We start from the raw sequence: 72,089 nt of genomic DNA on the forward strand, positions 1-72,089 counted from the left end.
TACCTGTTCAACCTCCTCCTCCTCCTCCTAAGCCTTTGAGCCTCAACGAAAGATTGGAGAAAATACTAGAGGAAATGAATGAGAACCTAGAAGCAAACCATAGATTGAATCTACTCATTTTTTATCATCTGAGGGGTTGAGTTGCTCGTCTTGCCCCCTCCTACCCATTACCATCTCAGGAGGAAATGCTGGCTACCATTGGTTGGCCTACTTTGTAACACCCCAGACGAATCACACTGGAATGAAAGAAATCTAGAGTTTGTGTAGGTATAGAATGGTACCGTTGAGAATGACTTAAAGGAATTAATTGGTACTACCTATAATAACAAGATGCATCTATTTTTCTGTGGCTTATCATTTAAGAACTCCACAATTAAGTGTGTTTGGCTTGGAATAGTTATGGGATGGGTGACCTTCGGGGAAGTTTCCCAAAAAGTGTGTGAGTGAGGACAAAGCACGTTGAAAAGTCTCATGTTGGTTTGTGGGGATAGTCATTGATCCTAGAAGTAGCCGAAGTAGATTGTCGAGGTCAAGGAAAGAGCTTCTTACGGAAGGTTCTGACCAACAAGGATATTGAGTGAAGTATCACCATGTGAAGTGTCGTAGAGTGTGAGCTACTGAGAAGTTGACAATCAGGGGTGATACATATTCTTCCTGGGGACCAGGCTTAAGAAGGCCAAAGGGGTGGTGAGGCAACCCATGGAATTGGAGCTAGAGCTGAAGATGTAGCTAATGATGGGATCAATGTTAGTAATGCTATTGTTAATGATGAAGTTAGAGAAGAGAAAGAGATTTCTCTTGAGGACACTACTGAGGGTGCACCTCAAGAAAACAACAATGAAGAAGAATTTGAAACCACTGAATGATGCTACTTTCTCTTATTCTCTATCTCTCCTTTATCTTTTTTCTCTCTATTCTTTTTTATTCTAAACAATTTAATGTTTTGTTGATTTTGGATAGCTCTCTTTACTTTGGAGATTTACAAGTTTTTTTTTTTTTGGTGTATGTCTTTAGTTTTAGTTTTGCCTTGTTTTTGTTAATAAAATTTGCCACAGTGATTGGTGAATTAGCTAGAGTAAAGAACACTTAATTAAAAAATGAATAAGTGTCCATTTAGTGTAGCAAATCATACACTCATTGTAGTGAATTCACAAAACAAAAATTCATAAAAATATACAAGGTTCGCCTTGGCGAGACCATGTCTCGCCATAGCAAACCTCATTGTCAAAAAATAATAAAATGATAAATTAATTTAAAAAAATTTAAAATGAAATAAAAATAGATAATTGCTAGTCCCTTTGCTTGGTTTGAAATGTTTAAGCACATAACAACACATGATGAATTGATGATTGTGCTAATTCCATAAGGACTTTTGCATGTGTGAACTTGGATGAATTCAATTAATTGGGGAATTTGGATGAGATTGGTTGTGTGGCATTCTTTGATGAAATTCATGAACATACTTATATCTTTTGAGGAGTGAGGTGTGAACCTACACAATGAGTGAATGTGTGCCACCATTATTGTGATTACCATTGATTTTGTTTGATTCTTATGTCTTTAGGATGTCACATAAAGAATGAAAATGATCAAGGCACTTGTTTCTTTTTACTTTAGCCTCTTAGCCAAAAAGCCAACAAAATATATTTGAATTTTAACACTTGAACCATTTTTGAGCCATAAAAACATAAATGTATTTTTCTTTTGAAACCTTTCAATAAAAGTCCAATGAGAAAAACCATTGCTTCCCTCATCCTAGTGATAGGATAGCAATCTTTCAAGAAAAAGTTTTGACATAAGTTTGGGGTGGTTTAACCACATGGAAAGGTTGTCATGGAATTAAAAGTCGCAAGGGTTGAAAAATGGAGAGGCCAAGTTTCTCTAAAAAAATAGAAATAAAAGAAGAAGAAGAAGAAGAAGAAGCAAAAATAAAAGAAAGACAAAGTCTCAAGAGAACAAAACAAAAAGCAAAAGTTAGAAATAAAAGGTCAAAGGGAGAAACTTGGTTGGGAAAAAAATTGGAAAGGATATGTGAGTGCTTATGTCAAAACTTTCACATGTATTTCTCTCCTTGATCCCTAGATGATTTTGATAGCAAACATTTGTTGTAAGGCAAGCCAAGTTACAAGCCTAAAAGACCTTAGTGATTCATGCTTTTATGTGATGTTCTTGACGAAAAATAGGATGACAAAGTTGAGTTGGGGCACTTCAATGTGTTAATGAGTGAAAGTGATAACCTTGGCAATCATGCCTTGAGTGAAACACTTGACTTGTGAGAGACTATAACGCCTTAAAATTTAGATAATTGAAAATAGATGTTTGATGTATTGCTTGCATTATTTGATTGATTTGGATTAGTTGAGGTGTTATGTGAAATTATCTGTGTGAGAATGTTATATTATGTGGAGTTTGTGACATCCTCTACCCCAACATACATATAAATAATAAAAACATATAAAAATGCGGAATTAACTAAAATGATTTTATTCAATTAACATAAAACAGCTCATATGAGTAAAAGGGTCACATTCGCTTTAATATTATCAAATAAAACTTATTAAAAACATATCAGGCTCAGAACAAGACCATCAAAGTTTACAAAAAGAAATTTTGTTAAATCAGTGAGGTAAAATAAAATAAAATAACATCATGCAATTAAAATAAAAACACATCCCCAATGTCACATTCTATCAGAGCATTGTGTCCCAATGTCCTCTAGCACGAGTTTCTCTAAAGTCATCCACCTAGTCATCTGCTCCCACGAACATAAGATTCGAGATCATCACAGGATCCAAACACAAATAGCACACAGGGAGTGAGTTCACATTTAAAAAAGAATACAAATAAATAAAGACGTAATCAAAAAATAAATTATGAAAGTATTTATAATATAGCTCAATTTAATACAATCCACGTCACTTCACCACTTTATCATTTAAAATTCATTTTTCAATCACCAATCACATTACACATGAATCACACACTCGGGTCAAGACATAATAACACTCATCAATTTCATAATAAACAATTAGCAAGCGTTATGCAACAATTATACTAAGACTCAAGTCTATATGCAATGTGGTACCATGTCAGTGAAAAATCACACTTTGGCGCTTAGGAGTACATAACAAGATACACCACACAGTGGATATGTCAGGTCACTCTCACTAAGTAAAATCATAAGGTGACCAGTCAGGGTCACTTTGTTTTGCGAGAATGCTCCAACCATATGGGATCAACATAGGCTTAAAGGTGCACTCAAACCAAGGCCTAGACTCCGAAGAATCCGTTAGGGTCCCACCTTCCTGTTAGAGATAATTTGCATATATTGTTTAGTTGAAAGAATGATACATTAAAGAAGATAGAACAAAACATATTCTTCCGAAATTCTTCTTCACTAGTTATCTTTGAAGGAATTGTGATATAAACATTCAACAAATTTGTTCAAGTGAGAATCTAATAGATCTTTTTAGAAAGTCTTTTTCCATAGAGAACTTTTTAGAATTTTAGTAATTAGTACACAAGATTGAACTTCGTTGTCTTAAAGATAATTATCTACATGACGGAGAGAAGTAAATACATTTTGCATTCTTTTTTCCTTCATCATGATTTTGTCCCATTGAATTTTTCTAACAAGATTTTTAATGAGACACGTAATAATGCATCAAAGGATAATGTACTCTTTTTCCTTTATTAAGTTTTTATTCCATTGGATTTTTTCAGTAAGATTTTAACTGGACACATTCTTAGATAATAGACATTCAAAAAAAAGTGTTATGAATAATATATTTATGATTGTCCATATCTTTTATAATAATTTCATATTTTATTTCTTTTATAACTTTCTAGTTATCTCTTGTAACTATAAATAGACTACTCCTATTAGAAAGAAAATACACAATTATCATTCTCTCTTAACTCTTGTTTTTCCTTACTTTTGTATTTCTCTCTTTACTTTTTTATTTGAGTTATATTTTATTTAAGGAGCACCTGATAGTATTTTAGTTCACAATTGTTCTTGTTTCTATTTTGATCGCCGAATTCTCAATCAAATAAGTCGCGCTACTCTTCCCATATATTATAATTTTGCCAAACCCGTTTAATTTTTTATGTATCTTTTATCAATGGCTAAGATGCAGTGGACTTTCTTTATTTCTTTTATTATGGATTCGTTTACTAGCTAAGACGAAAAGTGGAAGTGCAGGTAATATTTTGAGAAACCATTTTTTTTTTGGTGAAAATATTTTGAGAAACCATTGCACTTTGCTTTATCGTCATATATACATTGTGATGAACCCTAGGAGCTACGGCGTCGATGCTTAAAAGAGTAATTAATTGGAGACTTTGAATTTAATTTTGACATTGCATCAGATTAAAGCAAAATATTAAACATAAATAAAACAAACGCTTTTGGACAAACTTTAAAGAGAATTCTTATCTATAAAGTGATGGCATATTGGAAGTATAAAATTCACGATGATGATCTGTAACGCTACGGAAATTATTCATCCAAGAAAGATTAGACGGTAAACTACACAAATGGGAATATAAAAATCCACCAAATAAGATATTAGGGAGAGGGTTGTCTTTTCACATGGGAAAGTGGTATATACACGTGCTCAACAGAAGAAAAATAAAATAAAAGTTTATGCACATATACAGGCATCGAGAAAAACGTGACCCAATAATTAAATGGTTAGAAAATTTTTAAGTAAAGATATTACATTGAAAAAAATAAAAAATTCTGGCCAGTGGTGGAGTTAACTCTAAAAAGGACGAAAGCTGACGACCCTGTCAAGGACCGCCGTAATCATCTCTGAGACAACAACGCGTCGTTTCCTTTTGCTTGATCGAATTTAAAAAAAAGAAATTATACGGATGTTTAAAAAATAGACGAGTATTCAGCAAAATTGCATTGGTATATGTTATCTAAAAAATTTTCATTGTTATAATAAGAAATCTAACTTATTGAGTAGTTGACTTGTAAATTTTCCAATATATGTCTTGAGTATTTTCTATTTTTACTAATAAAAAAATTACATTGATATAAGATATAAATAGAATTGACATAATCTCTTAACCAAATTTAAACGAAAGTGATATAAATAGAATTGACATAATCTCTTAACCAAATTTAAACGAAAGTTTTGAATTTAAATTTTATAGTCAAAAGTTATAGTTGAGAGAAAATTTTACTAAAATTAATAAATTAATTAATAATAAAAATTAGTTATCAACAAAATTAATGAATGTTGAATACTTATATTATAATCTAATAAAAAAATTAATCCAAAAAAGTCGGTATATGATGAAAAATAAGTACTGATAAAAAAACATAAGAAAAATTTTAAGTTGTTTGTATAAGATCTAAAGTTGAAATTTTGTAATCATTATTATAAAAAAATTAGATTAAATTAGAATAAAAATTAATACGGTTGACTAAACTGTCATACTATAAACTAATTTTTATTTAAAAATTACCCGATTAACTATTAAATATTTTTACTCTTTAAATTAATTACACTTTGACATGAAGTTCTAGCTGAATTTTCTTTAATATGATTTTTACAAGGATTTATATTTTATACCATCATTGTGGTACACATTATAGAAAATGTCCTTAATTAAAAATCAAAATAAAATAGCCAACTCTATAAGGTTCACATGCTATAAATTTTTTATATATAAAAATAATTTAAAAAATTAATGTTGAAATAATTGTTTTAAAAAATAATGTATGAAAATAAAATTTTATTTGAAAATAATTTTTTAAATGTAAATTCACAATAATTATTTCTATTTAAATGCTGAAACATATTTACTTTTAAATGTAAAATTTTAAAATTTATGAGTGCCACATCTAAAGTATATCTTTCATTCCCACATAATTTAAAAGAAAAAATATTCCCACATCTAAAATAGTTGATGCAGAGACATGGACGAACACAAGAGTGGATTAAAGGAGGAGTTGAATTTTTTTTTACATAATTATTTAAATATTTAAAATTTGAATAAATAATTATTTAATAAATAATAAATTAAAAATATTTATTATTATTTTAATGGATAAAATTAAGGATATCATATACTACTAAATTTTTTAAAAAACAAATATTAACTTAAAAACATATTTCTTATATATTTATTAATTTTATTTTTATTTTTTTTCTCATATATACTCAGAATCATAAGGGAGGAGAGACAAGTCTCGTGTTTGCTCCCTAGATCCATCCCTATAATAGAGATATAAACCATGTATACCACAATGTATATTACTTGGTTCGTAATTGGTTGTAAAAAATGGTCAGTAATTGGTGTCGCTTATCGTGGTATAGGTGTGGTATAGGTGGGTTATATCTCCATATCACCTATCAAGTGTAACATCCGTTTCGACATTTACTTGGAAATAAATAAATAAAATACTTAAATTGTTTTTTTTTTTGTTTTTAATGGTTCTGCAAGGACACTCTTAAATATTAATCTACCAAAAAAAAATATTAATCTCCCTATCGTTTCGAAAACGCAATCAGATTAATAAACAGTTTCTTTTTGTTAACATAATGTTTAATGTCTAAAAATAAATAAAAGTTTAATAGTTGTACATTATAAAATTATTTTTTTTCTTAAAAACATCACTTAGTAATTAATATAGGGTCGGCTTGATTACTACCATTGTATCCCAAAAAATAATCAGTAATTTGTAATTCAACAATAAGGTCCAGTTTGGGCTGGTTTTGAGTTTTAAAATTTTTAAAAATAATAATTAATTTTTAGTTTTAGTTTAAAAAAAAATTAAACTAAATTTTAAAATATAATTAGTTTCAAATAAATTTATTTTAAAAGTTTCATATCGTATTAAAATTAATTTAAGATTATTTTTGTGTGGTGATAACGACAATAATGATGGTGATGATGTCAGCAGTAGCGACAACGGTAGAGATATCAGTGGCGATGGCGGTGGTGGAGGTGGAATTGGTGGTGGTAGCAATGACGACGTGGTGGTGGTAGCGGTGTTGGTGGTGACAACAACTGTTAAGTCTGGTTGTGTCCAACTCACATTGGATTGTACCAAATAGTTAAGTTCCTAAGGCTTTGATGTTAATACAATATAAGATTTATGTGTTAACCTTTCATGTTTAAGCTACAGGTTTATCTATCTCTATGAAATACAAGAAGAATGAGGAGAAAGACTTTGAACGATAGCTGAAGTATCAATCATTGGACAATACTGCCTCAGTGTCCTGTCCCAAGAAGATAAGTGTTTTAACTATTGGCTCATAGTCCAAAGGCAATGAAATTGTTACTCAATCCTCAAGAACTAAGAATTATCATAAAAAAGTAATGCCCATGGTTCAGTAAGCAATACTTGTCTTAGCGCACAAGAAGAAAGTTTTGAATTGTCTTGTCTTGACATTCTTTATTCCTTTTGTCCTATGTTATTAACGTTGTATTTGAACTATACACTAAAAGTTGGCTCTACGCACAAAGCGAAACTAGCAAGATGTACTTCTCTGAAGATACATTGCAAAAGATGTTTATGGTCCTCACACTCTCTCTCTGCACTATAACATGCCACGTGTAAAGCACTCAAGTTGTTAGACAACGACTAGCTAGGATCTCTCAATGAATTGAAGCTCTAAAGTTTATATAAAGCTTGAAGATGTTTGTAATGAAGTAGTTGAATCACTAAAGAATCATCTGAGTCAAGACAAACAAAGTGTTGCAACGCTGTCAATTTAGTTGGACGAAAGAAACTTGAGCGAATTGAGTGAACCTTAACTCTGCTAAGTTAGCAAGTTTCCATTGTATTCGAGCTTACTATGCATGTAACGCCCTGGAATTTAGATACTTGAAAATAAATGTTTAATGTATTTCTTGTGTTATCAGATTATTTGATTGATTTGGATGAGTTGAGGTGTTCTTTGAATTAGTTATGTATGATTGCTTGATGTGGATGTTAGGTTATGTGGAATTTGATAAACCTATGTTGAAATTGTGAGATTTCAAGTTTTACCCAAACCTGTTCCGATAAAACCGTGATCTCGGACTCGTTAACAGTTGGATCTCCTTCAAACTTGAAATGTAGATTCGGGACTCAGGTATGCACATTTTGACCATTGGGATTTTCTAGACAACGTTTTTGGATAGCTCGCTTCGCGAGACAAGCATGCTAAGCGCAATTCCTAACTCAAGAGAGAAATTCACTTAATGAGATGAGTGCGCTAAGCGCAATTCCCAACCTGATAGGGAAATTCGCTTAGCGAGACAACATACTAAGCGCAATTCCAAGCCGAGGAGGTAACTCGCTCAACGCGAGAGGTTGCACTTAGCGCCAAAAATGAAGTTTCAATTAGCAAGACAAGCTCGCTAAGCGAGATCTGCAGATTATCAATATGTCCAACAACATAAAATATGCTTTTTAGCTTTCTCTCTCTATCTCTAAACTTTTGCCCAAAAACTTTAACCCATCCTCCTCCACAACCCACGAGCCGCCGTTGTTTTCCACCGGACCACCGCACAGGGAGGAACAATTTAATCGGAGCAGAATCTTCAGAATCCATCTTAAGGATTCGATAGAGAACAAAGTTCTCAACCCTTTCTTTCGTGGTTTGTTTTAGGTAACCTTGATTTCTAAGCCTTCTCCTAGTTAGTTTGAGCCTATCTTTGCATCTCTTGTGACTTGGGTACTGTTACTGGATGTTTTTACACTTCCTTTGTAAAACCATTGAAAATAAGCCACTGTAAAAGTTACCCTTTTCTTATATTGATGTCGTTTTTGTGACCTTCGTTGAACCCCAACCATATTGGTGTGATCAAAATTCCAAAATGATGTCTCTTTGATATAAAAACCAAAAACACCATTTTTTCCCTTTAAAAATTGAATGGGTATTTAACCCAAATGTTGATATTAACCTTGCCCTTGAAATTTATACTAAATTGTCTTCAATTTGGTATATATGACTCTGTGTTTGGACCGATGAACTTGAACGTGAGAGACCTTCCAACACACAAAGAGGAGTCAACAGAGAGATAATGATAGGTGAGGGGAGTTTATTGTAATTTACGACTTTTGATACCATAGTTAGGGTCAGGGAACCCAATTATGGGAATGTATGTCTATCCCTATGCATGCTGGTTTTCAAGAAAACAGTGTTTTCGACTAATGAGATGTGATATATCTGTTATTGATTAATGATATTGTTGTTTTATTAGACTTATGTTGTTTGAAGACCTGGGAAACGTGAATCCCAAGCATGAAATTATATGTATATATGTGGAGTTCAATTACTGATGATATTAATGTTTATGATAATATTGATATGAGATGATGTTGATGTTGATAATGATATTGAGATGAGATGATGTTAATTTCTATGATAATATTGATATGAGATGATGTTGATGTTAATGATGATATTAAGATGAGATCATGTTAATGTTTATGATAATATTGATATGAGATGATGTTGATGATGAAATTGAAATGAGATGACCTTATTGTTGATGATAATATTGATATGAGATGATGTTGATATTGATGATGATATTGAGTTGAAATGATGTTAATTTTGATGATAATGTTGATATGAGATGATATTGATGTTGACGAGGACATTGAGATGAGATGAGATGATGTTGATGTTAAAAATGACATCGAGATAAGATGATATTGATAATGTCATTGTGATGATGTATGATGTGTATGTACACGAGGGGTGTAGTGACCATGATGGATATCCCTGGTGGGGGAAATAGAATGGGTAAAGAGTTTTAAGCATCTCTGGTCAGGGATGACTTAGAATCTTTAATTATCCACGGCCAGTGCATTGATGGTGCCTATGTTTCATACTTCATATTGCATGGAAATAGTATAAACATTGTCAATAAGTACTTGTAGTTTTTCATGATGGAAAATACTTGTACTTGGGGGCATGTCACTCAGTTTGGAACTCCTTTATGACTCAGGTTGGTCACCATGGGCGGGGGGGGGGGGGGGTGCTTGTGCACGATAGGGGGACCCCGACACTTGCTGCCTAGTTTTATTGTGTGTGAGTGTCGTGTGGGCATGCTCAGGCTATTTCCTAACGAATGGTACCACATTGCATTTGAGAGTTGAGGTCAGGGGCACGCATCATACTAAGCATGATTGATTGGAATTATGGAAAAGTTGATGACTAGTTGTTAAGTGTATGTTAAACTGATGGATTATTGAGTATGATTATAATTATTGATATAGTTTCCTTGCTAATTATTGTCAGTTGATGCTTATTGATTTCTTTTATAATAAACTCACCCTTGCAATTTTGTTCCATGTGGTTGGTACATGTGATGATCACGAACCTTCATTTGTGGGAGCAAATGAACAGCAGTATATGATGTAGAAGGAGATTCTTTTGTGGGAGCTGCCAAGCCGACGTGATAATGTTGGGATTATTTAGGGAGGGAGTTGTGTTTTGTTATCAACTCCTCCATAGTTGGTTCATTGATTCTATTTTGAATTGGACATGTAAATCACAGGCTTAGATACATGTATAAATTAAATTACTTTTTGTCATATGGATGATGTATGATGGTTATTATCTGTGTGTGTGTGTAAATACTTATTTAAGTATTTTGCACGTTGTTTCATAAATGTATATTAGAAAAAATTTACTCTCGTTTTCATAATCAAATTAATGGAGTTTTCATTACATTAGTGGTATTAGTGCAGGTTGAACCTTTTGGCCAGTGAGTTATGAGTCTGTTATGTTTCTTTGTGCATTCTATGGTTGCCTTGTTGAATGTGTGACGTTTGAGTACCTGATTGTTTCATAGTTACTTTGGTCGTTTGTGTACTTACTCACCTTGTTGTGTTTTCGTGGATTATAGAGATTTATCAGTGTGTTCATAACATGTTTGTATCTCTGATGTTTGTTATACCATGAGTTTCAATGCCTTGTCATGAGTTATCAGACTGATCATCTATATAATTTGTGAAGTGCAATGGGACACTATGACAAACGGTCAAGAATACAAAAGATGGAAAATGAGTGTTAATGTCTCGAGAGAGAACTATTTTAGAGGAGTAATTTCTCGAGGCATCAACTTTCAAGAGTAACTTAAGTAGGGACTTGAGATAGATGTGATATCATCTTGTTCTTTTTCTTGTGTGTATTCCTTCCATGTTCTCACTTCCTGGTGTGCATAAGAAGTGATGGCGGGACAAAATTATCATGTGATAGTTGATGCTCTCCAAGCCTTAGCCCAGGCTATGGAAAATTAAAATAAGGGAGAAGCTGCTGGAGTTGTTAAGTATCAAAGGTTGGATCGCTTCCAATGAAACAATCCACCTATTTTCAATGGAGGATACAACTCTGACAATGCTCAAAATTGGATACATGAGATTAAGAAAATCTTCCGAGTGATGGCGTGTTAGGAGGAGTAGAAGGTTGCTTTTGGTACATACATCCTAGTAGAAGAAGCTAAGTATTGATGGGAGAACACTCCCCAATGCTTGGAAGCTGAAGGTCAAGTTGTGACCTAAGAAACCTTCAAGAGGGTATTTCTAGATAAATACTTTCTTGAAAATGTTAGGAACAAGAAGAAGATGGAGTTCCTAGAGCTCAAGCAGGGGAACATGATTGTGCCTGAATATGCAACCAAGTTTGAGGAGCTGGTGAGATACTTTCTTCATTATCAAGGAAGAGATGGTGAAAGTTCAAAATCTCTGAAGTTTCTGAACAGCTTGTGACATGAGGTGAAGCAAGCTGTGAACTATCAAGGTGTCTATCAGTTTCCACTATTGGTGAACATGTGTCGGATTTGGGATGAGGACTCCTAAGACAGGGTGGCCTATTATCGGAGTACGAGCCCAATGAAGAATAAAAAGAATGAATCTCAAAATCGGGGAAAACCATACCTAACCCCTCCTAAGCAACATGGTAATAGCCCCAACAATCAGAGGACTGGTGCTATGGGGTTTACTAGTGGTAATGATAGCAAACCCACTACTTTCTCAATCCTAATCATTTGTTTTAAGTGTGGTAAGCCAAACTACATCTCCTCAAATTGTGTCGATAAAGACATGAAATGCTTCAACTGTAGGCAAAAGGGACATATTTAGAGAGATTGTCCTTATCCCAAGAAGGAGCAGAATGGTGGGGGTCTGAATGACTAAGCTGGACATTCGAAGGCCATGAGAAGAGTCTTTACTGTAGAAACAAGCTTCATGATGATGAATCAAGTTGATTCAAGTAGTTTTGATAATGACAAAGATGGTGACAAAAAGCCCAAAGAATGATTTCAAGATTGAGTCAACAAGTTCAAAATCAAGTTTAATTTCAAGTTTCATGAGAAGAAATCAAGAAGATTCAAGAATCAAGAGAAGTTTGATTTCAAGATTCAAGAGAAGATGAATTAAAGATTCAAGAAAATAAATCAAGAAGACTTCACAAGGGAAGTATTGAAAAGATTTTTCAAAAAACAAACATAGCTCAATTTTGTTTTTCAAAATAGTTTTTCTCAAAATTTTCTAAGTTACTAGAGTTTTTACTCTCTGGTAATCGATTACCAGTTTCCTATAATCGATTACCAGTGGCAAAGTTTGATTTCAAAAAGTTTTTAACCGAATTTGCAACATTCCAATTGATTTCAAAATGGTGTAATCGATTACAATATATTGGTAATCGATTACCAGTGTATTTGAACGTTGAAATTCAAATTCAATTGTGAAGAGTCACATCTTTTCATAAAATGCTTTGTGTAATCGATTACATGGTTTTGGTAATCGATTACCAGTGACAAGTTTTGAATAAAAATCAAAAGATGTAACTCTTCCAATGGTTTTCAGATTTTTCTAAAGGTTATAACTTTTCCAATGGTTTTCTTGACTAGACATGAAGAGTCTATAAAAGCAAGACCTTGACTTGGATTTCAACAACTTTGACAAACTTTTCACATACCTTTAAACATCTTTTTGAACTTCTTCTTCGTCTTCTTCCTTTGCCAAAAACTTTCTAAGTTTTCTGGTTTCCAAACCTTGTTCTTTCACAGAAAACAAAAGTGTGCTATATCTTTTCATTCTCTTCTTCCTTTGCCAAAAAGAATTCGACAAGGACTAATCGCCTGAATTCTTTTTGTGTCTCTCTTCTCCCTTCTCCAAAAGAACGAAGGACTAACCGCCTGAATTCTTTTGTGTCTCTCTTCTCCCTTTGCCAAAAAGAATTTTCCAAGGACTAACCGCCTGAATTCTTTTTGTGTCTCTCTTCTCCCTTATCCAAAAGAACAAAGGACTAACCGCCTGAATTCTTTTGTGTCTCCCTTCTCCCTTGTCAAAGAATTCAAAACGACACAGTCTGAGAATTCTTTTGATTCTTCCCTTTCCCTTAAACAAAAGATTTCAAAGGACTAACCGCCTGAGATATCTTTTGTTTCCCCTTCACAAAGTTTCAAAGGACTAACCGCCTGAGAACTTTGTCTTAACACATTGGAGGGTGCATCCTTTGTGCTACAAGTAGAGGGTACATCTACTTGGGTTGTTGTAACTAAGAACAAGAGAGGGTACATCTCTTGTGGATCAGTTCAAGTGGAGGGTACATCCACTTGGTTGTTCAAAGAGAACAAGGGAGGGTACATCCCTTGTGGATCTTTGCTTGTAAAGGATTTTACAGGGTTGAAAAGAAATCCCAAGGACCGTAGGTCGCTTGGGGACTGGATGTAGGCACGTGTTGTTGCCGAACCAGTATAAAACTCTTGTGTTTGTCTTCTTCTTCCCTACACTCTTTAATTTCCGTTATGCACTTTAATTATCGCTTTTACTTTTGGTTAAGTTTCTATTTCTGTTCTTTACTTTCTTAACATTATAGTAAAAGCCAAATTGAATCTAGTAACATTAAGAAGGATAGATTTTTAATTAGTAAAGGTTCATTAATAATTAATTCAACTCCCCCCCCCCTTCGTAATTATTCCGAGGCCACTTGATCCTACATTTACTCTTAACGATGTTGAGGCTTCAAAATCCAAAGATTTAATTGAAGGTAAATGTTTCATAAGTGAGATTCCCTTACTTGTGCTATTCGATTCCGGTGCGACCCATTCATTTATATCTTGTTCGTGTGTGGAGAATCTTAAGCTTTTTGTGTCTTCTTTGAATAATGATCTTGTGATAGAGACCCCAACTAGTGGTTTCATGTTAACTTCTGATGTGTGTTTTAATTGTCCTGTAGAAATTTCTAGTAGAACATTCTTGATTGATTTGATTTGTTTACCTTTAAGCCAAATTGTTTCTATTTTGGGTATGGACTAGCTATCTTCCAACCATGTCTCATTAAACTGTTTTGATAAAACTGTGGTGTTTGATGATTCTTAAGTGAGTAAGGATAGGATGTTTATCTTTGGCAACCAAGTCATAACATCTTCGAAAGAATATGCCCAAGTATACATGATCATGTCTAACCTGGAAGTAGAAACCAAGGTTTCCATGGGTGACCTCCTTGTGGTCAGAGAGTTTCCTGAGGATGTATTCGGTTTACCACCTGAGAGAGAGATAGAGTTTTCCAAAGACTTGGTACCCGATGCTAGACCCATATCCATAGCCCCTTATAAGATGTCTCCTATAGAGTTAGCCAAGCTTAAGAAATAGATAGAGAATTGTTGGATAAGCAGTTTGTGAGACCCAGTGTGTCTCCATGATGAGCACTAGTGTTGTTAGTGAAGAAGAAAGATGGGACCATGAGGTTATGTGTAGACTACTTCCAATTGAATAAGGTGACGATCAAGAATAAGTATCCTTTGCCTAGAATAAATGACCTTATGGACTAGCTGGTAGGAGCTTGTGTGTTTAGCAAGATAGACCTTAGGTCAGGCTACCATCAGATCCGAGTGAAGTCTGAGGATATTCCAAAGACTGTTTTTAGGACCCGTTATGGTCACTAAAAGTATCTAGTCATGCCTTTTGGTGTGACTAATGCCCCTGTGGTGTTTATGGATTATATGAACCGAATCTTTCACCCCTACCTTGATAGTTTTGTGGTAGTATTCATAAATGATATTTTGGTGTACTCGAAGACTAGAGAGGAACATAAGGAGCACTTGAGGATTGTGCTATAAACTCTTAGGGACCGACAACTTTATGTGAAGTTGTCCAAGTGTGAGTTTTGGTTAGAGAAAGTTAGTTTCTTAGGGCATGTGATATCTCAAGGTGGTATAGTTGTAGACCCCTCTAAGATAGAAGTTGTCCTTGAATAGGAGAGTCCTAAGTCTATTTTTGAGATTACAAGTTTTATGGGTTTAGCGAGATATTACCGGAGATTCATAGAAGGTTTCTCCAAGTTAGACTTACCTTTGACCAAGATAACTCGCAATAGTCAAGCTTTTGTGTGGGATGCCCAGTGTGAGCATAGTTTCCAAACCCTTTAGGAGAAGTTGATGACTGCGCCCATGTTAGTTTTGCCTAACCCAAGAGAACCCTTTGAGGTGTATTATGATGCATAAAAGATGGATTTAGGAGGAGTGTTGATGCAGAATGGCCAGGTAGTGGCCTATGCTTCTAGGAAACTCAAGACTCATGAGAGGATTTATCCCACCCATGATCTGGAGTTAGCTAATGTAGTTTTTCCCATAAGATGTGGAGGCATTACCTGTCTGGCAAGTTTGAAGTGTTTAGTGATCATAAGAGCCTTAAGTACCTATTTAGCTCGAAAGAGTTGAACATGCATCAGAGGGTATGGTTAGAGTTTCTTAAGGATTATGATTTTGATCTTAGCTATGATCCTAGCAAAGCCAATGTAGTGGCTGATGCCTTGAGTTGGAAATCCCTACATATATCTACCATGATGGTTAGAGAGCTGGATCTCCTAGAACAGTTTTGAGACCTTAGCCTTGCGTGTGAGATTACCCCTAACAGTGTGAGACTGGGAGCTTTGAAGATTACTAGTTAGTTGTTAGGAGAGATCAGAGAGGGCCAAAAGTCTAATCCTTTTCTGAAAACTCAGTTAGAAGCCATAATGTCAGGGAGAGATAGTAGTTTCAATGTGGGATCGAATGGATTCTTGCGATTTCAAGATAGAATGTGTGTCCCCAATGTGCCCGAGCTTAAGAAGATGATCTTAGAGGAAGAAAATAGGAGAAACCTGAGCATCCACCCTGGTGCTACCAAGATAGAATGTGTGTCCCCAATGTGCTCAAGTTTAGTCTGTGCCATCTAGCATAGTGTCTGATAGAGATCCTGGATTTGCCTTTAGATTTTGGGAAAGTCTAAACAAAGCGTTGGGAACCAAGCTTAGGCTAAGTTAAGTTCAACTTACCACCCTCAGATTGATGGCCAGACTAAACACTCCATTCAGTCGCTGAAGGATCTTTTGAGGGCATGTGTCTTAGAACAAAAGGGAAGTTGGGAGAGTTTTCTGCCATTGATAGAGTTTAGCTATAACAATAGTTTTCATTCTACCATTGGAATGGCTCCCTATTAAGCCCTGTATGATAGAAGATGTAGGACACTCCTGTGTTGGCTAGAACCTGGAGACAACCTCACCTTAGGACCTAAAGTGGTACAACAAACCACTAAGAAGGTCAAGTTAATCCAAGAGAGGATAAGGACTACTCAGAGTAGGCAGAAGAGTTATCAGGACAAGAGGAGGAAAGACCTGAAATTCGAGGTTGGTGATCATGTATTCTTGGGAGTCACTTCGTGGACTGGGGTTGGTCAAGCTTTGAAATCCTGAAAACTCATACCTCGTTTTATCGGTCCTTTCCAAATTCTGAAAAGAGTTGGTCCTATGGCATACCAAATTGCATTACCCCTGTCTTTTTCTAACCTCAAAAATGTCTTTCATGTGTCTCAACTTTGTAAATATATCCATGATCCATCTCATGTGGTCAAATTGGATGACATTCAAGTGAAGGAGAACTTGACGTATGAAACATTGCCTTTGAGGATCAAGGATAAACGAACAAAGCACTTAAGAGGGAAAAAGATTTTGTTGGTCAAGGTGATCTGAAGAGGTGCATTCGAAGAGGACGCAATGTGGGAACTAGAGAGTCAAATGCGAGAATCCTATACATCCTTGTTTAAGTCAGGTAAATTTCGGGGACGAAATTTCAAAAAGGGTGGGAGAGTTGTAACGCCCAAAAATTTTGATAACTAAAAATCAATGTTTAATGTATTTCTTGTGTTATTTAATTATTTGATTGATTTTGATGAGTTGAGGTGTTGTGTGAATTAGCTATGTGTGATTGCTTGATGTGGATGTTAGCTTATGTAGAGTTTGATTGACCTATGTCGAAATTGTGAGATTTCAAGTTTTACCCAAACTTGTTCCGATAAAACCACGATCACAGACTCGTTAACCGTTGGATCGCCTTTAAACTTGAGATGTAGGTTCATGACTCACGTCCACACATTTTGACTGTTGGGATTATCTAGATACCATTTTTGGACAGTTTTCCTAGCGAGACTGTAACCACCTGACTCTCACTTAGGAAAATTAGGCAGCAAGTGTCGAGGTCAACCTGCGATGCACAGGCAACTCCTCCCTCCCCCCCTCCCCCCATGGTGATCAAACTGAGTCTCATGGGAGTTCCAAACCGAGTGACATGCCCCCAAGTACAAGTATTCCCCCTCATAAGAAACTACAAGTACTTATTGACAAAGTTTATACTATTTCTATGCAATATGAAGTATGAAACATGGGCACCATCAATGCACTGACCATGGATAATTAAAGATTCTAAGCCATCCCCCTCCAGAGATAATTAAAACTCTTTAACCACTCTATTTCCCCCACCAGGGATATCCATCATGACCACAACACCACCCATGTACATACAGAGCATACATCATCATAATGACATTTTCAACTTTAACATCTTATCTCAATGTCATTATCAACATCAATGTCATCTCATCATCTTACTATCATTCTCAACATCAACATCATCTCATCTCAATGACATTATCAACATCAACATTATCATCTCATATCAACATAATAATCAATAGCAACATTATCTATTATCAATATCATCTTCAATAACAACATCATTCTCTATCAACGTTATCATAAACATCAACATCACCTCATATAAATTAATATCATCAATAACAATATCATCAGTAGATCACATTCTACATATACATACATATATAGTTCATGCCTGAGATTCACACTCCCCAGGTCTTCAGACAACATAAGTCTAATAAAAATAATAATGTCATCTATCAATAACAGACATATCGCATCCCATTAGTTGAAAACATTATTTTTCTTGAAAACCAGTATACACAGGGATAAACATGCATTCCTATAATTGGGTTCCTTGACCCCAATTATGGTATCAAAACCATAAAATTATAATAAACTCCCCTCACCTATCATGAGCTCTCCGTCAGCTCCTCTCTATGTCGCTCAGAGACCTTTCTCATTCACGTTTGTCAGTCCAAACACAAGTTTCTATATACCAAATCGAAAGGAATTTCATATAGATTTAAAAAAAATAAGGTTAACAATAACATTCGGGGTCAATTACCTCTATCAAAACAAAATGGGCTAAGGGATGTTTCGAGTTCTATTACAAGGAAATGTCATTTTGAAATTCTAACCATGCCAATGTGATCGAGGTTTAGCGAAGATCACAAAAATAACATCAATTTTATAAAAATATAACTTTTACAACGTCTCATTTTCAAGGTTTTTTCAAAGGAAGTGTAAAAATACCCTATTACGATACCAAAAACACAAGACACTAAGAAAAGCTCAAACTAACCTGGAGAAAGATATAGAAGTCAAGATTACCTCAGAGAAACTACGAAAAAAAAGATTGATGTTAGAGATAGGGGGATCAACATGATGAACAACCTAAAGGCTAAAGCTTCAAGCTCATGGAAAAACTTAAAGAAGTTTTGAAGAAGGTTTGGCTTTTACATGCCTAACTCCCTTGAGCGGTATTTGTATTGGTTGTTATCTTGGTTGTTGCATCTTAGTACATATGATATTTGCATTGCATCATGCATCATCAAGGTTAGTGTGAAGAAAAGTTTCTAAGTTAGAAAAGTTTCTTCAAGAGGCAAAACTCTCTATTTTAATCAATTACAGGGTTGTCGTAATTGATTACAACAAACTGTCTGAAGCTTGAAGAGTTAAGTCTCGTATCAAATTAATTGATTACTGTAGTGTCATAATCGATTGCACTATTGTTTGAGACAATGACTGATTTATTCAAGAGTCTCTGCTTTAATCGATTACCAAGTGGATTAATTGATTACTTCTCTCTCGTTTAGTTGTTCAGAAGTGAACAAGAATACTTTAATCGATTACTTAGAGCATCTAATTGATTCCATTGTTCTTGAGTTATTTCCATATGTTAGGAAGAAAACTTTAATTGTTTACTTAGATAATCTAATCGATTACTTCATTGAATTAATCGATTACTTTGTAGATTTAATTTATTACAGGCGATTATAATTTTTTTCTCTATAAATAACCAACTTATGTTCACTCACATACACATCAACATAACAACACATCTCAAAAATAACATCTTAGCCTCTGAATTAGCAAGATCTCGTGTTGTCATTAGTGAATAAGAGCAGAGAAGAAAAGAGCTTTATAGTAACTCACAACTTCTTAATCGTTTGGTTATGAAGATCTTTTCTTGGAAGTGAGTTGTGTCTTTTGAGTTGAAGAATATCACCTCCTCAATCCAGTAAGGTTTTTGTGGAAAGATTGGTCAGGTTGTATATCTCTTACTCGGTTTTTTTTTGTGTATGGTGTTACTTGATCTTTTTGGTTATGCATGAATCACTTAAAGCATGCTAGAATAGGGTTTTCTAGTTTGGGCTAAGAGTAGAGTTCTCTTAGGCTTATACAAAGGACCCTAGTGTTGGATGCCTTAGTCTCTTTTTTTGGGGTGGGAATTGTGGATTGGTTGTGATTGCTTGTAAGGATTCTTGATACATAGTGAAAATCTAATTCTGGTTTTGGATTAGATAACTGGATTAGCTTCTCTAGTAATAGAGAATGAACCAGTATAAAAAAATTGTGTCTTTCTTCTCTTGTTCTAACCTTTTTCTCTCATTCAAGTATTAATAAAAAAATTTCATAAAGATTCAAGTTTTATATTTGTGAAAGAAAGGATGTTAATGAAGGATCATGTTTAAGGAAGGCTTGATTAAATATTGATTACATTCTATTCATATATGTGTTTGTGATACGATTCATACAAAAGTTTTTTTGTAACTGTTTTTTAAAAGATACATTTTTTTCAATTGAGAGCTTGTTCTCCACCAAATCCTTGAGATGGATTCTGAGGATTCCACTCCGTTTAAAACATTTCTCTCCATATGGTGGTTCAACAGCAAGTAACAACAGCTCGTGACGGCCACCGGTGGTCGTGGGTGGTGGAGGAGGATTTTATAGGGTGGTTTGGTGGAGTTTTGAGAGGGAGGTGTGAAAATCGTGTTTTCATGCTGAATAATGTATTTATAATCTGCAGATCTAGCTTTGCAAGCTTGTCTTGCTAAGTGGGAATTCACTTTTGGCGCTAAGTGCGAATTCCTCTCGGGTTGGTATTGCGCTTAGCGAACTTCTCGCACTAAGTGAGATGTAAAAAGTTTTTATTTTTCAAATCCCAACTGTCAAAATGTGAAGACCTGGGTTATGAACCTACATTCCAAATTTGAAGTCGATCCAACGGTTAATGAATCCGGGATCATGGTTTTACCGGAACATGTTCAGGTAAAACTTGAAATCTCATAATTTCAACTTAAGTTAATAAAAGTCCACATAACTTAACATCCATATCAAGAAAATCACACATGGCTAATTCACACAATACTTCAACTCATCCAAGTCAATCACATAATCAAATAACACGAGAAATACATTTAAACATTGATTTATAGTTAGCAAAATTTCAGGGCGTTACAGAGACAAGCGTGCTTAGCGCAATTCCCAACCTGAGAGGAAAATTTGCTTAGTGAGATGAGCGTGCTAAGCACAATTCCTAACCCAATAGAGAAATTTGCTTAGTGAGACAAGTGCGCTAAGCGCAATTCCCAACCCGACAGGGAAATTTGCTTAGTGAGACAAGTGCGCTAAGCGCAATTCCCAACCCGAGAGGGAAATTTGCTTAGTGAGACAGTGCGCTATGCGTAATTCCCAATTGAGGAGGTAACTCACTCAGCGCCAAAAGTGAAGTTTCTCTTAGCGAGACGAGTTCGCTAAGTGAGATCTAGAGATTATAAATACATCCAAAAGCGTAAAAATAATCATTTTAGCTTTCTCTCTCTCTCTAAACTTCCACCTAAAAACCCTAACCCCTCCTCCACCACCACCCACGACCACGGGTGGTCGTCACGAGCTGTCGTTGCTTGCCGCCGGACCACCGTACAGAGAGAAACACTTTAATTAGAGCAGAATCTTCAAAATCCATCTCAAGGATTCAGTAGAGAATAGAGCTTTGAACCTTTTCTTTCGTGTTTTCTTATGTTACCTTGATTTTTAAGCCTTCTCCTAGTTAGTTTGAGTCTATCTTTGCATCTCTTGTGACTTGGGTACCATTAGTTGATGTTTTTACACTTCCTTTGAAAAACCCTTGAAAATGAGACGTTGTATAAGTCACCACTTTCTTATATTGATGTCGTTTTTGTGACCTTCATTGAACCCTGACCATATTGGTGTGATCAGAATTCCAAAATGACGTCTCTTTGATGTAGAAACCAAAAACACCATTTTTGTCCATTTTAAAACTAAATGGGTATTTGAACCAAATGTTGATATTAACTTTGCCCTTGAAATTTATACTAAATTGTCTTTGATTTGGTATATAGGACTCTACATTTGGACTGACAAACTTGAACGTGAGAGACCTTCGAATGACGCAGAGAGGAGTCGACAGAGAGACAACGATAGATGAGGGGAGTTTATTATAATTTACGGCTTTTGATACCATGGTTGGAGTTAGGGAACCCAATTATGAGAATGTATGTTTGTCCTTGTGCATGGTGGTTTTCAAGAAAAACAATGTTTTCGACTAATAAGATGCGATATATTTGTTACTGATGAATGATATTGTTGTTTTATTAGAATTATGTTGTCTGATGACCCAGGGAACGTAAATCCCATGCATGAAATTATATGTATATATGTGGAATGCAATTACTGATGATGTTAATGTTTATGATAATATTGTTATCAAATGATGTTGATGTTGATGACGATATTGAGATGAGATGATGTTAATGTCTATGATAATATTGATATGAGATGATGTTGATATTGATAATGTTATTGAGTTGAAATGATGTTAATGTTGATGATAATGGTTATATGAGAGGATGTTGATGTTGACGAGGACATTGAGATGAGATGATGTTGATGTTGATAACAATATTGAGATAAGATGATGTTGATGATGTCATTGTGATTATGTATGTTGTGTATGTACATGGGGTGTGCAGTGACAATGATAGATATCCCTGGTGGGGGAAATAGAGTGGTTAAAGAGTTTTAAGCATCTCTGGTGGGGGATGACTAAAATCCTTAATTATCCACGGTTAGTGCATTGATGGTGCTCATGTTTCATACTTCATATTGCATGAAAATAGTATAAACTTTGTCACTTAGTACTAGTTTTTCATTACAGAAAATACTTGTACTTGGGGGCATGTCACATGGTTTGGAACTCCCTTGTGACTCAGGCTGATCATGTTTTCCTAAGTAAGAGTGTCATGTGGACACACTTAGGCTATTTCCTAACGAATGATACCATATTGTGTTTGAGAGTTGAGGTCAAGTGCATGCATCATACTAAACATGATTGATTGGAATTATGGAAAAATTAATGACTAATTGTTAAGTGTATATTGAACTGATGGATTATTGAGTATGATTATGATTATTGATATAGTTTCCTTGCTAATTATTGTCATCTGATGCTTGTTGATTTCTTTTATAATAAACTCTTTATTGCAATTTTGTACAGTGTGGTTGATACATGTGATGATCACGAACCTTTGTTCGTGGGAGCAGATGAACAACGGTAGATGATATGGAGGGAGATTCTTTTGTGGGAGCCGCTAAGATGACGTGATGACATTAGAATTATTTTAGGAGGGAGTTATGTTTTGTTATCAACTCCTCTACAGTTGGTTCCTTGATTCTATTTTGAATTGGACATGTAAATCACATGCTTAAATATATGTATAAATTAAATTACTTTCTGTCATGTGGATGATGTATGATGATTATTATATATAAGTACTTATTTAAGTTTTTTTGTGTGTTGTTTGATGAATGAATATCACAAAAAATTTACTCTCGTTTTCATAATCAAATTAATGAAGTTTTTATTTAAAAATTGAAATTTACGCGTTTTAGAGTAGCGATATCGTAGCGTCAAGGCGGGTCTTTATAGTGTAAACATTCTTTGAGTGATTAGAATTCATATTCTATCAAACATTTATTATTTGTGAAAGCCATAAGTGGCTTCGTGAGAAAAAAAAATACTTGGGTCTTAATCTTAGGGGGAGATTAGGGGTAGTGCCAGAAGTGACCTAGAGAGTACTTGTTGCAGCTAAAAGTGACATAGAAAATACATGGTTGCAATCAAAGTTTTGATTAATGGAACTCTTCAAGCTTTGAAGAAGAATTAGATGTAACCCAAGAGTTGGGGTGAACCAAAAAACTGTGTTTTCTTTACTGCTTCCATATAACTAGTTCCTTTCTTGAGTTTACTTTTACACTATTGTGTCCATGCTTTGTGAAATGGTTTCTAAACACAAAGTGATTTTGAACCCCTTGGACAAAACCCATCCTCCATTGATATTTGTTTGAGAAAAGCTTTCAAAGTTTTCAAAAGACAAAGTTTTCAAAAGACAAAGTTTTTATCCATCACACTATTCAACCCACTATCCTTCTAGGGTGTTTCAGGTACTTCAACAATGACCTTGGTGGTGGTGGTGGCGTCGAGGGTGGTATTAGTGGTGGTGGTAGCAATCAGTGGTGTCAGTGGCGATGATAGTGCAATGACAGTTGTGGGTGGTGGTGGTGGTAGTATGGTGGTGGTGATGACAGTGACGAAGATAGTATTATTGGTAATGGTGGTGGTGGTGACAATGACGATGGCGATGGCATTGATGGTGCTAATAGTGGTAGTAATGCCGGTGATGATGGTGATGGCGATGGTAACGATGGTGGTAGTGATAGTGGTGGTGGTGGTGATAATGATAGTGGCAATGGTGATGGAATTGATGGTGGCAGTGGTAGAAGTGTTGGTGGTGATGGTGATGTCGGTGGTGATGATGGTGGCAATGACAATGGTGATGATGGTAGCAGTGTTGGTGGTAGCAATGTTGGTGGTTACAACCAATTATGACAGTGACAACGATAGTGGTGGCGATGGTGTTGGTGGTGTGGTGGTGGTGGTGAAAACAAAAAATTTCATTGTCAAATATAGGAAATGTGTATTTTTAAACTAAAAACCAAATTCATAAAACCTTTTTTTTGTTTTTGAAAATAAATGTAAAAGTGTTTTTAAAATAATTTAAAAACTATTTCAACTTCATTTTTTCCAAACACGTATTATTTTGAAAATAGCATTTCAAAATAAAAAATAAAAAAAACTCGCAATCACCCCAAGCGGATCCTAAAAGTATTGTTTTTAATTTTTACTATTATAGTGGTTGAATAGATATATGATTTAGTTAAATATCTATTTGATAATTTTTTATTAAAAAAATTATATTATAAATTAAATCATGAAATTTATTAAAATGTGTTTTGGGTGCATTTATTAAAATAAATTTAATATAACATATAAAGTAACAAATTATTTATAGAAATTCAAATAAATTTCATAAATATTCTTCTAAACATGTTCAATTGGCTTCACCATACTGACATTGATTCGAGAATGAGATTTGTTTTTTCTATTTTATTAAAACTATGATTTGAAAATTAAAAATAGAGTCCTATTTCAAAACTACGCAGATAAAAATTTTGTCATTTCAAGGAAGAATAACCTTTTATTGAAGAAGAGGGAAACAAGTTTTATAATTTTTATTTTTATTTAATAGCATTTTATTTTTTATTTTATTAAATTTCAAAGTTAGAAAAGAAAACTATTTATTAGACTTTTTCTAATAATACCTTCAAACCTAATAATTTTAAAAAATATTTTTCTTCTCTTTTATAAATATTAAGAAGATATTTTGGAATATATTTAAAAAGAAAAAACTAAAACTAAAAACGAGCACTGCTTCAAATAAATTGATTTAGGAGTTAAAAAAAGGGATAAATAATCAAATTCAGTCCTGAAAGTGTGATGTGGTTACAAATTAATCATTGAAAAAAGAGTAAATCACACTCGTACCCCCTGTGTTTTTTTCCAAATTACACCCGACATTCCTCCTATTTGACACCCTACATAAAAAGACCCTTTAATTGTTTAGCTCACATTACCCCCTCCCTCCTAAAAACCATTTAATAATTTAACAGTAAGTAGGCACATGCTGGTCACATGACTTTTAATGAAAATTTATGTCTAAAATACCCTCATCTTCTTCCTCACACATGCACCCCCTGTGTTTTATTCCAAATTGTACCCGACACCCCTCCTTTTTTGCACCCTACAAAAAATCCCTTAATTGTTTAGCTCACATTACACCCAGACTCCCTCCCTCCTAAACACCGATTAATAATTTAATAGAAAGTAGACACATGCTGGTTACATGACTTTTAATGAAAATTTATGTCTAAGATACCCTTATCTTCTTCCTCTTAACTCTATAAAAGACATGACACCACTTTCAACCTGAAAATATTTTAACACTCTTTATTCTTTTTCTTTTTTCTCTAATTGGACCTGAACCTAGCTTTTTGTTGGACGTGAACCCACCTTGTTGGTACACATGTGTTAACACCCTTTCTTCTTTTTTTTTTTTAGTTTAATTTTTTTGGTGTGTGTTGGGTCGTTTGGTTGCTACGTTTTTGTTGGACGTGTTCCCAACAATGCCTATTGATTGAATATGGTCATTTGCTTCAAATTTTAGTGTTTTTCTCCTGCATTTGTGTTTTTAACTCCTTTCTTTGGAATATTTATTATTGATAGCTAGGTGTTTGATATAATGTCTCAATCAAGAGCTGCATCTTCTTCAAGTGTTAGCAACAATGAAGTAAGAGTCAAATATTAAAGGAAAAAATGTTATTGCCTTAAGAAAGGTCTATTCACAGGGTCAATTGCTAATTTGTTATTGAGTATTTAACAAAGATGTTAGGGCAATTTTGTTTGCTCACATATTTCAATTGAAGTTGGTTAACGGCGTTAATAGAAGAGAGGTAAAAATAATATAAAAAAGGGAGGGGTATCAAGTGCAATTTGATAAAAACACAGGGATGCAAGTGTAACAAAGATGTTAGGGTAATTTTGTCTGCTCACATATTTCAATTGACGTTAGTTAATGATATTAACTAAAAAAGTGTAAAAGTAATGTGAAAAAAGGGAGGGGTATCGAGTGCAGTTTTAGAAAAACATAAGGGGTGCGAGTGTAATTTACTCTTGAAATAAAATAAAAATTTAGTAGGACCTAAATTTTCAAAAAGTGCAACAAATTAATCATGTTGTGCAACTGTTTTGTCATTAAGTTATAATGTTTAAGGATCAATTTAATAATAAATTATATTTTTCGCTTTTTGCAAATTCTAGAATTAAATTTGAATTTTTTTTATGTTTGAAAGATGAATTTAGGGTCAAAGTGTATGGTGATTATTTGAACCACAATTACCGAGTGGCATGTTCTTTTCATTGAAAGCCACATGAAACTACGGAACACATGGTTGTTATTATTAATTGAGCTTTGATTTTACTATTGGACAAGTGGCCTCAATAACTTAAGAGAGGGGGTGAATTAAGTTTCAAAATTTCCCACAAACAAACTTTTAACCCCCTTCTAAATGATAGGCTCAGAATGTAGAAGAAGAAGAAGTAATCAATTTAACAATGTTCTTTTAAATGCACAAGACAAACTAAACTACAACAAAATAACTAAGATAAGGGAAGAAAGAAATGCAAACTCAGTTTTATACTGGTTAGGCCACGCCCTGTGCCTACGTCCAGTCCTTAAGTAACCCACTTGAGATTTCCACTAACTTTGTAAATCCCTTTACAACTTCTGAACCACCCAGGGATACCATTCCCTTGTGTTCAGGAAACTTTACAAATCAAGAGACTCATTGTCTCTTGATTAACAATAGTTTGCTTTGAAGTACAGAAGAATGTTTCTCTCTCTTTTAGAGAAGAATGATACAAGTTGAAGAACTTAGAGGAATTTCTCTCTTTTAGAGATGATAATACAATTTGAAGTTCCTAGATGAACTCTCAATAGATTTGCAAGTGTTTGCCCAAGAGTTGTCGAGAGAGCATTTGGCAATGAAGTTCTCTTCGAATATCTCTCTCTTGCTTTTCAAAGTCAGACACACATATATATAGGCCCTTCGTGCCTTTTCAAATTGCCCTTCGTGTCTTTTCAAAATGGTTTGAAGAGATGTGTCTTTTCAAAAAGCTTTTTCTGAAATTCTTCACTAGTAATCGATTACAGGATTCTGGTAATCGATTACACAGTTATATTTTGAAGGGTCATGACTTTTCAAATTGAATTTCTAGAGTTCCGTTGCTGGTAATCGATTACACATCAATGGTAATCGATTACAACTTTTAAATTCAAATTTCAAAACCCTTCTAAAAGCTATTTTTTCAAAATTGTCTTCTGGTAATCGATTACACTGTCTGGTAATCGATTACCTCAGCCTTGGATGTCTTGGAAACACTTTGTTTTGAGGCAAAGCTTGATCTTGAATTAATCTTGAAGCAACCTTGTATTAATTTTAAAGCAATACTTAACCTTCGAATGTTTGTTGAAGTAATCTTGAACGCAACCTTGTTTGATTATTCTTTGGCATCACCAAAATCATGTATTCATACATTCACATTTACCACCCGTCTGTGAGGAACGTCTTGTCTTTTTTCCTTTTTTATTGATATTTTGATGTCTTCTTATCACCGTCCATTTTTTACCAGTCGATAGCTGCCAATCGAAGATAGAACCATTAACATATTTTGATTATGAGAAGGATGACCATAAAACTTATTATTAAGTAATATTTATTATTTAATGGATAAAAATATATTATATTATTATAATCTTTAAAATAAATTTTAATTAAAAAAATCATTATATTATTATACTCCACTAAGCTTAGAATTCTTAAGTAATTACATAATCGAACTCAAACAATTGAGGACTGTTCAACCTCTAATGTTATAGACAATAACAACATTAGAGGTGTAATCCTTAGATTAAGGAAATGTTGTCAAATAATGAAGAATTATCACTACATTAACTATAAGATAAATACTATGGATCCTAAGACTGGTTAATATTTGTATATAAAATGTGACATTTTTTAGGTAAATGAATTGTTCTTTCTCATTTATTATTTATTATATTGACTGATATCTGACTTGAAACCCATCTCCTCCTGTGCATGACATAGAACAATTGAAGGAGACAAAAACGAATGGATAAAGCTCAACATAAGGGAAAATTACAATCGTACCCTTGGACATGTACAATTACATAACTATAATATTCTCACTCTCTCTCTCATTTCTCTATTGCGTATTATTATTAATAAACAAAATATGAATACAATAATAATCATTTTAAGACTCAAATATGTTTTTATTTTTTATATGATCAACTTTTTTCATTTTTTAATTTTTTGTTAAGATATTATTTTAAACTTTAACATTTAAATACCTTTTTGGATAAAAAAAAATGGGTCAAAAATTCATTAACTACGCACAATTATGTAAATTTTTATAACACACACACATAAGTACATAAAGATTATTTATTTCTCGATAAATATATGAAAATTTTTAACTATAGGTGAAAGGGTGAGAACTTAGTTACAAAAGCCATTCCTTTGTTCAAAATCAATGAAACATCCATGAGAGTTTGTATACTAAATAACATGAGTTCGCATAGGAAATATGTATTTCATATCTTTTTAGGTTTAATTGTTTTAGGACAATCAACTCCAACTATTCGCTTATCATTTCTTAGAGGTTGTCCCCTTCTAGTTATTTCAGGACCTTCAACTCATTTAATCATGCGTCTATCATTTCTTGGCAGCTAGATATGCCTATTCATATGGAACGGAATTATGTTGAAACATAATCATTAGGATCAAAAAAGGAACATGAACAATGAAGCACTACAAGGACTTGGTGGACAAATGACAAGGGCATGTGCTAAGAAAGCAAAGGAAGCCTTAAACAAAATGGTGGCAACTTCAATTGAAGAAAAATCACATCTAAAAAGATAGAATCCCAAATTGGTCAACTGCTTAATTCAACTTGAGGAATATAGATGATGGACTGATTTGCATAACAAGGTCTGTGAAGATGTCTATTTTTTATTAAATAAAGTTGTAATAAAATGTTTGGACTACACTACTTTGTTTTAGCACATAGGCCCAAAACATTTGGTTATTTTCTTTATTTTACATTATGTGGGCTGCATTAGAATAATATTAAAATAAGACATAAATATGAGTGATTGTTGGAATATTTTTGTGTCTATTGAGTGGCTTACATGCTAATTAAATGAGCCAATTAATTGGGATAATTATTACCAATAGTTAATAGGAGTTACATAAGCCTCTTGGTATGCCTTAGGACAACTATATGTATCTCCTATTTTGTGAATGAAAATTAGAATTCATATTACAAGTTATCCATTGTGAGTGAGATTAGTTCTCTTAGGTTCTTTTAAGAATCTCTAAACTTATCAAGGGTGCTTATCTTATGGTGTTTGTAGGCTTATCAATCCTTGGATTGCGGTGCCTTCCAATTCTAGTTCATTTATTTTTGTTCCCAATTTTTTGTTGAATCAAACCCTAACCCTCAAATTCCTAATTTTTTTCTCAACTTAGATCGTATCTCTCAAAATACTTGGTTTTTTTTTTTGTGATTCTTGAGTTTATCATATAGTTCAGAAAGTTCTTTTCTCCTCATTTTGGAAACACTCAATTTTAAGGTGTAAAATGTGAGATTGGGTCATTTGTTAACAAGACATGCTGGAGGCTGAATTTTGGGCATATATTCCATTCCTAAATGATCTAATCATCCACTTTTAATGGAAGTTCTTATCACTTGGCAATCAGAGCTCAGTTCTAGGATTGGAGTTGAGTTAAAATTTCTCCATTCTATTCTCCAATTTCTGGTCACACAATTGGTAACTCTAAACCCCTAAATTATAATTGTGCAATTCTATATTAGCCTTTGTGTTTGTTCCTAATTTGTACTTCCAATCTCTTTGTTGTTTGTTTTCTTCAATTTTATTTTCAGTTCATACATTTTTGCATTTGTATTCTTGGTGTTCATCCTTGTTCATGAACTTTAATCCTTTCAATTCATGTTCCTTGAGTAGTATGTTGGTACTGTGTTAAGTAACAACTTGTTTTGTTGGGAATTCAATCTAGTTTCATTCTCAATTACTCCATTTCAGAGTTGCATCCTAAATTACAAATTCCATTTATTGCAGGTAGCATATGTTAAAAAAAAGAGTGCTTGTTGTTGATAGTTTATTTGTTGCAATAAGGTTGAATTAAAAAGAAGAAGAAAAGTATAAAGAAAAAAAGAGTTCCGAGTAAAAATACAACAGCTTGTTATTTAAGTTCACTAACACACTAGTTTAAATCAAGTCCTAAGAGTCTTCCTTGAATCTTTCCTCCAATTTTTTTTGCTTTGTTTGTCTTCTTCGATATCTTTTCAATCAGTGTTGGGTGTCATCTCGATTTATTTAAGTTTATGATTGTACTCTTTTGTGTTCTTGGAGATTCTATTAAGAAATTAAAGAGAGTCATTGAGTGGTAAAAGGAAAAAGAACACATTATACAAAAGCCTACTAGGGAGCTATAAACATGAGTGGTATGTAACAACTTGAAATTTTGATAACTAAAAATAGATGTTTGATATATTTCTTGTATTATTTAATTACTTGATTAATTTGGATTATTTGAAGTGTTATGTGAATTATCCTTGTGCAACTGCTTGGTTTGGATGTTACGTTATGTGGAGTTTGATTGATCTGTGTTGGAACTGTGTGATTCTAAAATTGACCCAAAACCTATTTTGATAAAACCATGATCTAGGACTCATTAACTTTTGGATCACCTTCAAACTTGAACTGTAGGCTCGCAATCCATGGCTGCATGTTTTGACCATCAGGATTTATAAAATAACATCTAAAGTGTGAGATATGACCTTTGCACAAAAGCAGTGAAATATGTTGGAGCACCTTGGAGATTTGTTGACAGCTCGGTTACCGACACCAGCTCGCTTAGCAACGCCAACTCGCTAAGCACAATTCCACCTAGAGAAAATATTTCACTCAGTGACACCAGCTTGCTAAGCGCAATTTCAGCTAGAGGAGAAATTGCGCTTAGCACAAATGTCTCACTTAGCGGAAACTTTCTGTGAGTTTAAGTTAAATTTTGCTTAGTGACACTAGCTCTCTAAGTGAGTCTTGCAGGTTATAAATACTTTTATCTGTGTGGAAAACATGATTTTTCACCACTTTTCTCCCCAAACTCTCACCCAAACCCTAAACCCACCTCTTCCTTCACCCACAGCCACCGGCGACCACCACAAGCTGCCACCACTTGCCTCCAGACCACCGCATGGAGTGGAAGCCTTTGATTGGAGTTGAATCTTCAAAACCCAACTAGTGGATTCGGTAACGAAACCTCCCGACCATCGCTTTGCAATTTCTTCGAGGTATCAATGATTTTTATGCCTTCTCCTAGTTAGATTGAGCCTCTCATTGCATCTCTTGTGATTTGGTTACCGTTATTGGATGTTTTTATGTTTCCTTTGAAAAAACCTTGAAAATGAGACATTGTAAAAGTTGCATTTCTATAAAAAAAATTGATTTTGCTTTTGTGACCTTTGCTGAACTCGGATCACATTGACATGATTGGAATTTCAAAATGACGTCTCTTTGATGTGGACCCCAAAAACACCATTTTAGACTTTCTAAAAATTGAATTGGTATTTGACCCCGAATGTGTGACCCTGTCTTTGAAAATCTATACTGAATTGTCTTTGATTTGATATATAGAGCTCTGTGATTGGACCAGTGTATGTGAACCTAATAGATCTTAAAACAACGTTGCGAGGAGCCAACGGGAGGATATAGATAGGTGAGGGGAGTTTATGGCTTGTTTATAACTTTTGATTCCATAGTTGGGGTTTGGGAACCCAATTATGGGGTTGTATGTTTGTCCTTATCGCATGTTGGTTTTCAAGGAGAAACTGTGTTTTAAACTAATGGGATGTGATATATTTGTTATTGATAAATATAATTGTGAATGATGTTGTTGTTGTATCAATTGGAATTTTTGGGAAAAGTCTTAATTACAGAGGAGACTCTGTCCAAAATTTTATATATGTCCTCTTTATTACTTTTATTAAATTTTAAATGGGCTCAAGATTTTTTTTGTATACTATAGTTCTTCTCTTTAATTTAGAATTTCCCGTAAAATATCAGTCTTGTTATATTATGAATTATTATTATATGTGATTTATGTTGTTTGAAGACCTGAGGAATGTGAATCTCGGGCATGGGTGTGTGTGTGTGTGTGTGTGTGTGTGTGTGTGTGGAATGTGATTGCTTGTGATGTTGATGACATTAAGAAGAGATGATGTTGATGTTGATGATGTCATTGAGAAGAATACATGTTGTGTATGTACATGGGGGGTATAGTGACCTTGTCTGAATATCCCTGAAGAAGGAAGGGGATTGGTTTAAAAATTATAAGCGTTCCTTGATAAGGAAAGGGATTGTTTAAAAAATTTAACTATACAAGGTCAGTGTATTGTTGGAGCCCATGTTTCATACTGCATAATTGTGTGGAAATAGTATAAACTTGTCAGTAAGTACGCGTGGTTCTTCATGAGGAAAAATCCTAGTACTTAGGGGGTATTCCACTCAGTTTGGAACTTCCTTGAGACTTGTCCAACAACGTGAAAATACGTGTTTTACCTCCTTCTCTCTCTAAACTTTCGCCCAAAACCCTAACACTTCCTCCTCCACCGCCCATGACCATCGATGCCCACCACAAGCCACCGTTGCTTGTCGTTGGACCACTGCATGGAGAGGAACGCTTTAATAGAAGCGTAATACTCAGAATTAACCTCAAGGATTCGATAAAGAAACAAGCTCGCAACCCTCTCTTTCGTGTTTTCTTTGAGGTAACCTTGACTTTTATGCCTTTCTCCTAGGTAGTTTGAGCCTTTCTTGGTATCTCTTGTGATTTTGGCACCGTAATAGGATTTTTTACACTTCCTTTGAAAATGAGACGTTGTAAAAGATACCATTTTCTTACATTGATGTTGTTTTTGTGACCTTCGTTGAACCCTGATCACATTGGTGTGATCAAAATTTCAAAATGATGTCTCTTTGTAGTAGAACCTGAAACATCCCTTAGCCCTTTTTATTTTGATAAGCGTATTTGACCCCGAATTTTGATATTAACCTTGTTTTTGAAATCTATACTACATTGCCTTCGATTTGGTATATAGAACTCTGCATTTGGACCAACGAACATAAATGTGAGAGGCCTTTGAGCGACGTAGAGAGGAGCTGATAGAGAGCTCAAGATAGTTGAGGGTAGTTTATTATAATTTATGACTTTGATGCCATAATTGGGGTTAGGGAACCCAATTATGGGAATGTATGTTTGTCCTCGTGCATGTCGGTTTTCAAGAATGACAATGTTTTTGGCTAATGGGATGTGATATAGCTGTTATTGATAAATGACATTATCATTTTATTGGACTTATGTTGTCTGAATACTTGGGGAGTGTGAATCTTAAGCATAAAATTTATATGTATGTGTTGAATGTGATTACTAGTGATGTTGTTATTGATGATAATATTGATATGAGATAATGTTGTTATTGTTGATAATGTCATTAAGATAAGATGATGTTGATGTTGATAATGTCATTGAGATGAGATGATGTAGATATTGAGAATGTCATTGAGATGAGATGTTGTTGATGTTGATAATGTCATTGTGATGATGTATGTTGTGTATGTACATGGTGGGTGCAGTGACCAAGTTGAATATCCCCGATGGGGGAAATAGTGTGGTTAAAGAGTTTTAAGCATCTCCGGAATGAATGGGTGGCTTAGAAACTTTCATTATCCACGGTTAGTGCATTGATGGTGCCCATGTGTCATACTTCATACTGCATGGAAATAGTATATATTTTTTCAGTAAGTACTTGTAGTTTTTCATGAGGGAAAATACTTGTACTTAGGGCATGTCACTTGGTTTGGAGCTCCCTTGTGACTCGGCCTGATCACCATGTGGGGGGCTGAGTTGCTTGTGCATGATAGAGTGACCACGACACTTGTTGTCTAGTCCTCCTAAGTGTGAGTGTCGCGTGGACATGCTTAGGCTATTTCCTGATGAATGGTACCACATTGCATTTGAGAGTTGAGGTCAGGTGCATGCATCATATTAAGCATGATTGATTGGAATTATGGAAAAGTTGATGACTAGTTGTAAAGTGTATGTTGGACTAATGGATATTTGTGTATGATTATGGTATTTGTTATTGTTTTCTTGCTAATCATGGTCATTTGATGTTTGTTGATTTCTTTTATAATAAGCTTACCATTGCAATTTTGTATCGTGTGGTTGGTACTTGTGATGATCGCGAACCTTCGTTCGTAGGAGTAGATGAACAACAATAGATGATGTCAAGGGAGATTCCTTTTGTGGAAGTTGCCAAACCGACGTGATGTCAAGGGGGATTATTTTGACAGAGAGTTGTGTTTTGTTATAAACTCCTCCGTAATGGTTCCATTTTTTTTTTATTTGGGCATGTAAATCTGAAATTTAGATTCATGTAAAAATTAAATTATTTTTTTCATGTAAATGGTGTATAATGGTTTAAGATATACATACACACACACATACACACACACACACACACACACACACACACACGTATATGTGTGTGTGTGTTTATTTAATTTTTTGTGTATTTTTTGGTGAATGTATATCGCGAAAAATTTACTCTTATTTTCATAATCAAATTAATGGAGATTTCATTTAAAAATTAAAATTACACATTTTAGAGTTAGTGATATCATAGCGATGAGACGGGTTGTTATAGTTTGCATGCCACAACTATACAAAAGATAAAAAGATAAAGGTGGCATCCATGGAGTTCATTGACTATGCTTTTATTTTGTGGGACCAAGTACAAAAATAGAGGGCAAGATTTGGAGAACCCTTGGTGAATAGTTGGGAGAAGATGAAATTATTAATGTGAAGCTTTGTTCATTCTCATCATCATAGATCTTCACTACAAGCTTCAAAGGCTCACTCAAGGTAATAAGAGTGTAGATGAGTACTATAAAGAGATGGAGGTGTCCTTGATTAAAGGCAATTTAGTGAAGATCGAGAGGCTACTATGGCATGTTTCTTATATGGGTTGAATAGTGATATAAGGGATGTTATAGAGTTGTAGAATTATGTGGAGTTGAAGAACTTAGTACATCAAGTTGCTAAGGTAGAACAACAATTCAAGAGGAAGGACAGAGATAAGAATAAGTGAGGTACTTCTTCAAGCAATTCTATTGCTGCACCTCAAAGGGCTAAAATTAAGTCCAATGAGTCCCCTAAAAAAGACAAGGAGTAATGAGGTAAAATGCTTCAAGTGTTTAGGGAGAGGTCACATAGCTATGTAGTGTCCAACTAAGAAAATTATGTTACTTAAGGATGATTGGGAGATTAGTAATGAATCCTCATCAAATTCTGCTCCACCTAGTGATGAAGAGTAGTATGAAGATAAAAATGGAGCAAAATGAGATTTTTTCATGGTACAAAGGTTGTTAGTTAGCCAGGCAAACAAAAGAGTTGGATGAAAACCAAAGGGAAAATATTTTCCACACATGGTGCCTCATCCAAGGAAATGTATGTTCTTTGATCATTGATGGCGGAAGTTGCACTAATATGGCTAGTGCAAGATAGATTTCAAAAACTGAATTTGGAGAACACACCCACAGCCTTACAAACTTCAATGGCTTAGTGAAGATGGTGAGATGACCGTGAACAGGCAAGTTGAAGTGGGGTTTTGCATTGGGAAATATAAAGATGTTATTTTGTGTGATGTGGTGCCTATGGAGGCTTGCCACTTACTTCTTGGTAGGCCTTGTCAATATAAAAAAATTAAGGACACCTCCATCTCTTTATATTTCATCTCCATCTCTTTAAAGAGTGTAGATGAGTACTATAAAGAGATGGAGATGTTATTTTAGCTTTATTATAAAAAATTAATAAATTTATTATATTTCATAATATATATATATATATATATATATATATATATATGATTTGACAACAATATAAAAGCTTAAACATGTCAGTGCATGTCCAACAAGTTCTCTTTTACACACAAAGAGTGCAAGATTACTATTGTACCTTTATATCCAAGGGAGGTATGTGAGGATCAAAATAAGTTGAGAGAAAAAAAAAGAGCAAGAGAGAAATAATTGAAAGGGAGAGAAAAGATGAGTGAAAAAAGTGGAGATGACCAAAATAACAAAAAGAACCATGATCAAGAGAAAAAGAAAGAGAGAAAAGAGACCTATCTTGCAAAAGAAAGAAAGGTTAAGAGAGCATTTCTTACTAACTAGCCCCTTTAGATACTTTATTGTAAAAAGTTGAGTTTGAATTCTAACGGTGTTAACAATCTTTCAATGGTGTTCAATCTGTTTTGTAGGAATTTGAAGATGTTTTCCTAAAAGAAATTCCTCATGGTCTACCAGCTTTAAGGGGAATTGAGCACCATATAGACCTTGCTCCAGGGGATGTCCTACCCAATAGACCAACATATAGAAGTAATCCACAAGAAACAAAAGAGACTCAAAAACAGGTGAAGGACTTAATGCAAAAAAGGTGGGTCCAAGAAAGCTTGAGTCCATGTGTTGTCCCAATTATTATGATTCTAAAGAAAGATGGGACTTGGAGGATGTGTTTGGATTATAGAGCCATAACCAATATCACCATCAAATATAGACATCTCATCCCAAGGTTAGATGATCTACTTGATAAGTTGCTTAGAGCTTGCTACTTTTCTAAAATAGATTTAAAAAAATGGTTGGTTATGCCTTTATGACAAAGTATGGTTAATATGAGTGGCTGTTTATGCCTTTTGGGCTAACAAATGTACCAAGTACTTTCATGCATCTTATGAATCATGTCATCAGGGAATTTCTAGGAAACTTTGTTGTAGTTTATTTTGATGATATTATGATTTATAGCAAATCCTATGATGATCGTCTTATGAACCATGTAGTTTTTATTGTTAGCTCACAAGGAGTACGGGTTGATCAAGAGAAGGTGAAACCCATTCAAGAGTGGCCAATCCCAAAAAATGTAAGTGAGGTAAGAAGCTATAGGCTTGGCTAATTTCTATATGAGGTTTGTTAAGGATTTCAACACTTTGGTAGCACCTATTAATAAAATTGTTAAGAAAAAATGTGGGATGTCAATAGGGAGAGAAACAAAAGCATGCATTCACTGCACTCAAAGATAAATTGACTCGTGCACCTATTCTTGCATTGCCTAATTTTTCCAAATTTTTGAAATTGAATGTGATGCATCCAGTGTTGGGATAGGGGTTGTTTTGATGCAAGAGGGACATCCCATTGCTAATTTTAGTGAAAAAATAAATAGGGCTGTTCTTAATTATTCCACATATGATAAAAAATTGTATGCATTGGTAAGGGCTTTACAAACATGTTAGCATTACCTTTTGCCCAAAAAGTTTGTCATCCATAGTGACCATTAGTCTTTGTAGAATCTAAAGGGACAATGCAAGTTGAATAAGAGAAATGCCAAATGGGTTGAGTTTACGGAGAAATTCCCGTATGTGATCCAGCACAAGAAAGGTAAGTCTAATTTAGTAGTGGATGTAATCTCAAGAAGGTATGCTTTGTTCTCTACCCATGATACTAAGTTCATTGGCTTTGAGCATATTAAAGAATTGTATGAGCATGATTCATATTTCTCTTCTAAATATTCTTCATGTGTGCATATTGCTCAAAATGAATACTTTAGGCATAATGATTATTTGCTTAAAGGGAAAAGATTATGTATGCCAAAAGGATTCGTAAGAGAATTGCTTGTGAAAGAGAGGTGCATGAAAGGGGTTTGATGGGGAATTTTTGGAAACAAAAGACTTTAGACATGTTGCATGAACGTTTTGTTGACCACACATGAAACATGATGTGCATAGGTTTTAAGAATGTTGTGTTGTTTTTAAGAAGTCTAAGTCTAAGGAAATGCCTCATGGACTTTATTTTGCTTTGCCTATCCTTGATTTTCCTTGGATTGACTTATCTATGGACTTTGTTTTAGGGTTGCCTCAGACAAGGAATGGCAAGGATTCCATCTTTGTGGCGATGCATAGGTTCTCTAAGATGGCATAGTTCATACCAAGCAAGAAACTTGATGATGCTTGCCATGTTGCTAACTTGTTATTTAAAGAAGTGGTGCATCTCCATGGACTACCAAGAAGCGTTGTTTCTGATCGTGACACAAAATTCCCAAGTCACTTTTGGAGAACCTTGTGGGGTAAACTAGGCACAAAGCTTCTTTTCTCCACTACGTGTCATCCCCCAAACTAAGGGACAAACTGAGGTAGTGAATAGAACTCTTTCTTTTCTACTTAGAGAATTTATTAAAAAGAATATAAGACTTTGGGAGAATGTTTACCTCATGTAGAATTTGCTTATAATAGGGTTGCTTATAGCACTACTCGACACTCTCAATTTGAAATTGTGTATGGATTCAACCCCTTACTCCTCTTGATTTTTTTTTCATTGTCTAGCACTTATATCTTAAAGCATAAAGATGGAAAAGTTAAGGCTGAATATGTGAAGAAGTTACATGAACAAGTGAAAGCTCAAATTGAGCAGAAAACAAAAAGTTATGTTAAACATGCCAACAAAGGTAGAAAAAGGTTGTATTTGAACCTAGTGATTGGGTTTTGGTGCATATGAGAAAATAAAGGTTTCCTTCACAAAGGAAATCCAAGCTTCAACCACGAGAAGATGGTCCATTTTCAAGTGCTGTTCAAAATCATTGATAATGCTTACAAGATAAATTTACCTGGTGAGCCTTGTGTTAGCAATTTGAGGTTGAATTCACTCTAAGAAGGAGGGGATGATGAGGATCAAACAAGTAACATGGACAATGAGGCACTACAAGGACTTGGTGCACCAATGACAAGGGCAAGTGCAAAGCAAAGGAAGCCTTACACCAAATGGAGGTAACTTCGATTGAAGTAGAATCATATCTAGATTAATTGAAGCCAAAATTGGTTAACTGCTTAATTCAACTTGAGGAATAAAGATGGTGGACTGATTTGGATGACAAGGCCCATGAAAATGTCTAGTTTTTATTACATAAAGTCTTAATAAATGTTTGGGCTGCACTACTTTGGTTTAGCACATAGGCCCACAACATTTGGTTATTCTCTTTATTTTATATTGTGTGGGCTGCATTAGAATAATATTAAAATAAGGCATACATAGGAGTGGTTGTTGGTTTGTTTTTGTGTCTCTTGAGTGGCTTCCATGCTAATTAAATGAGCCACTTAATTGAGATAATTATCACCAATAATTGATATGAGTTATATTAGCCTCTTTGTATGGCTTAGGACAACTATATGTATCTTCTATTTTGTGAATGAAAATCAGAATTCAGATTACAAGTTATCCATTGTGAGTGAGACAAGTTCACTTAGGTTCTTCTGTGAATCTCTGAACTTATCAAGGGTGTTTATCCTTGTGGCGTTCAAAGGCTTATCAATCTTTGAATTATGGTGCCTTCCAATTCTAGTTTTTTTATTTTTGTTCCCAAATGTCCATTGAATCAAACCCTAACCCTCAAATTCTCAATTTTCATCTCAACTAATCTAAGATCATATCTCTCAAAATACCTTGACTTTTTTGGTGATTCTTGAGTCTATCTTATAGTTTAGAAAGTGCTCTTTCTCCTCGTTTTGGAAACACTTAATTCTGAGGTTTAAAACATGAGATAAGGTTGTATGTTAACAAGACATGTTGGAGACTGAATTTTGGGCATAAATTTCATTCATAGATGATCCAGTCATTCATTTCCAATAGATGTTCTTATCACATAGTCGTAGGGTTCTTTGCTTAAAAAAGATGAAGCCTTTGATAATATTTATTTAAATTGTGTCAGGCCTGATCTAATAAATACCCAAAATAATTACTAATTTCAATAAAAATAAAATTCGTTAAGTATAAGACAATCTATGATACATATATATATATATATATATATATATATATATAGAGAGAGAGAGAGAGAGAGAGAGAGAGAGAGAGAGAAAGACATGCACACACCTCTTTGAGTCCTTGACAAAGTAAGTAAACAATGCATAGAGATAACGAGATAAGTAAGAAAGAAAGAGGTCGAGAGAAAGGGAGAAATATGGTGAGGAAGGTGGTGGTGAAGAATGGACAATGGTAAATGTCAAAGAGAGAACTAAAACAAAGACATTGGTAGGAATTGGAGGATGCAAGAGGAGAAAGACTTAACTACCTTTTTCTTCACTAGATTTTTGGAGAGCCATGGTATTGTTGATCTTTGAAAAATTTTCCAAAGTTGGGGGAAGGTCAGGGAAGTGTTCATCTCTAGAAAAAGGAAGAATTAGGACAACATTATGGGTTCATTAGATTCCATGGTGTTACAAGGGCAAAGGAGTTAGAGGTGCCACATAATTCTATTTACACATGGGACGTTAAAATGCACATCAATCTATAGAAGTATGGTAGGTATGAGCTGAAGGAGTGAGGAGAGAGGGGGTTGAGGCAAGCTAAATAACCAAGGACATCATATGGTGATAGATATGGTTATCAAATTGGTGGTGCAAAGGGTAACAACAACAGTAACAAGGCCTCATATGCACAGGTGGTGGCAAAGAAGGCACAAGTTCATAAAAGAAGATGGATACCTAAAGTAGGAAAGAAAGAGGTGGGGTGGGAAAGACATGTGTAAGGGAGTTAACTTCAATGTAACAAAAGGAGATATGGAGTGGCTGAAAAACTCTTTAGTAGGGAGGGTGAAAAATGTTACTAAAGTGGCCACACTCCCTCAAACCCTAATCATGGAAGGAGTTGAATGCATTAGGGTTAGGTACCTTGGAGATAACTTAGTACTCTTGTCTGATGTTTATGGTACTAAAGTAGAGGAAGTGGTGAAAAGAGAGGAAGTGTGGTTTACAAAACTCTTTGCTTCCATCAATAAGTGGTCCTTAGAGGATAGGTCTGGCCATAGACTAGCTTAGGTCCTATGTAAAGGTGTTCTGATTTCAAATGTTGAACTAAAAGTGCTTTACAAAGTTAGTGAACAGTTTCGAAGAACTCACAATATTAGATGGCAACACAAAACAATTTGAAAGGTTGGAATACACTAGAGTGTGTGTGAAACGAGCTCGATACACCCCATTATATTGTGTGAAACGATCAAGACCAATGGGATTATGGTGTAGGTTCTAATAATTAAGAAGGCATCAATGGTTGACAGTCACAAATGTTGAGGTTGTGGGAAAAATGTCTTTGGACCGGATAAGCAGTTGCCTATTTTTGGTATGTATGATGAAGGTTCTGGAGGATTAGAATTTGGGGATTTGGTGAAGGATAGGAAGAGGAATATTTTGGTGAACTCAATATTTTGTTGAAGGTCAGAGGTATGAGAAAAGAAGTCTACCTGTTGACTTCTTGTTGCCTAATTATTTGAAAATGGAATCTACCAATTATGTATGGGAAAGAGAACTAGGACTATATAGTGTGAAATGTGGCTATACAATGTTTAGAGGATCTAAGATGCAGTCAAGGGGGTTTCCTAAAACCATCCTTTGGGAATGAGCAGAATTTTCACGAGAATAGTATGTCTGTAGAGAAAGTATTGGAAAGTAGAGGAAGTGTTGACACAAATGAGGAAATACGTGGGGGTGACCTTAATGTAGTAACGTACGACACATTTGTTGTTGTTGGGCGATAACTGAGTTACATTTGTATATTTTATTATTAAATCATACAAAAATTGTTAGATTTCCCCTCTTTTATTTCTTATTTTTATGTGAATAGTGAGAATTTTAACATCATTCAAATTTTTGACCAAGTCTGCATTTAAATTGGTGAATTTATAATGCCTTGGTGTTATATTTGCTACAAAGACACAAAATAAAGCTTGTAAGAGAAGTTAAAGATCTGAAGACTCTCAATCAGAGTGTAGCACGCACTCAGTGCACAGAAGTCACATGGAGAAACCAAATATCACGTGAAGGTACGCTTAGCGCGTAACCACCGACTCACTCGCTAAGCACGACAATTGCGCTTAGCGCGAGGTTTTGTAAATTTTAAGCTGACTTCACCTATAAAAAGAGGAGGAAGCAAAGGAAAAAGATGCACGGAGACATAAAGCTCTACACTAAATATCCACAAAATTAGAGTTTCCCAAATATGGGAAACCAATCTTTAGGAGTCATTCCTTTCCCCTTGCATCCCTATTGTTCTTCTTCTCTCCCCATCAATCCCTAGCAATTGTAAAGTCTCTCATGACAATGAAAGGCTAAACCCCCCATTGTTGGGAGCCTAGCAACCAAATGCTCATGATGTAATTTCTTTCCTAATATCTATTTAATGCTATTTTAATTATTATTGTTTCTTTTTGTGCTTAATTTCATTGATTATGGTCTGATCACCCATATTCATGTATCTATTTTAGGATTTAGGCATTGGGAAATGCTTATCTTCTAAGAAATGGGAAAGGGCATCTAAATGATTCATGTCTAGGGATAGAATAATATTGTTTAGCCTATTTCATGCATCTCTGTTCATAATACAATTTAACTAGTTTATTCTCTTAAGGGATTAGGATAGGGATTAGGTAAATTAGGCTTTTTCACTTGAAGGATCATGGTAAAAGTATATGAGTAGATGTAGGTGATAATTGGAATAATATTAAATACAGAAAAATCATCAACATTACATCAAGAGTAGTTTTGGGAAGCTAGGCCCCAACATATTCGCATTTTGAATCAACCTTCGCATCACAACCTCCAAAGTGTTTATTTTTCTTGGTCTTTCCTATTTTAGATAATTAGTTTAGTTTTGTCAATTTACTCCTAATTCTTCATCTCTCAAATCTTTAATTCAATTTATTAATTACTTGAAAATTGGGAATACACTAATCTAAGTTCAAACAAAGTCCTTGTGAACTCGACATTCGGACTTCCATTTTACTTTACTACTTGGAAAAAATTGGTGCACTTGCTAATGAGTTAACATTAGGGTGCCTACTGACACATTTGTTGAGACAAGAACAGGTCATAGATAGATCTCGAGTAATGAGATGACAGTAAGGGAGAGTAGGTTTCTTAAGTGAATAGAAAATGAGGGAGGTTGGCCCATGGGAAGGGCCATAGAGAGATATTGAGTGATGAATGCAACAAGGATGTGGATTTGGAGGACTTACTAGGCCATGACAAAGGCATAGCCTATTTGTCTTGTGTAGGCACACAAAAAAGGGATGGTGGTGCAAGTGTGACTAATTGGCCCAATCAAAATGGGGCGCACCAATGTATGGGGATAACCAACAAGGTGTCGTATAATCCTATGGTCCTGACTTGTAACACTTTTGGTGCTATTGACAAAAAGCTTCGTAATCAGAGCAAATAGGGGGAGACATCAATGGCGCCAAGGGGGAATGCAAGGTGTAACACCTTGAAAATTTCAACTAAAATTACAGAAAATTCTATGTTTGTGTGATCAGTGAAAATATAATTGATGTTCAAATTTATTTTAATGAAAATTTATTTCAATTAATTAATCACGATATCAATTATATACATATTATTTTATGTGACAAAGTTAGTAGAATTTAAATTTCATTAGAATTTAATTTCTACACTATGAAAGATTAGACAATATAAATTCACGCTGTGTAAATTAACATTGTGCATGATTAATTTAAATTACATGTTGATCTAGGTAACTTACATGATTACCTATGTTAATTAGCTTATTGTCATAAAATCCCTTAATACCCATTAGATGTGCAAAATCTTATAATCCTTTGGACAATAAAACTCCATGATCTTTGGTCCACCCCACACTTGTCACTCACTCTCTCAACTCACCTAAACATAAAAAATTAGAAGTGCAACCCCTTTTTTCCTCAACTGGCTATACTATTTCCATGCAATATGAAGTATGTTCTTGGAGTCCTCATCACTTACTCAAAGCTTGTTCTTGGAGTCCTTCTTCTTGAGCAAGGCTTACACACTCACTTTATTCATTTTCAAGTGCTTCAATCCATAAGTATCAGCAGTTCTACCTTTAATCTTGTGGATCATGCTTGTTGGGGATGTTCTTCCGTCTTGTTGGGTGGAGGAAAACTCAAATTCTGCATCTTCTATATCTAAAACTCAAAATTAGTGAAAGTTCATTGTTTACATGTTGATGGCTGAGGGAATTTCATTTTTTATTTTAGTGGTGCCTATCTCTGCCATGCAAGACCATTTCTGAGGTTTTTGGGGTCATTGGAACCATTGGTGAAAGTTTAAAATCTTTTTGAGTACTCCTTCTATTATAGCTGGATTTTTCTTTTATTTTGGACAAATCTGTCTATTTTCATTTTTGATTTTTAATACATTTTCTAGACATGTTTTTGAGAAACCGATTGATGTGTTTCTTGAACACGTCATTGGAACTAAGCACAAAAGTTGACCTAGTAAGAAAATGAAGGGAAATGTTTTTAACTGGTAAAAAAATGTGAAAATTGTTCATGTAGCCAATAGAGACCAAGAATTGTAAAAAAAAAATAGAATTTGTGAGAATTTTATATTGTTCTCTAGACACTTTGTGATGTGTGAAAATTTATGAGATTTTATGGAAGTCTTTGTATAATTTTCCCCATTTTGAAAGTCAATATGGTTTTTCTTATAGCTAGTAAAATTAATTGAAGGGAAAATAGATTTACTGAATTTTTTGGCTTATGGATAATTATGTGAGGTAGCAAACAAGATTGTGATGATATTTGAAAAAGAAAAATGGAGTTGAGCTTATAATTTAAATGTGTTGAAAACATTGATTTTGGGCATGGTGGCCGAGAGGATTTTTAATTAAAATAAACTATAAAATGGTTGAATTTTGGCATGTTGGATTTTTATATTGAAATATATCATATGAGGAGTGATACTGTCAAGTTTTATGAAAAATCAGAGTTAATTTAGTATTTTTAGAATTTTTTGAATAACAATTTTAACTTGTCAAATATTAACTTAGTCGAGATAAATGCTTATTTGATGTAATTTGCTATATGTGAGTTTGTATATTGGAGTCCTATCTTAAAAGGAAGATATTTATCATTGTGATACTTGTTGATTGACTATCCCTGATTCATTTATTGTACAACTTATTGTGTTATTTATCCTGTAGTTTGAGACCTAGAGAGTGAAAACTCTAGTCATTGGGTTTGTGCGCATGATATTGTCTGATGAAACCTTGTTTGAGGGAAACAAGAAATTGAATTCTAGTTAAGCAAATGGATGATAAACCAGATTTTGATAACCTTTTGTGTGTAGTTCTAGGCTAGTTTCATGCATTCATGGTATATTTTGTTGGTAGAACTCACGAATTTCAGTTAGTTTGAGTGAGACAGGTCATCGAGGAGTGTTTCAAGGAAAAAAAGAGTCAAAACAGACAAAAGTTGAAGAATCATGGTCGTGATGAATTTGTACATGATGCCAAGATTTTGTATAACCATAGATTTCATCATGGTCGTGATGTTTCCATCATGACTAAACGTCAAGTTGGCTTTGAACTTTTGTCATGGTCGTGATGAATTTATCACAATTGTGATGAATTTTGCACGCATGTAGTAATTTTGTACGCACCTAAGCTCAAGAGTTATATTTAGGGAAAGAGTGCAAGGATGAAATCGTCAATCAAAGATAGCCAATAAAGACCGATGGAGAAAAAATTATAAGGATAACATCACCTGCCTTAATTAAACCTATTTTAGAATATTATAAATAGGGATTGAGGGTCTTTCTTTTTGGAGTCTTTTATTCTTTTTGTGTTTTGAGAGTTTCGAGGAGAAAGAGTGAGTCCTTAGCCCCAACGAAGTTTCTTTGCCCCAATTCCAACCCTCTTGATATGTTTATGTTTCTTTATAGGATTTCTAGTTTATTCATGACTATGAGTAGCTAGTCTCCCTAGTCCAAGGATTATGATGTAATCTACCTTGAACCCTTTTTTTTATTTTAATAAGATTCTTGATGTATTCTAGTTAATTGATTCTCTTCTTTACTTTTAAATTCTATTTGGAAATGACCATTCTAATACTTAATCGATTGCATAGTAGATCATTTACATGTAATTGGTAGATCTAGGAATAAAGTGTTTTATATCAAACTGCATGGCCAAACTGGTTGGATAATCTCCATTAGGTTGATTAGGAAAGTGATTAATCACCCTTGTCATCAATCTTCATCCTTTGATTTAAATTAATATGTCAACCATCGATTGAGTATTGTTTAAGGCAAAGAGCATTATTAGTCCGTCACCTATGGCGAAAAATTAAGATTGGGGGGAGCCGTACAGTGAAATCATAATCGCTAGATATTCACTTTATCTTATATTTACACTTATCTTACTTGTTTGATTTCTTTCTCACAATAATTAATTGACAACTCAATCAAATCTTAATTTTAAATTCTTTCTTGAATTACTTAGTTACAAAATATATTATTTTGAGAACACAACTAGTCCTATGGGTTCTATATCTGGACTTTTAGTCCTCGATACTACTGTGTATGGTACACTTGCCCTTGTTGTAGAAGCAAGCTTCATGATGATGAACCAAACAATTTTGATGATGCCAAAAGCCCAAGTGATTGATTCAAGACTTCAAGATCAAGCATCAAGAATCCAATCCAAGATTCAAGATTCAAGAGAAGAAACCAAGAAGCAGCAAGTCAAGACTTCATATAGGATAAGTATTAAAAGATTTTTTCAAAAATCAAATAGCACAGTTTTGTTTTACAAAAGAATTTTTTAAAATTTTCTAAGATACCAGAGTGATTACTCTTTGGTAATCGATTACCAGTTGGCAGTAATCGATTACCAGTGACCAGTTTGGTTTTCAAAATATTTTCAAATGATTTTCAAATAGTGTAATCGATTACACTATATTAGTAATCGATTACAAGTGAATCTGAACATTGTAATTCAAATCCAATTATGAAAAGTCACAGCTTTTCATAAAATACATTGTCTAATCGATCACACCTTTATGGTAATCGATTACCAGTGAATATTTTTGAAGAAAAAGTTAAGAGTTATAACTCTTAACATGATTTTTTCAAAAGTCATAACTCTTCCAATGGTTTTTTGACCAGACATGAAGAGTCTATAAAAGCAAGACCTTGGCACGAATTTTACAAGCATCCAAAACACATATCTCTTCCAAATCTTTTCTGACCATTGCCCATTGTCTTTCTTTTCAAAAACTCTTGCCAAAAAGCTTTCTAAACTTCGGTTTCAAAACTTTGTTTTTCTGAAAGTGGAAATTCTACAGAAAACAAAAGTGTGCTATCTTTTCTTCCTTCTCCCTCTTGCCAAAAGATTCAAAGGACTAACCGCCTGAGAATTCTTTTTGTTTCCCCTTACAAAGATTCAATTGACTAACCGCCTAAGAATTCTTTGTCTTAACACATTGGAGGGTACATCCTTTGTGGTACAAGTAGAGCGTACATCTACTTGAGTTGTAATACTGAGAACAAGAGAGGGTACATCTCTTGTGGATCAGTTCAAGTGGAGTGTACATCCACTTGGTTGTTCAAAGAGAACAAGGGAGGGTACATCCCTTGTGGATCTTTGCTTGTAAAGGATTTTACAAGGTTATTGGAAATCTCAAGAACCGGTGGTTGCTTGGGGACTGGACGTAGGCATGGGTTGTGGCCGAACCAGTATAAATCTTGTGTTTGTCTTTCTTCTTGCCTACACTCTTTATTTTTCTGTTGTGCACTTTTCATTTACGCTTTACTTTTATCTAAGTTATTGTTTTGATTCCTTACTTTCTCATAACTTAGTAGTAAAGCCAAATTGAATCTAGTAACATTAAGAAGGATAAGTTTTTTAATTAGTCAAGACCCATTCATAATTAATTCAACTCCCCCTTCTTAATTATTTCGAGGCCACTCCATCCAACAAGTGGTATCAGAGCAGGTTTCCTGAGAAAAGTTTCACAACTTCAAGATAAATGGCCTCTTTAAATTCTCTATTTTCTGAAAGTAATTTCAGGTATAGATCAAATCTGAAGTCATTTCAAGATCATGATGAAGACCAAGCCAACTTGTGTCTCAAGAAAAAATCTCATAAGAACAACGAGGAAAAATCTATAAGAAAGAAGTGGTACATCGACAGTGGATGTTCCAAGCATATGACGAGAGATGTATCCAAATTTACAACCATTTCCCCCAAGAAAAGTGGACATGTTACATACGGCGACAACAACAAAGGCAAAATCATTGGAGTCGGCAAAATTGGTACGAGTTCCTCTACTCCTATTGAAAATGTGTTACTTGTAGAAGGTTTAAAGCATAGCCTATTGAGTGTTAGTCAATTATGTGATAGAGGATATAAAGTATCTTTTGATTCTGAAAAATGTGTTATTAAGCATAAGCATGACAAAGATATTGAGCATATAGGTTTCAGAGAAAATAATGTTTACATGATTGATTTGAAACAAAAATCTAAAAATGATAGATGCTTTCTAAGTAAAGATAGTGATCCTTGGTTATGGCATAAGAGAATTGCTCACATTAACATGGATCATCTAAATAGATTAATCTCAAAAGACCTAGTTGTTGGTTTACCAAAATTAAAGTTTGAAAAAGATAAATTATGTGATGCATGCCAAAAAGGTAAACAAACAAAAGCATCTTTTAAATCTAAAAATATTGTCTCTACCACTCAACCATTACAATTACTGCACATGGATTTGTTTGGACCCTCTGCGGTCATGAGTTTTGGTGGTAGTTACTATGCATTAGTAATTGTTGATGATTATTCTAGGTATACTTGGAATTTATTTCTTACTCACAAAAATGATGCATTTCATGCATTTATGAGACTTTCCAAAGTCATCCAAAACAAGAAAAGTCTCAAAATCATCTCCATTAGAAGTGATCATGGAGGTGAATTTGAAAACAAGGATTTTGAAATGTTTTGTGATGAACATGGCATAGAACACAATTTTTCTGCACCAAGGACACCCCAACAAAACGGTGTAGTAGAAAGGAAAAATAGATCTTTAGAAGAAATAGCTAGAACTCTCTTAAATGACACTTCACTCCCAAAATATTTTTGGGTTGAAGTTGTCAACACTGCATGTTATATTATGAATAGAGCCTTAATAAGACCCATTCTTAAGAAAACCCCATATGAACTATTTGTGGAAGCAATGCTTTCCAAGATTATTTTGATGATGCCAAAGACTCAATCAAGAATCAAGAGTCAAGCAAGTTTCAAGAATCAAAGAGTCATTCAATCAAAGCAAGTTTCAAGAATCAAAGAATCGTTCAATCAAGATTCAAGATTCAAGTAAAGAATCAAGAGAAGACTCAATTAAGATAAGTATTAAAAGAGTTTTTCAAAATATTGAACAGCACAATTTTGTTCAAAAGAATTTTTCAAAGAAAAATCTTTTACCAAGACTTTTACTCTCTCGTAATCGATTACCAGAAAGCAGTAATCGATTACCAATTGCCAACTTTCTTTTCAAACTGATTTACAAAGTTCTAATCGATTACCATAATCATGTAATCGATTACCAATGTTTTAAAATGTTAGATTTCAAATTTCAAGAGTTACAACATGTGATAAAACTTTTTCAAATCATTTAAAACTTGTGTAATCGATTACACAATACTTGTAATCGATTACTAGTGTTTCTAAACGATTTGATTTTTAAATTTAAACATGAAGAGTCACATCTGTTGATGTGTAATCAATTACACTATGATGGTAATCGATTACTAGTGACTTATTTTGAAAAATAAATTACCAAAAGTCACCATTCTTAAAGTGACTTATTTCTGAAGATTTTTTCAAAAGTCACAACTAATGTAAGCTCCATTGGAGCTTGTAGGCCTAGGATCTTCTTCATCAATGGATTCCTTTGCTTCTTGGAAGATGAATGGCAGCAGAATGGAGAAGGAAGAGAGAGAGGAGACGGCACTTCAAGGATAAGATGAGTCTAGAAGAAGCTCACCACCATAGGAGGCCTTGGATAAGAGCTTGGAGGAAGAAGGAGATGAATGAAGGGAGAGGAAGAGAAGAGCACGAAATTTTGTACTCTAAAAGAGATTTGAAATCTGAAGTTTAATTTTCAAATGATCAAAGTTGAAAAAAAAGCACACACATGACCTCTATTTATAGCCTAAGTGTCACACAAAATTGGAGGGAAATTTGAAATTCTATTCAAATTTCACTTGAATTTGAAATTGAATGTGTGGAGCCAAATTTTGGAGCCAAAATCTCACTAATTGTCATTAGTGAATTTTAGCTATGGTTCAGCCCACTAATCCAAGATCAAGTCCAAGATTCTCCACTAAGTGTGCTTAGGTGTCATGAGGCATGTAAAGCATGAAGGACATTCACAAAGTGTGACTTTATGATGTGGCAATGGGATGTAGCAAGCAAATGCTCACCTCCCCCTCTAAAATTTAATTGGATTGGGCTTTTCCCAATTCAATTAAATTTATTTCTCAACACACACATCAAATATTCACTTAATGCATGTGAAATTACAAAACTACCCCTAATACAAAAACTAGTCTAGGTGCCCTAAAATACAAGAGCTGAAAAATCCTACATTTCTAGGGTACCCTACCTACATTATGGAGCCCTAAATACAAGATCCAAAAATAATGTAATCCTAATCTAATATGTACAAAGATAAATGGGCTTGTACTTAGCCCATGGGCCCAAAATCTACCCTAAGACTCATGAGAACCTTAGGGTCTTCTCTTGCATCTCTGGCCCAATCTTCTTAGAGTCTTCTATCCAATTCCCTTGGGGGTTAGGATTGCATCATTCCCTCTCCCTTGAAAAGGATTTCATCTCAAATCCATAGGTTCTTGAAACTCAGGGATTCTTTCCTCAACACCTGTAAAAAGAATAAAAACATATATATTAGTGATGTTGGATATGTTAGAGTAGGGTAAGAACGGAAAACCCCTTTCCTGACCATCTTTCCATGAGAGAACATAGTTCCTCACCAACTCAATGAGTGGTGCTACAAGTATAGAAAAATATGGGACAAACCTTTTGCAAAAGTTTGTTAAGTCATGGAAGCCCCAAATTTCCCTTATACATGGTGGAGTAGGCCACTCAAGATTGACCTTTATTCTCTTAGGGTCCATGCGAAGCCCTTGATCACTATTTAAAAGTTAAGGAAAGTAATGGAATAAAACATAAATTTTTCTTTATTTTCATGTTGATTATTCCTACAAAAAATTATGACAAACCTAAGGTGTCCCATATGAGCACCTAAGTTTGTATTTAAACAAAAAATAAGAATAAACCTACCTAATGAGTCCCTATGTACACAAATCATGAAGATGTTGGGTGCATGAGTGATTTTACAGAAGAGGGTTGCACCACTCAACACATTCATCATACCACCTATCATAGGGATTTGGTGCCTCATAATACTTATTTTGGGCACCAACAAAGCACAAGGATTTAAGCTCTTACGAACCAAACCCTCATCCAACAACTCCTTCACTTTAGGAATAACCTCAAGCTCAAGAGGTATGGCGGTGCTAAGGGATATTTCCCTTGATAGGAGAAGGTAGAAAGATTGTTTATGAAGGAGTGCTCTTTTGATATCACATTTTGTTGCAAAATTATTTTCCTTCTTAACAATCTTCTTGGAGGAATCATTTTCCTCTTTTTTCCTTCCCCTTGGCCTTTGAAGACAAGGCCTTACTATCCTTCTTTTTCTTTTGGTTTTCTAGTTTTTCTTTCTCATCCCTCTTAGCTTTCATAGTTAGTTGATCCTTGGCCACCTATGAAGGTGTTTGAGGATGCAACACAAATTTAGTGCCAAGATGGGTGAGGGTAATCTCATTAGTTAGGCCATTGAAAATGATCTTCCTATCAAATTGCCATGACCTTCCTAAAAGAATATGCCCTGCCTCCATGGGAACTATATCACAATTAACTTCATCCTTATATGTCCCAATGGAGAAAGGTTGTTGGTTAACTATCATTTCCCCTTGTTCATTGAGCCATTGAAGTTTATAAGGTTTTGGGTGAGGAATGATAGTGAGGTTCAACTTGGAAACTAATCTTGTGCTACAACAATTGCAACAAGATCCACTATCCACAATGTTAGAACAAGTTTTATCTAAAATTTTGCATCTTGTATGAAATATGTTCTCTCTTTGGGATTGAGATAGATCACAAGATTGACCTCCAAGGAGCCTTCTAAGCATTAAGAGGTCACCTTCTTCATGGGGGTAGACTTCCTCACTAGACTCTTCACCCCTTACATCATCTTTACTTCCACTAGAGGAAGGGCAAGAAGTAATCTCCTTTTGACTACTATAAATGTCTTGACCCCTCATGATCATGGTTTTCTTTGTGGGGCATTGAGAGGCAATGTGACTTCTCTCAAGACATTTGAAGCATTTAATATTGCTAGTCCTTTCTTTGGAACTAGTCTTATGGGTGTATTTCTCTATGGTTTTACCCTTATCTTCCTTGGGTTTTGAAGGTGCAGCCCCCAAAATTCCATGGGCTTGGTCCTTCCTTGTATAAGAGTGAGAGCTATAAGATTTTGAAGAAGGCTTTCTTTTAAGTTGTTGCTCCACTCTTATACAAAGTTGGACTAGCTCATCTAGGTCCCTATATGGAAGGAGTTCAACCTTATCCCTCACTTCCATATTAAGCCCACTAAGGAACCTAGCTATGCTTGTTCTTTCCTCCTCCCTAAGTCTGGCTCTTAAAAAGAGTAGTTCCATTTGTTGTCTATATTCTTCAACACTCATACTCCCGTGTCTAAGCCTTTGGAGCTTGTCCATAAGCTCCTTTTCATAGTAGGAGGGAATGTGCCTCTTCCTAAGAGCACTCTTAAGATCATTCCAATACTCTACTGGAGGATCCCCATGAATCCTTTGTTCCCTAACAAGGGAAGTCCACCAATAGATGGCATACCCTTGAAAGCTAAAGGTAGCCAATGGAACTTTTCTCTCTTCGCTAATATGATGGAAAGCAAAGAGTTGTTCAACCTTCATTTCCCAATCTAAGTAGGCCTCAACATTATCTTTTCCATGGAAATATGGGAGGCTAATGTTAACCTCTTGTGGCCTTCTATCCTTTTCTTTTCTTTGCGAGTGATGTTTAGTATGTGAACTATGGCACCCTCTATAATAGTCGCTAAGTTCTTCACTTAAACTCTTGAGAGAGTCATGACTACTATAGGAGGCATGTTTTTCTCTTTTCATTTCTTTCATTATTTTTCTTCTTTCTTCCTCTCTTATTTTCTCTCTTTCATCTTGACTTATTTCTTCCACTCTTTTTTTACCCTTTTTCTTTTCTCTCTTGTTTTTCTTTCCACAGCTTAAGGGATCTCAACTCATCTAATATCTTATACAAGGGGTCCTTAGGAGTAGAACCCTCACCATTAACACTAGATGAAGAATGAAGACTCATGTTGGTTCCTAAGTTATGGTTCTTTCTTGTTGGGGGTTTGAAAACAAAAGGTAAAAGAAACTATGGTTGAAACTAGCCAAAATAAACACTAAAAGAGGTGTGAAAGATAAAGTAAAAACTAATTGGTAAAAGGCAAGCTATCTAGGCGGTTTGACAATGGAGGGTAAAGGAAATAAGCTATGAAAGTAAGCAAGAAATTAAAGTGCAAGAAATGCAAACTAGGCGGATCCTAAGAGTGTTTGGAAGACCTCATTTAAGGTTCCCAACAAAACACTCACTATCCTAAGGGAAAATTGCCTAAAATTATTACACACAAATGGAAGTAGGGTGACCTATTGGAGGCTCCCAACTTACTTCCAATGAAAGGCCTTTTTGTTACAAAGTTTGAAAGCAAAGAAAATTGCCAATTACAAATTACAAAAAAAGAAGTCCTCAATTTTGGTGGCTATTCTCTCTTTTGTGTTTCACTCAATTTGGAGTGCTTCTTATTCCAATAGCTCTTAAGGCGGTTGGTCCCTTGCTTCTTGACTCAAATTCTTCAAGGGATGACACCAATCCTCCTTTCCAATTCCCTATATGGCAACTCACAAACAAGGAAACAAAGAGACAAGCAATAACCAATGACCAAAAAATGAGATGAAAGCTAAACCAAAAGAGTTTTAACAAGACAAATTTTCAAGGATGATTCAACAATTAAAGCAATGAAAAGCACATAAAAGCAAGCTAGGACTCAAAGAGAAACTTAGAATGGCTCTAGAGTAGAGTAAAAATAACAAAAAAGAAGACTCAAGAAACCTCTAGTTTTGGCACTTATTTTCACACTAATTTTCAATTGAAATTTCAGAACTATGATTGGTATAAAATAGGTTCAGTAAAAAATTCAGATGACTATGTTCTTTTTATATAATTTTTTTTATATAATTTTTTTTCAGATGTCTAGAAAATTCAGTAAAAATTTCAGCTCAAAACACAAAGTGACCAATTCCCAGTAATTTATACAAGTTCGTATGTTCAAGCTGCCAGCACCAATGATTTCAACATAGAAATCAAGAGTAGTGTTTATGTTGCTTAAGGCTTGGATAGTTACAATTTGTGTTTGCTTATGCTCAATTATCTTGAATAACACAATTCAAGAGAGCTTAAGACTCATTTTGATTCACAAATCCAGCCACAACTCAGCACCACAACTCAACTTCATCATAGGCATCATGTAGGAAACTTAGAAAATAAAAAAAATAATAAAAAAAAGAGTTCAACAACAAGACTACTTCTAGGAATTGATTTAGAACATGTTATGAACTAAATAACATGCATGAATTAGACTCAAAATTCAAATGATAGGCTAATAATGACAAGAATTCATGAACAAATGTATCTAGAATTCAATCAACAAAATAAAAATTCAACACAAACTTAGAACATAATGTGACAATTACTATGACTAAACATGACTCTAAGACAACATGGATTAAGTGATTTACACTTAGATTTTTGTGTTTTTTTTTCTAATCAATATTTTGGAAGAAAATTTAGATCTAAGGTTCAGCACAAGAATATTATGAATGAAAAATGATAGAACCTAAAATCAACACAAAAATATGATTCAAGAGTAGATCTACAAAATTTGAACCATAGAAATGCAAGAACAAGTGTAGATCTAAGATTTAATCGGTTTATTTTTTTGAATCTACTCTAAACAGCACCAAACCACAAGATAATAGAGGATATACATGGAAAATAAGATGAAGAACAAGGAATTAAAGAGAATTCACCAAACAAAAATATAGAGGAAGCAAAAGAACATCACCTAGATGAAGATGCTCTTGATACCACATGATGTAAGCTCCATTGGAGCTTGTAGGCCTAGGATCTTCTTCATCAATGGATTCCTTTGCTTCTTGGAAGATGAATGGCAACGGAATGGAGATGGAAGAGAGAGAGGAGACACCACTTCAAGGATAAGATGAGTCTAGAAGAAGCTCACCACCATAGGAGGCCATGGATAAGAGCTTGGAGGAAGAAGGAGATGAATGAAGGGAGAGGAAGAGAAGAGCACGAAATTTTGTGCTCTAAAAGAGCTTTGAAATCTGAAGTTTAATTTTCAAATGATCAAAGTTGGAAAAAAAATCACACACATGACCTCTATTTATAGCCTAAGTGTCACAAAATTGGAGGGAAATTTGAAATTCTATTCAAATTTAACTTGAATTTGAAATTGAATTTATGGAGCCAAATTTTGGAGCCAAAATTTCACTAATTGTGATTAGTGAATTTTAGCTATGGTTCAGCCCACTAATCCAAGATCAAGTCCAAGATTCTCCACTAAGTGTGCTTAGGTGTCATGAGGCATGTAAAGCATGAAGGACATTCACAAAGTGTGACTATATGATGTGGCAATGGGGTGTAGCAAGCAAATGCTCACCTCCCCCTCTAAAATTTAATTGGATTGGGCTTCTCCCAATTCAATTAAATTTATTTCTCAACACAAACATCAAATATTCACTTAATGCATGTGAAATTACAAAACTACCCCTAATACAAAAACTAGTCTAGGTGCCCTAAAATACAAGGACTGAAAAATCCTACATTTCTAGGGTACCTTGCCTACATTATGGAGCCCTAAATACAAGACCCAAAAAATAATGTAATCCTAATCTAATATGTACAAAGATAAGTGGGCTCATACTTAGCACATGGGCCCAAAATCTACCCTAATGCTCATGAGAACCTCAGCGCCTTCTCTTGCATCTCTGGCTCAATCTTCTTGGAGTCTTCTATCCAATGCCCTTGGGGGGTAGGATTACATCAACAACCTTTAAGTGACTAGTTTTCAAAACAGTCACAACTTTTAAAGTGACTAGTTTTCAAAAGAGTCACAACTTTTAAAAAGTGACTAGTTTTGAAGAAATTGCCAAGAGTCACAACTTTTAACTTGTTTTTTCAAGAGCCATCAAATGGCTATAAATATGTGACCATGGCACGAATTTTTAAAAGAGAGAACTTTTAGATTTCTTTTGCTCATTCAAAGCATTCTTCTAAGATTTTTTGTTCAAAACTTTCTTTATTCAAGAAAAGTTCATTGTCCAAAAACTTGTGCTATGGAGAGACAGGGAGATCGAAGGGTGGAGAGCCAACAAATGAGCAATTTGAGGACTTTTGTGTGTATGGGATTCAGCTGGAAAACGTGGAAGCAATGTCTTCCAAGGTTATTTTGATGATGCCAAAGAATCAAGAGTTAAGCAAAGTTTCAAGCAAAGATTCAAGAATCAAGTTCCAAGATTCAAGATTCAAGATTCAAGAATAATCAAGATCAAGATTCAAGAATCAAGAGAAGACTCAATCAAGATAAGTATTAAAAAGTTTTTCAAAACATTGAGTAGCACATGAAGTTTTCACAAAATCTTTTACCAAAGAGTTTTACTCTCTGGTAATCGATTACCAGAAGGTAGTAATCGATTACCAATAGTCAGCATTGTTTTCAAACTGATTTACAAATCTGTAATCGATTACCATAATCATGTAATCGATTACCAGTGTTTTAAAACGTTAAGATTTTCAAAATTCAAAATGAAGAGTCACATCTGTTGATGTGTAATCGATTACACCTTAATGGTAATCGATTACCAGTGACTATTTTCGAAAAATTCATTTCCAAAAGTCACAATTCTTCAAGTGACTTGTTTCTGAAGACTCTTTCAAAAGTCACAACTTTTCTAAGTGACTAGTTTTAAAAGAAATTACCAAGAGTCACAAACTTTGACTTGAGTCATCAAGAGATTATAAATATGTGACATGGCATGAATTTAAAAATGATCCATCATCTCTTTCAATCATTCTATCTTTCAATCTATCTTTCAACATCTTTTTTCATTTCTTTCATCAGAACTTTCTGGTTTCATTTCTCTTCATCTTTCTAAAAGTTTTTGTTCAAAACTTTCTCTTCCAAGAAAATTTCTTTGTTCAAAAACTTGTGCTATTCATCTTTTTCATTCTCTTCTCCCTTTGCCAAAAGAACGAAGGACTAACCACCTGAATTCTTTTGTGTCTCTCTTCCCCCTTTTCCAAAAGAACGAAGGACTAACCACCTGAATTCTTTTATGTCTCTCTTCTCCCTTTGCCAAAAAGAATTCGCTAAGGACTAACCGCTTGAATTCTTTTTGTGTCTCTCTTCTTCCTTTTCCAAAAGAACGAAGGACTAAGCGCCTGAATTCTTTTGTGTCTCCCTTCTCCCTTGTCAAAGAATTCAAAACGACACAGTCTGAGAATTCTTTTGATTCTTCCCTTTCCCATAAACAAAAGATTTCAAAGGACTAACCGCCTGAGAATTCTTTTGTTTCCCCATTCACAAAGTTTCAAAGGAATAACCGCCTGAGAACTTTGTCTTAACACATTGGAGGGTACATCCTTTGTGGTACAAGTAGAGGGTACATCTACTTGGGTTGTTGTGATTGAGAACAAGAGAGGGTACATCTCTTGTGGATCAATTCTAGTGGAGGGTACATCCACTAGGTTGTTCAAAGAAAACAAGGGTGGGTACATCCCTTGTGGATCTTTGCTTGTAAAGGTTTTTACAAGGTTGAAAGAAATCTCAAGGACCGCAGGTCGCTTGGGGACTGGATGTAGGCACGGGTTGTTGCCGAACCAGTATAAAACTCTTGTGTTTGTCTTCTTCTTCCCTACACTTTTAATTTCCGTTGTGCACTTTAATTATCGCTTTTACTTTTGGTTAAGTTTTTATTACTATTCTTTACTTTCTTAACAACATAGTAAAAGCCTAAGAAGGGTAGATTTTTAATTAGTAAAGGTTCAGTAATAATTAATTCACCCCCCCCCTTCTTAATTATTCCGAGGCCACTTGATCGAACAGAAAATGTTGTTCAAGTTAATGCTTCTTAGGTATGAAGGGAGTGTGTTTGGGTGGTAGGAATCATTACAAAACTTCAAGAGAAACAATACCGATGATATTTAGGGTGTGGTAGAGGCCTTCAATTCTCTTAGAAAGCGAAAATAACATAGAGGAGCCAATGACATGGTTACATAAGGGTTGAAGGTTGAGGAGTTTACTAGTTTCATCATGAATATGTGTTTGAAAGACATTCATATAGTGGGGGGAAATATGCATGGTTTAGGCCTAATGGGAGGGCGAAGAGAAAATTAGATAGGTTCCTTGTATCTAAGGAATGGATCAATAAATGGCCAGCAAGTATACAACCTGTTCTAGATATAAATATTTCCGATCATTGTCCACTCCTATTGAAGACTTTATACTCTAATTAGGGTCCCAACCCTTTTAGAGTGTTTGATTATTGTTTCACACACGATGCTTTCTCAAACTTTATGGATGAAGAATGAGGAAAAACGACAGTTGAAAGTTGGGCCTCCTATGTTCACAAGAAGAAATTGAAGATTCTTAGAGGGAAACTTAAGGAGTGGAATAAGGATGTCTTTGGTAATATTCAATGGCAAAATTTTGAAATCAAGAAAGCAACAAATGAGATTGATAAGAAGGATGAAATGGGGGTGATGAATGAAGAGGATGTTAAGAGTATAAGAGATCTTTTTGTGGACTTCAAGAAGGTGGTAAGAAGGGAGGAGTCCCTCATGTATCGAAATCAAGAAATCAATGGCTTAAGGAGGGGGACACAAATTCTAGATATTTCAAACAATCTTCAATTGGAGAAGGATGGAGAGTTCAATAAATGGTTTATTAGTACATGGTGACTGGGTGGATGATCCAATATTGGTTAAAAAGAATGTGAAAAGCTTTTTTCTGGAAAGATTTCAAGATGGGGAGAGGATGAGACCAAGGCTTGATGGGGTGGCATTTAAACAACTAATTGCTTTGGAGAATCAAATGTTGGTGTGGAGGTTTGAGGATGTAGCATGAGGTAGAGATAGCAATAAAAGCCTGGGCTTGGATGGCTTTAATTTTAAGTCCATTAGAAAAAGTGGCCAATCCTTAAGGAAGATATTTTGAAGGTATTTGCTACTTTTACGATCATGGTGTCATCACAAGGGGAGCTAATCCATCTTTTATTATACTTGATGAATTTAGGCCTATTTGTATCATTGGTTGCCTATATAAGATCTTAGCAAAGGTCTTGTCTAGAAGGATTAGGAGAGTGCTTAGTGGGGCCATTGATGGAAGGCAAGGTACATTTATAGGAGGAAAGAATTTACTTGACGAGGTGGTGGTTGCAAATGAGGTGGTATAGGGGGTGAAGAGGGACAAGAAAGAATGCTTGATTTTCAAATCGAATATGAAAAAACATATGATATGGTCTCCAAGTCTTTCCTATTTTACATGATGCATAGACTTGAATTTTGTGGAAAATGGGTGGGGTGGATGAAGAGTTGTTTGGAGTCAGTTAGTTTCTCTATTCTTCTTAATGGTAGCCCAACTTTGGAGTTTAAGCCACAAAGAGGCCTAAGGGAAGGTGAACGTTTTTCGTCGTTCCTTTTCCTCGTTATAGTTGAAGCCTTAAGTGGGCTTATGAGGAGAGTTATGGAGAAAATATGTTTGAAAGCTATAGGGTGGGAACTTCTAAGGTGGAGATTAATCTCTTGCAGTTTGCAAATGATACTCTTTTTGTGGGAAAGGCTAGTATGTGTTAGTCAGTGAATACGACTAACTTTTGTGTATAAAACTTGTGTAAATTGTATCAAACTCCTCCAATTTATGGGTATTTTGTAGTGTTGTAATTAGTTTTTGCTAAAGATAGGTAATAAATACTTAGTACTTCCATTTTGTGTGTTTAATAATCATTTTTCTCTCAATTTCAGGTTAATTAGGCAAGTTTTGAAGTGCTGATTTTCACCCTCTCGCTAAGCCAATCTTCTGGCTTAGCGAGCCATCCGCTGTGGGCAACACATCTCGGCTGAGCGCGAGGAAGAATCTGGAAGAAGGATGAGTTGTGCATATTCGCTGAGCGAAGGGTCATTCCGCTAAGCACACCTCTTCAGTCCATCCGCTGAGCGAGAAAAGCCGCGCTAAGCCGAAATTCACTAATGCGTGCTAAGCGGTTCAGAATTGCGCTAAGCGCACGGGCACGAACAAAGCCACCTATTTAAGCCTGAAATTAGATTTCTGAGAAGAGTTTGGCCTTTTCTTGAAGCTTCTGCATAATCGAAGAGTTCTAGAGAGAGAAAGGTCCAAGTTCCAGAGAGTTTGAGAGAATATGTTGTGTGAAGATCTGCAGAGATCAGAGCTGGAAGAGGAAGCCGTCCTGAGAGCTTGAGATGAATTTGTGAGTGATTGTGAGGTCCTAGAGGTGGAGGAGACATCCCCACTACTTGTATTTCTGCAATCTTTCATCTTTCTCTTCTCTTAGTTGTAAAGGAAGCTTCCCGGTTATGGAAAGTTAAATCCTCTGTTGAATCTTCTGTGTAGGTACTTGATGTAAATATCTTTTTATCTATTTAATGATGTTTTGTGTGTTCACTGTGCTATCAGAACTTCATTCTACCATGCTTTTGCCTTGATCACGTAGATGCATGTGTTTTTAGGATCATTCAACAGTGGAAACTGGTCTGATTCTTAGAACTTGATAGGACAGGGCTAGTTTGTCGTATTTTCACGAGGAATCGGGGTACGGTAACCTAGTTGTTGTATGTTTGTCTTAATGCGGTCCTGGCCGAGTTTAGTCCAACATGAGGAATCTGTGGATGATGCTTGATCAGGATTAGGCTAGACTATCATGAGGAATCGGGGTTTAGCATTCCAAGATACACCATAGAACGCATGAGCATTGTTAAGTAGAGAATACCCTTCTAACATCAGGCACCTATTAGGAAGACCAACGTGTTGTCTACTTGTTTTTACGCATCATTTCTCACGTGATTTTCCCTTTTAATAGTTAGTTTACACACCTGTTCATAACAAACACATCTCTTTTCACACTAGATACCTATTCACTGAAATAGCTTTACCAGGTAACACAAGTTTCCCGAGAGTTCGATACTCGGTTCTTACCGTTTTATACTACTTGCGCGATCCGGTGCACTTGCTGGAAGCGAATAGTATGCATAATGTCTTTGTGTTGAAAGAAATGCTTTGGTGTTTTGAGCTTGTGTCAGGTTTAAAGGTGAATTGTCCTAAGAGAGTAGGGGGTTGTTGTTGGAAGTGGTACACAATAGAGATATGCATTAGTCTTGCATTGCAAAACTATGAACATACCTTTTAGGATGGAGGTAGGAGGTAATTCAAGGAAAAAAGATATGAGGGAGGGGTTCTTGAAGAAGGTAGGGAGGAAACTAGCTAGCTGAAAAAGTAAAAGCCTATTACTTGGGGGTAGGTCATGCCTTACTAGATCAGTTTTTACATCTATGCATTTATATATGTTGTCTCTTTTTTAAAATGCCTGGGAAGGTGGTGAAGAATTTTAGAAGGCTAGAGAGTCTTTCTTGTGGGGAGGGTTGGATGGTGAGAGCAAGTTTTCATCGGTTAAGTGGAATATCGTGTGTCTTTCAAAGAAAAAAAAGAAAAAGGTCTGAGGGGTAAAGGATATCTCTCTTTTTAACGATGCCAAGCTGGCAAAGTGGAAATGGAGAATGATGAGTGGTGATGGAGGACTATGATGCAATGTAATATCAATAAAGTCAAAATATGGAGGTTGGCAAAATTTGGTTAGGAGAGGTGGGGGACAAAAAGCTTTTGTATGGTGGAAAGGTTTTTTTTCGGCGGTGATGGTGTGGAGGAGGTGTGGTGTGTATGAAGAAAAGGGGTGGTTTGATTCTAATATTGTTTGGTAGCTAGGAGATGGAAGTGAGATAAAGTTTTGGTTAGCCCTAACCATATGGTTGTTTAGGGATTTGGTGATTATATGACATAACATTGTAATTCTCATGGTTCCATCTTGCAACATATTTTGTGTTTGGGCTTGTTCCTTAATAAAGTTTTTCTTTGGTTATTAAAAAAGTAACACACTTTCATAAATCGAGTTGAGCACTTAAAGTTTTGGTTTAGCTTGTGAAAATAATTGATTCCTCAAGTTTGACTCATTTATTTAAATGAGACTAAATAAAAACTTGAACTTGATTAGGTTTGTTTAAATTTTTTATGTACAATTGCGATGAGGTTTGAATCTAAAATCTTATGAAAAATATCCAAATCCTCTTCACCACCGAGATGATCCTAGTGGTTTATTTCAAACACAACTATTTTTGCTTTTATGAAAATGTTAAATAAAATTTTAATTTTATCAATTTATATTTAATTATCATTTTAATAATATATGATAATCTACAAATAAAAACATGTAATTAACATATGACATGTAAAAAATCAAATATTTTACACTACCTCATATGGTGGTAGTAGTAGTGGTGGTGTAGATGGTGGTAGTGAGAGTGACGACGAAGGTGGAGGTTGAATAATATCGACAACGACCATTGAGGTTGTGACAATAACTATGGTAACGATAATAGTGTGGTGATAATGGAGGTGTTGACAATTAGGGAGGTGATGGTGATGGAATGGTGGTATTAGAATGGTTAGAATGGTAACAGTGATGAAAATTTCTTTTAAGACCAAAAAAGAAATTCAAAAAGATTTTTTTTCTTATTGTTAAAAAAGAATTAAATTTATTTTAAAATAAAAATAAAAATCATTTAATGATTCTTTTCTACCTATCGCATTTAATTTTAAAAATTATATTTAAAAGTCATAAGCTCACCACCATCCCGGCATTAATGAATAACTTAACTCGATTACAACCCTCTTAAAAATTAATGTTAACTATCTCATTTCTTCTAGTTATAATACATCTACTGTATCTTGTAAACATAAGAGCACCTTCCAACATTCACATAGTCAAACTATTAAAAGATGAAATATATAATGAGCAACCTGCATGCAGCTATTTCTCAGTTCTCACGCCAGTGAAGACAGTTTTCCAGAGAATCCAATCAGAAACTGCCACGTGTCCCAATGTGCCACCACTTCTCTGTTTCCTTGGCTCAGGTTAAGAATAGAAGGCATCTTTTTACAGCCTCTCCCATTCAGCGATTTAATCGGCGTGTACCTTTCCTGGAAACCTCGCACTTTTCACAGTTTTCACTCAAATGAAACCCAAATACACTCCACATAAATACCAAACCCAAATCCACCCCCACTCACTCAGTCACTAACCTTATCTCTCTCCTCAGATAGATACACACACTCTCTCTTTTCCACTCCCTCTTTCGCCGCCAAAACAAACCAAACCCACACTTCACTCTCACTCTCATCCAATTCCAAATTCTCGTTGTTGGTGCACTGAATGACCGAGTACCGGATGAACCTGTGGACCGACGACAACTCCTCCGTCATGGAGGCCTTCATGAGCTCCTCCGACCTCTCCTCCCTCTGGCTCCCCACGCCGCAATCCGCCGCCTCTACTACCACTCCTGGACTGGAAACCACCCGAGCACCGCCGCCTCAGTCCCACTCCCTCCTCAACCAGGAGACCCTCCAGCAGCGCCTCCAGACACTTATCGAAGGCGCCCGAGAGAGCTGGACCTACGCAATCTTCTGGCAGTCTTCCTACGACTATTCCTCCGGCACCTCCCTTCTCGGCTGGGGAGACGGTTATTACAAGGGTGAGGAGGACAAAGTCAAAGCCAAAGGCAAAACCCCCAAAACGACGTCGTCCGCGGAGCAGGACCACCGCAAAAAAGTCCTCCGCGAACTCAATTCCTTAATCTCTGGCCCCTCCGCTTCCGTTGACGACGTCGACGAAGAAGTCACCGACACCGAGTGGTTCTTCCTCGTGTCGATGACTCAGTCCTTCGTCAACGGAAGCGGCCTCCCGGGTCAGGCTTTTTTTAACTCGAGCCCGGTCTGGGTTGCCGGGCCGGACCGGCTGTCCGAGTCGGTCTGCGAACGGGCCCACCAGGGGCAGATGTTCGGGCTCCAGACTCTGGTCTGCATACCGTCCGCAAATGGCGTCGTTGAGCTCGCCTCCACGGAGGTGATTTTCCAGAACCCTGATCTGATGAACAAGGTGCGCGATTTGTTCAACTTCAACAACAACCCTGAAACTGGTTCCTGGGCGTTGAATTGCGTTGCCACCACCGATCAGGGGGAGAACGACCCTTCCTCACTCTGGCTCAACCCTGAAATCAGAGACTCCTCTACCGTTGCGCCGCCGAATTCAACGGTTAACAAGACTCTGCAGTTCGAAACCCCTGGTTCCAGTACCTTAACCGATACCCCTAGTGCTGCTGCTGTTCATGTACCTAAATCTAATGGCCAGGGTTTCTTCTCGAGGGAATTGAACTTTTCGAATTCATTGAAGCCTGAATCTGGTGAAATTCTGAGCTTTGGAGAGAGCAAGAAGAGCTCTTACAACGGGAGTTTCTTTCCCGGTGTTGTTGCAATTGAGGAGAACAACAAGAAGAGGTCTCCCGTTTCTCGGAGCAGCATTGACGATGGGATGCTGTCCTTCACATCCCTGCCGGCTGCAAATATAAAATCTGGTAGTGGTGGTGCCGGTGCCGGTGGTGGTGATTCGGATCACTCGGATCTGGAAGCTTCCATGGTGAAACAGGCAGACAGCAGAGTGATGGAGCCGGAGAAACGGCCTCGGAAGAGGGGGCGAAAGCCGGCCAACGGCAGAGAGGAGCCGCTGAATCACGTGGAAGCCGAGAGACAAAGGAGAGAAAAGCTGAATCAAAGATTCTATGCTCTACGAGCTGTAGTTCCAAATGTATCCAAGATGGACAAGGCATCGTTGTTAGGTGACGCCATATCGTACATAAATGAGCTGAAATTGAAGCTCAACGGGCTGGATTCAGAGAAAGGGGAATTGGAGAAGCAATTGGATTCAGCCAAGAAGGAACTTGAGCTCGCGACCAAAAACCCTCCTCCTCCTCCACCACCACCACCTGGACTACCTCCATCTAATAACGAAGAAGCAAAGAAGACAACGACCAAGCTCGCTGATTTGGAGATAGAGGTGAAGATAATTGGTTGGGATGCGATGATAAGAATCCAATGCAGCAAGAAGAACCACCCTGCAGCAAGGTTGATGGCAGCATTGAAGGACCTGGACTTGGAAGTGCATCACGCAAGCGTGTCCGTGGTGAATGATTTAATGATCCAACAAGCCACGGTGAACATGGGAAACAAGTTTTACACGCAGGAGCAGCTTCTGTCGGCACTCTCGTCCAAAGTTGGCGATGAACAACGATAGTTCGTTCTGTAGCTGTAGCTGTCTATGTAAAATAGTGTTCTTGTAATTTTGGTTTGTCCTTTTTGGTAGCTTAGAGTAAATTTAAATTTATTGAGGTAATTTGATTTGGGAGGCTGAATGAACCAGGGATGGTATCTCTCCAAATCTGCGGGGAAAGATAGGTAGCAGCAGCTCTGATGAAGTCGAAGTGTATTATTTTTGTGTTAATATTATCTTTTAGATTGTATATACATGTTTATGAATTATCATAAAATCTGAACTGAACTTAGTGAATTTTCTTAAGGTTGTTATTTATTATCATTGATGGCTTTGCTAGTATTGTGAGATCATGTTCTTTATTCATTTATGGTTAATCTCTAGTTTGGTTTTGTGTGTGCTGCTGCTTCTTGTGGTATATCTGGCTTATCTGCTACAGAATGGGGGCATATTTTTGAAGTATAAATCTTGTGATTGAGTTGTCAATAATGTGTATTGGTTTGTCTGATCTATTTATGATGGGAAGGCTTTGATTTTTGTGTGGTGAAATTGAGCCAAAGCAAAAGGACAAAGAAAACGTGCTGGGGAACAGTGGGGTATTTTATCTTCTGTCCTTGTTTACAACGGAATCATGTACCTGCTCGAATGGGTGGCCCATTTTCAACCATGTGAAAAATGCATACCCTTGCAAAATTCTTGGCCACCCTACCTCTTTGTTGGTGGTTAAGTCTCCTTTTGAACATATAAAGTTATGACATTATTATTATTATTATTATTATTATTATTATTATTATTATTATTATTATTATTATTATTATTTATGTTTTTTTCCTTATTTGGTTCATAGTTTAATTACTGTTTAACTATTATTGAACTATTAAACTTAAATTAATGTTTTTACTGATTTAATGATGGATTTAATTGGTTTTAAAAGTATTACTTGAGTGTTTACTTTTACTCATTTATTACGTTGAAGTTTTTGAGTTAATTTATTTTGGTAAATAAGTTTTTGACTTACTAGCACTATTAGATCTCTAGTTTATTTTTCCCACCAGCTAAAGGCAGTTTCCTGTTTTGACACTACCAACTTTAACACTGAAAATATAAATCCTCGACATGCATGGTGGATTAAGGCAAAAAAAAGGTGTTCAATTCTCCTTTGCCCCAAAGAGGGGCTGTGTACTAGGCTCTTGGCATGTGCGTGTTTGTGGAATCAGAATCACTCCAAATGCACCAACATGAATAACTATAGTAAACAAGTCCTCCATTAGAAAAGGAACTAAAAGTGAGGTGCTTTCTCTTAAAGCTATATTGGAAAAACACACGGAATCGGAAGCTGACTTTGAAGTTCACTGTTCACCTATGCGAACCACTTTTGCTATGTATAGTGTGCATAAAAAAAAAAAAAAACAAACAAAAATCTAGCGTTTCTACAATTTTAATCTAAATTGATTTCGGTTAATATTAATTTCAAAGTGAAGGGATTTATGTTTTTAATATTATTATTTTAAAAGTTAGTTAGTAATAATTTTTTTTATTAAATACAAAAAGCAGCTAAAGTTGCTTTAATCAATTTTGAACTCAATTAATTCTTCATTGTAAGACTAAACATATAAATATTCACCTAAAATTATGTTAATTGATATTTTAATGTGATTTTAGATTATTTAATGTGAATTTAAACATGCACTTAATGTTATAATAGGATGAAATCTCACAAAATTAATTTTAAATAAAATTAATTTTAAACTAAGTAATTTATGTTCGGATGTTTTTATTTTAATAACTAGTAAGTAAAAATCGATAGATTTTTTATCTACTTCAAAAATTAATTGAAGTTGTTTTAACTCAATTAATTTTGGAGACATAACTAAACATATAAGAATTTACTTAAAATTAATCTCATTTATTTGATTGTGATTCTGAATAATCTAATACGCAACTAGTGGATGTACTTTCCGAGATAGTTTTCATGCCTTTTGTGGTTACTTCTCAGTTTATACTAGGATTTCTACCGCTTTGCATGCAGAGCTCTTTGCGGTCATGGTAGCTGTGGAACATGCGTCCTTAATTGGATGGACCAAATTATGGTTAGAATGTGATTCAACTTTTTAGCAACTTTTGATAATGTGAATTTGGTCGTCAATGTAGAAGCTGGTGGAAGCAATGTAACAAGTTATGTTCCCAAATGCATTTTCAATGCTATCATTCTTGAAATTTTAAGGGATCCTTATAAAATATCAATAACTACCAGGAACACATTACGTTAGATTATCGAGAAAAATTTTAGGAATATCTGAATCCATAATGATTGATCAAACAAACGCAACAGAATCTGAATCCGTAAGTGATTTATGATATATGCACTCTTCTTATGATCTATTACGGGATGTTATAGAGACAATGGATAACCGGCTAACAGTATAATCGATGACTTCATGATTCTTCCTTGACTGAAGACTCTTTAATCCTCAATAGGACCCTCTTTAATCTTTAGTAGGACCTTCGTAACTCTTCCGATAGGAAGAAGAGAAACTATGTGTGACGGTTGGGGACCATAGTCTTCTTATAGTGTGTTAACCTAATAGGGTTTTCATTATCCCTTAATGAGCCAACACTGACATTTTCTCATTTAAGTTCATATAATCTGATTTGGTTGTCTAACGGATTCACTTAATTTGATCACATAAAATAAAACTCACTAATGATAAATATTTAATATAATTGTCTTATAATATTAGTTCAGATTAATTATTGGAATACAAAATTTCAACACTCATCTCTACAAGAAGGGTGATCAGGGTGCTGATAAATTGACAAATTTTGGAGTAGACCATCAATTAGATATCATTTGGTGGGAGTCTCTCCCATAGTTTATTAGTCGCTATTTTTCTCGCAATTATTGTGTTTTTAATGCGTTTTGGTGTAGTCCCCCATGTTTCCTTGTTCATTCTCTTTTTGCCCTTTTAGCGGGTGCCAACATAGTTTTAATATCCTTGTTTTGTCAAAGTGGTTCATCCTGCAACCTTTACATAAAAAAAATTCTGAATAATCTAATATAAATTCAAAGATGTACTAACTAGAGTTTATCAATTGCACCACTTTACTACTTTGGTAGCTTCATAGTAATTGGACTCATCGCTATTCATATGGATCTGACTTCTAAATAGAGAACTTTGATGCCCTGCATTTTAGGTCATTTATAGGTGTCAATTTATTTAGGAATTTCTTCTTAGTTTGTCATTTAGGACTTAGTCTTTACATTTGTATGTGTCTTTTTTGTATTTAACTAGGTACGCCTTTGGTATTTTTGTGTTATAGGAGGGGATTCTATCATGATTGGAAGCGCTCCATGGATGATTTGATGAATTACGGATCATGTGAGTTGAAGTTGGAAGCTTTAGAGGAAAAAAGAAGCTCATCAGAAGCCCTAGAAGACTTGCTCAATCGTGCAAGAGATTGGCATGGTTGTGCTAGTTTTTTATTCTGAGTTGAATCGGGAGGAAGCAGGGTGCATGATTGTGCGACGGACTTTGCAACGGATTTTTACATTTTTATTTTATTTTATTTGGGCTTGAACCCTTTTTAGCCATGTTCTTTAAATAGGTTTTTAGGCATTGTTCTAGAGTTTTGAACTTTGCACTAATTGGCAACTTACAGCAAGAGCGAGAATATCTGTTTTCCTTTCTCTCTTTTTCGGTTGGATCTTTTTCTTTTCTTATTTCTATTTTTCTATTGGATTTGATGGCTACCTATGAGTAATTCTCTTTTCTTCTAGGAATGGACATTATCTCTATAATTTATTAATGAAGTAGTTTAAATTTATCTTTGTGTGAATGTTTTTGTCGATTTCTTCCTATTGTGTTTATCATGTTAAGCAAATTTGACCTGCATTTGACATTTTTAGGGATTTGGGGAAGTACTGAAAGGAGAACCCAATACATAGGGAAAAATTTAGGTGTAAAACCATGATAGTAGGTTAAACCCTAAGAGGAACAAATGAATTAACAAAGAATTTAAAGGATCTAACTAAATAGAACCACCAGGAAAGTATGAGTGAATTTAATTAGATACACCTTCATAACTTTAGAAAGAATAGGGGTTACCTTTGGTTGATTTGCCTTCAATAGTAATTTGTAAAAGTACATGGATGGTTAAATTATTTTATTGATTTTCATTCTGTGAAATCTGATCTTTGAAGGTTTTAATTATTGGATTTTAGTCATTATAAATTGCCTTCTTGTTTCTACAATTAATTTCCAAATTCCATTTTTATTAAAATAAATTCTCATTATCAAATATTTTTTATTCCATTTTAATTCTATTGAAATTTGTGATTTCACATGGCCAAATACGCGATCCTTGTGGAAAGAACGATATTATTACTTGACGATACCGTGCACTTGCAAATTTTCTACATCAAACTTATACTTGGAAATTAACTTTGGTAATTTATAACAAATAAGAGAGGTAAGAAAAATAGGTAAAAGAAATATGGAACAAGAGGAATTATGTAACCAAGAGAAAAGAAAGAAAGACTAAAATGTTAGAAATAATGGCACATAGAAATACAAACCAAGAGGAGGTGAACTGGTTTCAACTTGATTTTAGACCTAATTGAAAACTTTTCACAATTTGCTTCCTTTAATCTAGTTGAAACAAGAGATTTAGGTGTGTTGCAAATACCCTTTGATTTCTTGATCACAGATAAACAATTACACAATAATACAAAACAAATATCAACACATAAATGTTAAGAAACTTAAGCAAGAAGCAATATAAGAGTTGAAGGGTTAGAGACAAAATGCAAACACAATTTATACTAGTTTGATTTCAAAGAAATCTACATCCAGTTGGTCCATAGTAACTCACTAGGATCTTTCCATTGTAATCTTTGAGTTACAACCAAACTCACAAGCAAATACACTTACAAATGTACTAACCCTTGAAAAACTATCAAGAATTAAAATCCACATGTAGAAAACCCACTACATGAACACAATTGAGTAACCCACTCAATAAAAATGAAAATCAAAACACAAACTAAGGAAATATTTCACCTGATAAGTGAAAGATGTGAAAGTTTGAAAATATTTCCTATGTAGTATCAACTTTTCTTCATGATCTAATGCATACATCCATTGATTCCATGTAAAAATGAGTTTCCAATCAAAGGATCAAAATGGTGATGACACTTAGGAGTTCTAAAGCTCTCTCAATGAAAATCACAATGGCGTCACAATCGAGCTCCTTCGAAAAAATCATTTTTATAGCCTTGGAACATAAATAGTCGACTAAGTCATAGAGATAGTCAACTATATTGTTCTTCCCATCACCTAAGTTTCTTGAAGAACAAATAGTCAATTATATTCTCATATAGTCAACTATTTGCAAAATTAAAAAACTCTTGAGTCTCAATATAGTTGATTAGATCTTTAAGATAGTCGACTATTTCGCACCTATCTCAATTCTAAGATATAGGGTCACGATTTAGTCTACTATGTTAGCATATAATCGATTTTATTGATGTAGAATTGAAACTTAGAGATTTTAAAAACCAATTTATGAAAGTTTCAATTCTCAAAGGCTAACCATCATGGATCAATGCAATGCTAATCAATTACAGCATGTTGAATTACATATCCTAGTCTAGGATGTACATATGCATGACTTTACACACAATCAAACATTAAAGCATTAACAATCATCCTAATCAAGACTAGTGTTTATCAATTACAACTCATCATCAACAACATAAAAGAATATACATAATGACATCTTCATGTTTACATAAAATGCACTTTTGGTCCAAATTGTTTACGCTTATGTAGGCTGCTGGGATGACACTTATGTAACAAGGAGTTAAATAAAGTAAAAAATACAAAATATTTGGATGGGACTTGAATCCCTAACCTTTTAGACAATAACAAAGAAATAAATCATTTTTTCATTTGTTTACTAGGTTGACATTGTAAACAATATTTCTTACTTATGATCACATCACAAGTTATTATCTTTTTTTTTTATCTAATTATAAAAATTTATAAATTAAT

The 72,089-nt window shown here is 34.9% G+C and overlaps 2 protein-coding genes across 2 annotated transcripts; both read left to right on the forward strand.

The window, feature by feature from the left end:
- The first annotated feature begins 11,587 nt into the window (after positions 1 to 11,587).
- Positions 11,588 to 24,351, forward strand: LOC102665304 (circumsporozoite protein-like). Its single transcript, XM_006573971.1, has 2 exons — positions 11,588 to 11,656; positions 24,031 to 24,351. Exons 1-2 carry the CDS (start codon positions 11,588 to 11,590, stop codon positions 24,349 to 24,351), a joined length of 390 nt encoding a protein of 129 aa, XP_006574034.1.
- Positions 24,352 to 63,611: 39,260 nt separating this feature from the next.
- On the forward strand, positions 63,612 to 66,333 carry LOC100790854 (transcription factor MYC2). Its single transcript, XM_003516746.5, has one exon. The coding sequence runs from the start codon at positions 64,147 to 64,149 to the stop codon at positions 66,058 to 66,060; it is 1,914 nt and encodes a 637-aa protein (XP_003516794.1). The 5' UTR covers positions 63,612 to 64,146; the 3' UTR covers positions 66,061 to 66,333.
- Positions 66,334 to 72,089: the final 5,756 nt, after the last annotated feature.

Source organism: Glycine max, chromosome 1 (genome assembly GCF_000004515.6).
Source record: "Glycine max cultivar Williams 82 chromosome 1, Glycine_max_v4.0, whole genome shotgun sequence".
In the NCBI taxonomy this organism is placed as follows: Eukaryota; Viridiplantae; Streptophyta; class Magnoliopsida; order Fabales; family Fabaceae; genus Glycine; species Glycine max.

Excerpts from the sequence above, each read along its gene's own strand:
- LOC100790854 (XM_003516746.5), top strand. The coding sequence starts at position 64,147 with ATGACCGAGTACCGGATGAACCTGTGGACCGACGACAACTCCTCCGTC.
- LOC102665304 (XM_006573971.1), top strand. The coding sequence starts at position 11,588 with ATGGAGTTCCTAGAGCTCAAGCAGGGGAACATGATTGTGCCTGAATAT. Across the intron at positions 11,657-24,030 it reads CAACCAAGTTTGAGGAGCTG|TATGGTGGTGGTGATGACAG; the intron begins GTGAGATACTTT and ends TGGTGGTGGTAG.